This window comes from Pleurodeles waltl, chromosome 6, assembly GCF_031143425.1.
Source record: "Pleurodeles waltl isolate 20211129_DDA chromosome 6, aPleWal1.hap1.20221129, whole genome shotgun sequence".
Classification (NCBI taxonomy): domain Eukaryota; kingdom Metazoa; phylum Chordata; class Amphibia; order Caudata; family Salamandridae; genus Pleurodeles; species Pleurodeles waltl.
Window position 1 is genome coordinate 737,630,873 of NC_090445.1, and position 72,089 is coordinate 737,702,961.

Below are 72,089 nucleotides of genomic sequence, written 5' to 3' on the forward strand. Positions count from 1 at the left end.
AAAAGCGTTGTTGCGCTTTCGTTAACCACGACTTTCGGAAAAAAAAAGTCATAAAAAAGGATGTTTCCCAGAGTGGAGTGATTATACCAGCAAATGTTGCATTCTATTCTACTTGAGCAAACTGGTGACACCTTGGTAGTATCTTTTTCTAATATTTCAGTTACATCTTGGCAACGTCTAGGCCCTACTTGTGCCAAGCAATGCAGGCGTCAACATTTGTTGGAACATGATTTGAGAGTAGATATGACATATTGTAGCATACTTAAATATTTTCCTTTAGCTCTTTCATGTTTAAAGAGACAATATCAAGTGTGAACAGCAATGGAAGAATGTCTAAAAACGTGTAGATACCTTGAAATAATGCCTTAATTCTGGCCCTGAGTTCAGCACTGTTTGTTTTTATCATCTTGCAGTACCACCTGAGTAGACGAAGAATACAGAAAATACTGGAGCAAGGTAAAGTTTGGCACACAATAATGTCTGCTTCTGTCAATGCAACAAATGAAGGAGCTAAAAGGACCATCCTTTCACTACAAGAGGAGAATGTTCTCCGTTGTTAATCAGGTTAGCACCTTATAACAGAGTAAAGTTGTTTACCTCTTCATCCGTCTCCCACATCCTACTCTATACATACATGAGAAAAGCCCCCCTTTATTTTAAAAACCTTACCTTTATTTTATATATCTCAGAAGGCTTATATTTGTTACTCTACTATCTGGATAGGCCTGTCCTCACTTCTTATTGTTTAGCGCCCCTTGTAGCCACTACCCCCTCCATGGACACCATCTGCTCTTTCTGTCTCCATTTGGTAAGATTGACTATGTAGAATGTGGCCGATACTGGTTACCACTTCTTCCCTTTATATTTTTTGGGCCTAGGCACAGTCCTTTGAACTACCCCCCCCCCCCCCCTTCCTGAGGGCACCACCAGTTCTTTCTGTCTCCATTTGGAGCTATAGTGAACACGGGTAAGCATTTTTATATTCTTTGTCACTGTATATTGTTGTCATTGTTTTATTTGTATAATTCTCCTGCTGTACACTTCCAGAACTCTTTAGCTGTGGCAAGGTTCTGGAGTCTGTCCAGCTCACTTGCTTTACCTCAGGTGTGGTAAGTCAGTGCTTTAATCCCCCTACCAAGATATGTTCCTTCATTAGCAGATGTTTAAACCCCCCATGTTTCGTGTGGTCTATTGAGACACCTCATTGGTGGCTTTTGTCTTGCACTGCATTGCTTGGCCCCAACATGTTTACGTATCTCAGGATGCCAAACAACATACCTATGTGGAAGTCCCTGCTCTTGCACAAAAAGTTGTTTGAGAATGGCATGCCAAAAGTGTATTGAGAAGCAGCATAATGTTCTTCCCAAGACTTTTCGTTTTGGTAAAGGGGTGGAGAATGATGATGACCAGATTCTCTCTCTTCAAGACTTGCATGCACTGGATGAATGATAAAGCCAAGGACGCTCCTGTATTTCTTCCTCACAAGTTCTTAGACCTTAATTGGTAGGACTGGATAACATCTGCTCCTTCAGTGGGAGTCTGACATGAGAAGGATAGGGCTAGATGGGAAAAGCTCAGTTTTTGCTGAATCTGGACCATGAGATCTGCTCATGGGTGCTGGTCACCTGCTCTCCATTAGTACCTTGTAGATCCTGATGCAAGACAACTCTCACGGGGAATGTCTCAGCACGTTTTTCTGTTCTCAGTCACATACGTTCTTGCCCAGAGGTAGGCTGAATCGCTCTTGCCTTGATGTTCGTAAGACTCTTGTTTATTTGGATAAGGTCTGGGCTTTCTTTGTACTAATGTCCTTTCATTACTTGCAGTCTGGATTGCTGATGCTATAGCCCACCCCTGCTACTTAAAGTAAATGGGTTGGCTTGGCTTTGGAAAGCTTGTTCCAGCGATTATTCAGAGATGCACAACTTAGAGGAAGAATGATTGATGAATGATGAGGTCAGGCCAGTGTCAGTTTTAGAGCACACTCTGCCATCCAGACCTGTGCTCCCACATGGTCTTCCTCTAATCCGTTCAGTGAGAACCTCAGTGGAAGAGACAGGGTTTCTCTGAAGTTTACCATTCACAGCAAGGCAAAAGCATGGACAAAGAGTAGAATGGGTGCCACTCTAAGGAAAGACAGTATTTCTTGAAATTCCTTGTAGTCAGGGCATCTCTATCCCAAGATCAAGGGAATCTGTGTCTCCATGTGGTAAGATTGGGTCTGTAAATTAAAAACACACTCTGTCTCTGTGTCTCTCTCTCTCTTGCGTGGCAGAGAGAGAGCGAGAGAGAGAGGCATGTGATGAACTACACACATTAAGGTGGGCTCTCTGGTATCAAAGGTGTAGATGTGAGGATGTGGACAGGGTGTGATGGTGGTTGATTGGCCGGCAAAAGGGGCTTTGCTCAGTCGTGCGGTGCTTTGAATGTCATTTTGAAGGTCAAAATAATCTGAGGATCAGAAGCTGATGATCAACACATTCCTGGGCAGAGGTTCAAGAGTGATAAATGACCGAAATGTGGGTGAAGTATGCAGGTAAACATATGATTAGGAGATAAATGCGTGGTGATTAGCAGTGCTTAATTTGTGAAAAAATGAATGCAGGTTCCCTTTTTCGGAGGCCAATGCCCACCTCCTCAGTGGTGCCACCCACTTACCTGGAGCCCAGCTTCCCATGATGGCTCTTCCCAGTTCCAACACTAGCTCCATCTGTTGTCTGCATGTGAGTGTGTATAGATAAAGTGCTGAAAGCAACCAAAGAGACAGAGCTCATCTTTCCCAAGTTAGGGTTTTGGGGCCAGGTCAGGGGGCTGGCTTCTTCCTCTAAGAATTTGTTTTTCAAAAAGGGGTAGAATAGTGCATTTTGCTGACCTCATGGTAATACAGCAATGGTAACCAAATGACGAAAACTTGGGCATGATTTCAACCCACTGCAAGGAGGTTTGAGCATTCCCTAGAAAGGTGTCTAAGGCACAGAACACAAGACCAAGGCTGGATTCAGGCTCAAACTACTTGCCTGGCTCTGACTCAACTGAAGGTCCTCATGGAGCTTTGAGGTAAAAACAAGCCAAACCTTCATGTGGCTTCTTCTCCTCATGTGTCTTCCTCGTTCACCCACCTCCCCACCAATCCTATTCTGCGGCAGAAGAGGTGCTACCCAGTACCCTCTTGTGTTCTTTTTACAGATGCGCTAATAGTGAAGACCCTGGAGAGTGGTGTATACCTGCTCAGAGCGAAACGTATTCCTAATGAGTTTTAGATAGTTTGCTGAACGAGTGTCCTATTTGAAAAACCATTAGCAATATGTCCTGTTATGAACAATCCACCAGGAAAAATACTTCAGAGTCCATGGCTGAAGGTGGCTAACACAAATGTATCACTTTGTTCTACTTCTTATAACCATTTTTTGAATTGCTAACATCAGGATTTCTATTTCAATCCATACCTATAGCCTTTGAAAATGCTTGTTTAAAAAAATGAGACCTATTAGCTTTGCCAATAGATTTTGTGTCACAAATGAAGCACTGAGTAACATCCAGATGTAAAATAATGCTGTGAATAATGCAAAGGAGATGCTACCTTTTGCTTAATGAGGATTCACAGAACAACTGCAGCTGATTCCTCTTCCTGTTTAATGATTGTGAAAAAAGCAGAATGAGCCCCCTCACATCCTGCAGTTTGTGATGTTAGGCATGTACTTTGTTTCACTGTGCCACCTCTTCATGTGGACTCTCATTTTAACCAATTGAGATACAACAGCTCATCGTTGGAACCAGAAGAACGGTCACCCTCGCCCTCGTTAGCAGTAGACTGGACTACGGCAACGCACTCTACGCAGGAACAATGGCCAAGCTCCAGAGGAAACTTCAGCGCATTCAGAACGCCTCAGCACGCCGTATCCTTAATCTCCCTCGCCACAAGCACATCTCAGCCCACCTCAGAGACCTTCACTGGCTCCCCGTCAACAAGAGGATCATCTTCAATCTCCTGATCACGCCCACAAGGCTCTCCACGACACCGGCCCTGCCTACCTCAACAAGCGTCTCAACTTCCACATCCCCACTCGCCAGCTCCGCTCCGCCAACCTCGCCCTCGCCACCGTCCCCTGCATCCACTCCCTCCCCGTCAACCTACGTCTGACCCAGGACCTCCTGACATTCAGGAAACATCTCAAGACCTGGCTATTTGAGCAGTAGCACGCCCCCTCATCCCCCTCTCCCCAGCGCCTTGAGACCCTATCGGGTGAGTAACGTGCTTAACAAATGAGTGATTGATTGTGTGCTGTACACTGTTTGCTCCATCTATAACAACGACCTAGGCTGCACATAAGGTGCACATGATAACTCGCTTGCTCTTGGTTGACTCATGGCAACGTCATCAGCATGCTGGAGGGACATAAATATTTGAAAGCTCATGTTTAGAAACCATCACTTCTAAGACATTCCTCTCAGTACCATGATAAAATGCAATGTACTAAACTGAAAAGCTTCCGCGTGCACCAGAAACACACGGTTCGGTTTTGAAGTCTTTCCCACTAACACCCCTCGCCCACATTATTCGACAGTTTGGTAGTAAAATCGTTCATTATTCGCTTTGTGGCTGCGCGTCAGCAGGACGGTCCAGTCTTTGAAGCGGACCGTGAAGCGTGCAGAGCAATATACAAAGGAGTCGGGATGGCACATGTATGCAGAAGAGGGTCAAATGTGTACGAAATATAGCATCACCAACAGGACCTTCAAGTCTCACATGAGTGTCACCAATTCAGTGTGAAAACCCTTTGTGTTGCTTTCTGGGGGAGTAGCTTAAACTGTATTGAATTATGAATCTAGTTCATTTCTTAGAATAAAATGGAAATATTTTAAAGCCAGAGCACTGCCGATGAACACTTGGGTCCTCTGAGCACTGGCCCATGCAGGTTGGCTTTACTGAACTTTGTAGGAACCGTAACTTCCCTTATTTTTCTAACTTCGCTCCAAGGTGTAAGATAAAAACAATTGTAGCTTAAGAAGAAAGAGGAGCGGCTTTCTTATTGTTAAGTGTTTTACTTTTTTACAAAAATGACATAGCTTTACAATACATGAAGAACTAGAGACTAGAACCAAAGATACCGGTCACCATAAGGGAGATCTTGTCTCCTTTCTGTTTTTGTGGTTCAATAGTTTCCCTTGAAAAATGCGCAGTGGCACGGCTCACCATGTTTCACTATTTGCTCAATAGCATATATTTTTCTGCTCATACTTATAAACTATGGAATTCACCCATTATAGCTAGCAGGGACCTTATTATGGAAAGTGTTCCAGAGCTGCAATGGGCATGTGTACCATCTTTGTGACCCCCCGGGGCAATTTTTTTTACAGAAGGGGCCACAGATGCTTCTTTAGCCCCAATTGTAATGTTTATATCGTTCGTGCACATGTAGCGCTACAGCTATTGTGAGGACATTCCCTCATTTCCAAAGGGTCGATGCTCCATGCAAATGGGGGAATCATATTGGCTCTGTGCTGTATTACAAATGAGGGAGCAGAGAAAAAAAAGCCCTTAGAAGGAGCACAAAACGTTGGCGCACTGTCAGTGTGTCCCATAACGGCAGCCCTGTGGCAGGGTGAATGGAGGTCCCATGGACACCCCCAGACATCCTCACTGCACCTGCCTGCAAGAGGACCTCTCTCCTCTCTTTGAAGTGCAGACGGGTTGCCACATATGAAGCAGCTGCTACTTGTCACAGGTCCTACACTAGACCCCACATGTCCCATGGATGCTGACAGCATACTTAGGAACAACAAGCTAAAGCCCTACTTCTGTACATCTTACAAACTGTGTCTTTGTTGCAGACCTTCTTCGGGACTTCATTTCCTGACTCCTAGGCACAGGCGTGAAAATGTAAGAAAAAAGTGATGATATTGTGCTATTTTCTCTGCATTATCCTCCATCGAGGATCAAGTGTCAACACAAATGAGAACTGGTGACGCTTTTCATCTTTTCACTGCTTGAAATGCCAGTCTGGCAAGACAGAGATTTTGGAGCAAAGCCAGTAAATATTTCTTTGAAGTGTCTTCGTAGCCTGGAACAACAAGAAATATATGTTGTCTGAGGCGATCATTCATTGTGATCATAACAGCACCCTTGTGTTAAGTAATTGCTTCCTTACGGTAGAAAGATGCACAGCACGAAATTGTTTAGGTTGAATCCGCTGTTTTTGCATAGCACACGTGTGCATCCACATTTTTGTCAGCCAAGACCAGAAAGCCATATCTGCCTCGGGTTTTGATGCTTCTGGTCGCCAATGTGTACTTGATTACTTTATCTGGATTGTGGGGTGCAAAATAATTCGTTTAGAAGATCCTGAATTGCAGCCATCCATCTTTGATGTGTCAGCTGCACTACACACACAGCTCCTCCCCTTTCCTGCTCATGCTTGAATAGAATATGAAGTAGTTAATATGCACCCCAAAATATATATATAAATATATAATCCTTTAGAAAAACTGTTCTATTCATAATGGTTTGCATAATGGTTTGCAACAAGAAATACCAGTCTGACCGTAGGGATGGAGTTTGTTCCCTAACGTTAGAAACGTTGCAACAATTTAGTCAAATCAGTGCAGTGTAAGCAGTGCGGTGACAACAGAGCAGTGATGTGGATGGGCAGTAGTGGGACATAAATGTCATATGAAGCTGAGTGTAAGTGAGTATAGGCAGCAGATGCAGCGGTGAGCATAGCCCTTATAAGCAGTGGTGGCTGGTAATTTTAGGAGGGAGGGGGGCGGACGGGAAGCACACTCACACTCATTCATTCACACACGCACGCACATCCATTCACAACACTCATCAACATTCAAACATACACGCACGCACCAAACATTCATTTAAAAAACACACACTCAGGCACGGCCCGTCCTTTAGGGTGGAGGGGCCACACCCCCCCCCCCACACTTTTTGCCCCTCATGAAGAGTGCCGGTCAGGCTGAGCAAAGGTCAGCCTGACAGACACTTCATGTTCAGGTCAGACAGCCAGGAGCAGACATGCGTGATTTGCGCAGACTCCTGGCTGCCTGAGCTGAACTTTGCTGGGCTGAAGAGGTCACAGCTCCTGTGGGCGTGACCTCCGCAGATCAGCAAAGGTGCCTCGAGACCCTCCCCCGGGTGACGAGGGAATCATCACCCATTGACTTGGACCTGGGTGCCTCAGGTTTAAGCCCTGAGGTGCCCCAGGCAAGTGTCAATCAGTGACACCTCGTCACAGAGTGGGGTGGGGTCAGGAGTCTTACTGATCCCATCCCTCTCTATGACGAAGTTGGGACTGCTGCCTTGCCTCATTGGCCTGCCATTACCAGCTCGGCCTTTGATCACCTTTTACTGAGCTGCACACTTAGAGACTAGTAAGCATGGCTCAGGGGAAGGAGAATGAGTTCAGAAAGCAATAGAGAATATTCTAATAGTTTATGAGGTCTACATATCTTAGATGATACCAAACCAGAAATCGACAAGAGGAGAAAGAACAATAAGTTCTTTCAAATAATCAATCTAAGATGCAAACCTAAAAGGTGAAGAAACTCACAAGAGAGCATGAACAAATGTAGTAGTAGTAGTTTATTGACATATCGAAACATAAAATCTCATAGTCAAACAAATAAATTTACCAAGCTCACAGCTAAGAAAGAGAAGAATATAAAATTGCAGATGCTACAATGAAAGTTATCTCTTATACAATAGAATATACAGTACAATCAATAGGCTGTATTAACCCCTTCGCTGCCAGGCCTTTCACCCCTGTGGTGCAGAGCCTTTTTTTGGCTATTTGAGGCAGTTTGCGCATAGGCCCTCATAACATTTTGTCCACATAAGCTACCCACGCCAAATTCATGTGCTTTTTGTTTCCCAACATCCTAGGGATTCTAGATGTGCCCAGAGTTTGTGGGTTCCCCCGTAGGAGACCAAGAAATGAGCCAAAATACAGCTAAAAGTTTGTTTTAAAAAAAACAAAATGTGAAAAAAGAGCTGCAGAAGAAAGCTTGTGGTTTTTCCACTGAAAATGGCATCAACAAAGGGCTTGCGGTGCTAAAATCACCATCTTCCCAGCTTTCAGGAACGGGCAGACATAAATAAGAAAACCACATTTTCAACACAATTTTGGCACTTTAGTGGGACATACCCCATTTTTTCTATTTTTTTGTGCTTTCAGCCTCCTTCCAGTTAGTGGCAGAAATGGGTGTGAAACCAATGCTAGATCCTGGCACGCTAAATATTTCTGAAAAGTAGACAACATTTTGAACTCAGCAAGGGGTCATTTGTGTAGATCTTTCAAGGGTTTCCTACAGAAAGTAAAAGCTAAAATAAAAAATATTGAGATTGAGGTGAAAAAAGAGCCATTTCTGTCCAGGTTTTCTGCTATAACTTTTTCCAGCCATGGCAGAGTTTTGAAAGCAATATACGGTTACATCTGCTGTACTGTTCTGGTTGCTTGGCTATATAGGGCTTGCAGGTTCATCAAGAACCCTAGGTACCCAGAGCCAATAAAGAAGCTGCACCTTGCAATCAGTTTTAATTGTATACTGGATATAAAGCAATTCATTTAGTGAAATAAAAAGAGTGAAAAATAGGTATCAAGAAAACCTTTGTGTTTCCAAAATGGAACACGATAAGGTGTTGAGAAGCAGTGGTTATTTGCACATCTCTGAATCCCGGGGCCCCCATACTAGCATGTGGGTTACAGGGCATTTCTCAAATAGACGTCTTTTTTTACACACTGTCTTACATTTGGAAAGAAAAAAATGTAGAGAAGGACAAGGGGCAATAACATTTGTTATTCTGTTCTGTTTTCCCCAAAGTCTCCCAATAAAAATGGTCCCTCACTTGTGTGGGTAGACCTAATGCCCCCAACAGGAAACACAACATGGACACATCACATTTTTACACTGAAATCGGATGTGTTTTTTGGAAAGTGCGCAGTTGTGGATTTTTGCCTCTAGCTAAGCTGGCACCTAGGAAAACCTACCAACCTGTGCATTTCTGAAAACTAGACACCTAGAGGAATCCGGAATGGGGTGACTTGTGGGGATCTCACCAGTTTCTGTTACCCAGAAACTTTTGCAAACCTCAAAATTTGGCAAAAAAAACACTTTTTCCTCAAATTTCGGTGATAGAAAGTTTTGGAATCTGAGAGTAGCCACAAATTGCCTTCCACCCAGCGTTCCCCCAAGTCTCTCGACAAAAATGGTACCTCACTTGTGTGGGTAGGGCTAGTGCCCGTAACAGGAAATGCCCCAAAACACAACATGGACACATCACATTTTGCCAAAGAAAACTGGCCTGTTTTTTGCAAAGTGCATAGCTGTGGATTTTGGCATCTAGCTCAGCCAGCACCTAGGGAAATCTAGCAATTGTGAAAACTAGACAGCTAGAGAAATTCAGAATGGGGTGAGTTGTGGGGCTCTCACCAGGTTCTGTTATCCAGAATCCTTTGCAGACCTCAAAATGTGGCAAAACACTTTTTCCACACATTTCGGTGCTGCAAAGTTCTGGAATTTGGGAGGAGCCACAAATTTCCTTCCACCCAGCATTTCCTCAAGTCTCCCAATAAAAAATGTGCCTCACTTATATGGATAGGCCTAGTGCCCGCGACAGGGAACGCCCCAAAACGCAACATGGACACATCAAATTTTTACATTGGCAACTGACGTGTTTTGTGGAAAGTGCCTAGCTGTGGATTTTGGTCTGTAGCTCAGCCGGCACCTAGGAAAACCTGTGCATTTTTTAAAACTAGACACCAAGGAGAACCCAGGATGTGGTAACTTGTGGTACTCTCACCAGGTTCTGTTAACCAGAATCCTTTGCAAACCTCAAAATGTGGCAAAAAAAACACTTTTTCCTCACATTTCAGAGATAGATAATTCTGGAATCTGAGAGAAGCCACAGAATTCCTTCTACACAGCATTCACCCAAGTCTCCCGATAAAAATGGTACCTCACTTGTGTGAGCAGGCCTAGTGCCCGCAACAGGAGATGCCCCAAAACACAACATAGACACATCACATTTTCCCAAAGAAAACTGACCTGTTTTTTGTCAAGTGCCTAGCTGTGGATTTTGGCCTCTAGCTCATCCGGCACCTAGAAAAACCTAGAAAACCTGGACAGTTCTGAAAACTAGACACCTAAGGGAACCCAGGGTGGGGTAACCAGGTTCTGTTACCCAGAATCCTTAGCAAACTCAAAATTTGGCAAAAAAACTACTTTTTCCTCACATTTCGGTGCTGCAAAGTTCTGGAACCTGAGGGAAGCCACAACTTCCTTCTTACCAACATTCCCCCATGTCTCCCTATAAAAATGGTACCTCACTTGCATGTGTATGTCTAGTGCCCGCGACAGGAAATGCCCGAAAACACCACTTGGACTAATCAAAATTATCAAATACAAAACTACCTGTTTTTGCAGGGGGCACCTGCATTTTTGGTCCTGGGCTCAGCAGCCATCTAGGGAAACCTACCAAACCCAGAAATTTCTGAAAACTGGACACCTGAGGGAGTCCAGGGAGGTGACTTACGTGGATCTCCCAGTGCTTTCTTACCCAGAATACTAAGCAAACCTCAAATTTAGCAAAAAAAATCACATTTTCCCCACATTTCTGTATGGGATCAATACACTGGAACAAATTTCCAATGTTCCCCTCAGTCTCCAGATGAAAATGATACCTTAATTGTGTAGGTGGGCCAAGTGCCTGTGATAGGGAAGAGCCAAAAATATGTCGAAATTGAGGGGGAACTAAAACAGGTCCAAAAGTGCAGTTTGGAAAAAAAAAACTTCTTTAAGCTGATAAGTGGGGCAGAATTGTTATTGGTATAGATGTGACAATGCTGGGTGGCAAGAATTTTGTAGATTCCTGCAGATTCCGGAAGGTCCCATCACAAAAATGTGGGAAAAATGTGTGATTTCAAGCAAAGGTGGAGGTTTGCAGGGCGTTGTGGGTAAGAAAATGGTGCAGGGTGCATGTGAAACACACCACCCTGGACTCACCCAGCTGTTTAGTTTTCAGATGTGTCTGGGTCTCATAGATGTTTCTACATGGCAGCATCCAAAAGTCAAAAAAGTGCAGCCCTCACCATTCGAAGGGGGAAGATTGTGAGAGTTATACAAGCTCTCATGGCCCAAATGTAAAACCAAAAACCCAAAATAATCAAATGTCCTCTTGCTTGCCACTGGGATAAGATCTTTCAGTGGGCGGGGGAGAGCTGAAAGACTGTCACACTCTTCCTTGGGGTGGGGGCATAACCATGCCCATACTGGTTGGTAGCCACCAGCCCACTATTTTTTTTTAATTAAATTCCCTGGCATCTAGTAGGCTTTCTGCCCCCCTTGGGAAGTGGATCGGGTGTAATTGCCCCATCTGCCCACCAGTGGACAGAACAACTTTGTCCCCATTTATTTTGGGTGTGTGGTATGGCCATGCCCCCACCCTCTTTTAAAAAAAAAAGAAAATCTTCCCTGGTCTCTGCTGGGCTTTCTGCCCCACTTGGGGGCAGATGGGCCTTACTAAAATAGGCCATCCTGCCCCAAGGGGAGCAGAAATGGCCAACAGTAATGGGCCCTCATGGGGAGCGACCCTTGCCCAAGGGGGTGCCCCCTCAAACAAAACACACACACACCAATCCCTGGTGTCTAAGTGGCTAATGCCCTCCGGGGGCAGATCGGCCTCATACAAACAAGCCGCTCTGCCTCCAAGGGGGGCAGAAATGGCCTAAAAATAAATTTTTCCCTCAGGGGAGCCACCCTTTCCGATGGGGTCGCTCCCCCTCTATAATTCTTTTTTTTTTAAATCCTGGTGCCTAGTGGTTTCTGTCCCCCTTGGGGCAGATTGGCCTAATTAAAATAGGCCAGTCTGCCCCCAAAGGGAGCAGGAATGGCATAAAATAAATTGTCCCCCTCCTGGGGAGCGACCCTAGCCTAAGGGGTTGTGCCCCTTGCGTGAATTTTCAAAAAAATGTCCCCGGTGTCTAGTGGTGTCTGCCCCCATGGGTGGCAGACTGGCCTAAGAAAAGTTGGAAAATTGGCCAATCTGCCCCCAAGGTGGGCAGAAATGGCCTAAAATAAAATGTCCCCCCCCAGGAGAGTGAGTCTTGCCTATTGGGTCGCTCCCCATCTGTAAAAAAAAAAATCCCTGGTGCCTAGTGGTTTCTGTCTCCCTTGGGGGCAGATCCCCATAACTGAAATAGGCGATCTGCCTCCAAGGGGGGCAGACATGGTCTAAAATAAATTTGCCCCCCAGGGGAGCGACCCTTGCCTAAGGGGTCGCTCCCCACATCTACAAAAGGAAAATAAATGATCCCTGGTGTCTAGTGGCTTCTGCCAACCCCTCCCCCCCGGGATCACTGTGATCTTTTTAGATTTAGAGTTCCATAATTTATTTTTCTCGCTCCTTTCCTGCACTTGGCCCACTTACTAGGTCTTAACCTCCACGTTTCAGCCCTGTACTGCTCTTCCCTCAGATCGTTGTATAACCCTTTGTCTCAGGCCTGCAGACACAGGAGGCCAAATATAAAATGAATCAATATTTAGTAAGCCCCAAGTTACAAGGCCATCTTGTGCATTTTGTTTTGGTAGTGTCATCTGACACCCAGCACCGCTTCTCGTTGGTGGAGTGTCAACTCTCTATGCTTCCTCTGCCTCTCTCCACCCCTCCACTTTCATCACTCTGCAGTCTTTCTCTGCCTCCTTGATCCTTTCTGGCTTCCTGCAAACTGCCCCTTTCTCACCCCCCACCACTGTGTTGTATATGTGAAAGGTGCATATTTAGCTATTGATCTCAATTCTTTGTTAGTGCCAGATGCTTTTCAAATTGTGCCTGCATTGACAAAACCAATAGCTGTTCCGACCATCTTTGAATTAAAAAGAATAGAAAATAGGATTTTCTGTGCTTTTGTGATTGTTGCTACATTGCTTCTGTATACAGCGCGTCAGCCATGTTAACCCCCAGGGTGCCTGGGGCGAGCTGGTCTCGTCCTGGCACACGGTTCTCGTGTGCCAAGGACGAGACCAGCTCTTCCTGCACCTGGCCTAAGGGGGAGCACTAGCGCTCCCGCCTGGGCCTCCCTCCCATACCCCCCAGTGGGGGATGGAAGGGGAATCGCTTCCCATTCCACCCCCTATCCCCCTCGGCAATCTGATGACGTCAGCGTGCTCACAGCGCATCAACGTCATCAAATGCTGCTGAGGACGCGCTGGAAGCCATTTGCTTCCAGTGCGTCGAGAGAGAGAGCCTCCCAAAGGTGAGTCCTTCTCTTTTGGGGTTTTCTGGGGGGGAAAACAGACACAGGGGGAAAGGAAAGTGTTTTTCCTTTCCCTCTGTGCCTGTCTCCAATGGATTCCTGCTCCACGATCGCGGGCGAGGCCCGCGATCATCGAGCAGGAATCCAAGACTAGGCACCAGGGATCTTACGTTTTTTTTGGGGGGGAGCGACCCCTTGGGCAAGAGTTGCTCCCCTGGGGGCAATATAAAATCTGTGTTTCGGCACCCTCGGGGGGGGGAATCGAAACCCACTAGGAACCAGGGGTTATATTGTTTATGATGTTTTCGGGCAGCAACCCCTTTGGCAAGGGTCGCTGCCCTGGGGGCAATATTATTTTATATATTTCGCCTCCCCTGGAGCTAGATCGGCCATGTCTTTGGCCGATCTCGCCCCCCAAGGGAGTCGAAACCCACTAGGCCCCAGGGATTGTGTGTGTGTGTTTTGTGTCTTGGGGGCACCCCTTGGGCAAGGGTCACCCCCCCAAAGGGGGGAAATTCGTGTTGCCCATTTCTGCCTCCCTAGGGGGAAGATGGGCTTATTTTTTTTCCGGCCCATCTGCCCCCAAGGAGGGCAGAAGCCACCAATACGCCAGGGAGTTTTTTTGTTTTGTTTCCCTATGATGTTTTGTGCTGGGGGGCGCCCCCTTTGATAAGGGCCGCCCCCCCAAAAGGGGGCCCAAAGCTGTTGGCCATTTCTGCCCCCTTGGGGGCAGATGTGCCTATTTTATTTAGGCCCATCTGCCCCCAAGATGGGCAGAATCCACTTAGGCACTAGGGATCTTGTGTGTGTGTGTTTTGTGTGGTGGGGAGGCTCCTTTGGCAAGGGTAGCCCCCAAAAGTGGGCACATTACTGATGGCCATGTCTGTCCCCACCCCCCCTTGGAAGCAGATCAGCCTATTTTATTTTTAGGCCCATCTGTCCCCAAGGGGGCAGAAGCCATCAAGAAGTCAGGGATTTTTTTTGTTCCCCTTTGTTTTTTTTGTGCTGGGGGGCCTCCTTTCGCCCCCTTTGGCAAGGGTCACCACCCAAAGGGGGCACAGAGCTGTTGGCCATTTCTGCCCCCTTGGGGGCAGATCAGCCTATTTCTTTTAGGTCCATCTGCCCCAAAGGGGGCAAGATCCACTTAGGCACCAGGGATCTTATGTGTGTGTGTGTTTTGTGTGGGGGGCCCTTTGGCAACAGTCGCCCCCCCAAAGGGGACACATTACTGATGGCCATTTCTGCCCCCTTGGGGGCAGATCAGCCTATTTTTTTTAGGCCCAGCCACCAAGATGTCAGGAAAATTTATTTTTTGTTCCCATTAGTTTTTATTGTGCTGGGGGTGCCACCTTTGGCAAGGGTCGCCCCCCAATGGGGGCACAGAACTGATGGCCTTTCTGACCCCCTTGGGGGCAGATCTGCCTATTTTTTTAGGCCCATCTGCCCCCAAGGGGAGCAGAATCAACTTATGGACCATGGATCTTGTGTGTGCATGTGTATTTTATAAGAAGGGGCGGCCCCTTTGGCAAGGGTCACCCCCAAAGGGGGCACATTACTGATGGCCACTTGGCCTATTTTGTTTTTTAGGCCCATCTGCCCCCCTCCCCGGGGGGGGCAGAAGCCCCTAGGCACCAGGTAAAATTTGTAAGTTCTTGGTGGAGGGGTTTTAGTCAACTGGCAAAGTATTTGCATTGGTGATTACAACAGTTTATTTCTTCTTTTTGTTCTAGTTCAAAGCTTTTGCTTTCTTTGCAGTGGATCATTGCAGATTTGGCAGTAGCTGTCCTGGGGTTTCCATAGCTGCATGTTTTAGGTAAGTAAAAGCAATTTACTACAAAGGAGTATTATTGACATGCATGAATGACATGTTTGTAGGTGGTGTACTAAATGCAGGATTGTGTGTGAAATTGTCCTTAGATTTGTGCACAATGATTTTTGTGTTGTCTTATGTCTAATTTGCTTTTTTCTTTTTAGTGAGATATCTTTGGTGATTGCTGTGTGTGTGCAGAGTAGTTGCTCGTGAGTCTCGCTTTTTCAGGCGAGTGGTATAATGTTTTAGTACATAACTCTTTGTGATTAAGCTACACTTTGTTTATTACTTATTTTAGACAGTGCTGGTTGTTGTTGGCAATCCATTTGTTATTAGAAAGGATCATGGCTAGCCGCAAAGTGACCACTCAGCAGGTTGTTGGCATGCTTTCTGTGTCGTCTTCTGACCATGATTATGAGACTGACTCTGCATCTGAGGCAGAGGAGAAAGTGAGAGATTCTGGCAGTGAGTTTTCTGTCCAAGAAGATTCTTCTGATGAGGAAGCCACTCTCAGTGCAGATGAAGGACATTGATGTGCCAAGAGTGCAGCAGCCTGGGGCTGAAGGGTTTCCCATTGGAAGACCTGACACCTGGATTGCCCCAAACATAGAGCAGCCACAGTTACCTGCATTTACTGGTCTCCCAGGGTGTAGAGTCAATACGGAAAACGTTTTGCCTGTCAATTTTTGTCACTTGTGCATGGACGATGTATTTTTGGAAGAGATTGTTGAGCAGACTAATTTGAATGCTAGCAATATTTGAGAGACAATGCTGCCAGACTTAGGCCTCAGTCTAGAGCTACCCAGTGTGTTCCCACAAATCTGGAAGAGATGAAAAGGTTTTTAGATTTGACTTTTTTGATGGGGTTGATAAGGAAGCCGTCATTGGCTTCTTATTGGTCTACTAGTCCCTTGATGGCAACGGCTATATTTCCTGCAACCATGACTTGTAATCGCTATTTGCTTCTTCTTCGGATGCTGCATTTTGTTGACAATGCTTTACCCTTGCCAAAAGATCACCCTGATTGTGACCGTCTTTTTAAAATTAGGCCTGTCCTTGATCATTTCGTAGATCGGTTTTCAGAGGTGTATGTTCCAGGCAAAGAGATAAGTGTGGAAGAGTCTTTGGTCCTGTTCAAGGGGCATTTGGTTTTCAAGCAGTGCATTCCTAGCAAGAGGACACAGTATGAAATTAAATTGTATATGCTCTCAGAAAGTAGTACAGGATACATGTATAATTTCCGGGTCTACACTGGTAGGGATTCCACTATTGACCCTCCTGGTTGTCCGCCCACTTTTGGAGTTACCAAGAAAATTGTGTGGGAACTTGGTAGACGACTGTTTAACAAAGGTCACCATTTGTACGTAGATAATTTCTACACTGGAGTGCAGTTGTTCAAGGAGTTGTTTAGAGTGGACACTGTTGCCTGTGACGCAATCTGTTCTAACCGGAAAGGCTATCCAAGGGAGCTTGTCTGTAAAAAACGTGAGAGGGGGCAGTGAAGTGCCTTGCGGAATAATGAGCTGCTAGCTCTGAAATTTTTAGACAGGAGGGATGTGTACATTTTTAACTACCATCCATGATGAGGGTACTTCCCCTGTGACTGTTTGGGGTTAGAGTGCCGAAGTGAGCAAACCTGCGTGCATTTTGGACTACAATAAGCACATGAGTGGTGTTGATAGAGTAGATCGGAGGTTGGAACCTTACGCTGCTCTTCGTAAATCTTACATGTGGTATAAAAAGTTGGCCATACCTTTATTTCATTTAGCAACTTTTAATGCTTTTATTGTGTTCAAGGATTGTTCACCTGAATCAAGGATGAAATTTGTTAAATTTCAGGAGTCGGTGATAGAGAGCCTTATTGTGGTGGAACAGGCAAGAGTTGCCCACTAAGAAATGTAGAGTATGTGCCCGAAGAGGTATCCGGAGGGAGAGCCGGATGAACTGCCCCAATTGCCCTTCAAAGCCTGGGCTGTGTGTGGCCGGCTGTTTCAGGAGTTACCACACCCAAAAAATTTTTGGGAAATGCCGTGAGCATAAACTGCCTATTTGATATTTTCAGATGCTCAGTTTCACATTTCTGTCATGTGTCCAGTTAGAGCTTTTGTGTTTGTAGTTTTGTACTTATTTTATAATTAGTTAGTGGTTTCTTTGTTGTTTATAAACAAAACAAAGTGATGGTGGTGTGTGTGGAGTGACGCTTGGCTGGTGGTGTGTGTGGGGTGGCGCTTGGCTGGGTGTGTGCATGGGTGGCGTTTGGCTGGTGGTGTGCGTGGGGCGGCGCTTAACTGGTAGTGCCAGCCAAACATCAGTCCACACACTCCCATCAGCTGGTGTGATTGCTGAATCAGGCATGTGGGCTTATGAAAGTGTGTGGAGTGTCGCTGTCTGTCGATGCAAGTGTTGTAATGTGCTGGGCCCATGGGTGGCAGCGTGAATGGTCTTTTGCATGTCATGCATGAAAGGTGTACGAATGGACTGTAAAGCGGTTGGTCCCTTGACACGGCATTACAGCTCACGAGCTGTGAGTCATTGGTTCAGGTTTTTGGCCTTTCAGTTATTAACAGTGCATTTCATTTTTGTGAAATGTCTTGTTAATAAAACTTGATCTACTGAACCATCACTCACCCTCGTGCCAAATCCAACCAGTATGTGTGGTAAAAATGACAAAACCTGCTCCGCTGTAATCAAGCGTTGCAGCACACCCATGACACGCTAGGTGTCTCAGGTGGGACCCCGATGATGAAGCATGCCACCAACTTGGTTGGTGGGTGAGGGGTCTTTTTAACATAACCTAAGTGTGTTTCTTTTTAAATTGTAGTGTTTGGAACATCACAGAGGTACGTGGACACATCAAAATGATATGTATTACAAAACTACCTGTGTTTGTGGGGAGGGGACACCTATGTTTTTGGTCCTGGGTGCACCCTTCATTTAGGGAAACCTACCAAACCCAGACATTTTTTTAAACTAGACACCCCAAGGAGTCCAGGGAGGTGTGGCTTGCGTGGATCCCCCAACATTTTCTTATCCAGACTCCTCTGCAAACCTCAAAATGTGTTTAAAAAAGCATATTGTCCTCACTTTTCTTGTAGGATCACCGCTCTGGCACAAATTTCCTACTCCCCAGCGTTCCCCTCAGTCTCCCAAGTAAAATTATACCTCACTTGTGTAGGTCCCCAAAGCAGAGTCAGCCTAAAGATGTATAAAATAAGAATATGTACTTATCAACTCACTGTGCTATCCCCCCAATCTCTAGAGGTTTTTGGCCTTTTTCTGTTGCAGGCACCTAGGCCCCCACACAAGTGAGGTATAATTTTTATTGGGAGACTTGGGGAAGCACTGGATGGAATGAAATTTGTGACTTCTCTCAGGTTCCAGAACTTTCTGTCACCGAAATGTGAGGAAAAAGAGTTTTCTTAGCCAAATCTTTATGTTTGCAATGAATTCTGGGTAAGAAAACACTGGGGGATCAACATAAGTCACACCTCCCTGGACTCCCTCGGTGTCTAGTTTTCAGAAATGTTTGGGTTTGGTAGGTTTCCCTATATGGCTGCTGAGCCCAGGACCAAAAACACAGGTGCCCCCCCACCCACCCCAAAAAACAGTTTGTTTTGTATTTGATAATTTTTATGTGTCCACATAGGGTTTTGTGGCATTTCCTTTCGCAGGCAATAGGCCTACCCACACAAGTGCAGTACCATTTTTATCGGGACACTTGGGGGAACACTGGGTAGAAGGAAATTTGTGGCTCCTCTTTTTTTCCAGAACTTTCTGTCACCGAAATATAAAGAAAAAGTGTTTTTGGGCCAAAATTTGAGGTTTGAAAAGGATTCTGGGTAACAGAACCTGATGTCACCCCATCTTGGATTCCCCTAGGTTTCTAGTTGTCAAAAATGCACAGGTTTGGTAGGTTTCCCTAGGTGCCGGCTGAGCTAGAGGCCAAAATCCACAGCTAGGCACTTCGCAAAAAACAGCTCTGTTTTCTTTGGAAAAACTTGATGTGTCCACGTTGTGGTTTGGGGCATTTCCTGTCGCGGGGCACTAGGCCTACCCACACAAGTTAGGTACCATTTCTATCGGAAGACTTTGGGGAACGCTGGGTGGAAGGAAATTTGTGGCTCCTCTCAGAGCCCAGAACTTCTTGTCACTGAAATGTGAGGAAAAAGTGTTTTTTTAGCAAATTTTGAGGTTTGCAAAGGATTCTGGGTAACAGAACCTGGTGAGAGTCCCACAAGTCACCCCATCTTGGATTTCCCTAGGTGTCTAGTTTAGAAAAATGCACAGGTTTGGTAGGTTTCCTTAGGTGCCGGCTGAGCTAGAGGCCAAAATCCACAGCTAGGCACTTTGCAAAAAACAGCTCTGTTTTCCTTGGGAAAATGTGATGTGTCCACCTTGTGTTTTGGGACATTTCCTGTCGCAAGCACTAGGCCTACTCACAAAAGTTAGGTACCATTTTTATCGGGAGACTTCAGGGAACGCTGGGTGTAAGGAAATTTGTGGCTCCTCTCAGATACCAGACCTTTCTGTCACCGAAATGTGAGGAAAAAGTGTTTTTTCAGCCAAATGTTGAGGTTTGCAAAGGATTCTGGGTAACAGAACCTGGTGAGAGCCCCACGACGCACCCCATCTTGGATTCCCCTAGGTGTCTAGTTTTAAAAAATGTACAGGTTTGGTAGGTTTTCTTAGGTGCCGGCTTAGCTGGAGGCCAAAATCCACAGCTAGACTTTGAAAAAAACAGCTCTGTTTTCTTTGGGTAAATGTGATGTGTCCATGTCGTGTTTTGGGGCATTTCCTGTCGCGGAGACTAGGCCTAACCACACAAGTGAGGTACCATTTTTATCGGGAGACTTGGGGGAACGCTGGGTGGAAGGAAATTTGTGGCTCCTCTTAGATTCCAGAACGTGCTGTCACCGAAATGTGAGGGAAAAGTGTTTTGTTAGCCATATTTTGAGGTTTGCAAAGGATTCTGAGTAACAGAACCTGGTGAGAGCCCCACAAGTCACCCCATCCTGGATTCCCCTAGGTGTCTAGTTTTCATAAATGCACAGTTTTGGTAGGTTTCCTTAGGTGCCGGCTGAGATAGAAGCCAAAATCCACAGCTACACTTTGCAAAAAACAGCTCTGTTTTCTTTGGTAAAATGTGATGTGTCCAGGTTGTGTTGTGGGGCATTTCCTGTCACAGGCGCTAGGCCTACCCACACAAGTGAGGTACTATTTTTATTGGGAGACTTGGGGAAACGCTGGGTGGAAGGAAATTTGTGGCTCCTTTCAGATTCCAGAACTTTCTGTCTCCTAAATGTGAGGAAAAAGTGTTTTTTTGGGCCAAATTTTGAGGTTTGAAAAAGATTCTGGGTAACAGAACCTGGTGAGAGCCCCACAAGTCACCCCATCTTGGATTCTCCTAGGTGTCTAGTTTTAAAAAATGCACAGGTTTTGTAGGTTTTCCTAGGTGCTGTCTGAGCTAGGGTAGTTTGCAAAAAACACGTCAGATTTCAATGTAAAGATGTGATGTGTCCATGTTGCGTTTCCTGTCGCAAGCATTAGGACTACACACGCAAGTGAGGTACCATTTTTATTGGGAGACTTGGGGGAACACAGAATAGCAAAACAAGTGTTATTGCTCTTTCTCTACATTTTTTCCTTCCAAAAGTAACACAGTGTGTAAAAAAGACGTCTGTTTGAGAAATGCCCTGTAATTCAAATGCTAGTATGGGCACCCCGATATTCAGAGATGTGCAAATAACCACTGCTTCTCAACACCTTATCTTGTGCCCATTTTGGAAATATAAAGGTTTTCTTGATACCTATTTTTCACTCTTTATATTTCAGCAAATAAATTGCTGTATACCCGGTATTAAATGAAAACCCATTGCAAGGTGCAGCTCATTTATTGGCTCTGGGTACCTAAGGTTCTTGATAAACCTATAAGCCCTATATATCCCCGCAACAAGAAGAGTCTAGCAGACGTAACAGTATATTGCTTTCAAAAATCTGACATCACAGGAAAAAGTTACAGAGAAGAACGTGGAGAAAAATGGCAGGATGTTTTCACCTCAATTTCAATATTTTTTTATTTCAGCTGTTATTTTCAGTAGGAAACCCTTGTAGGATCTTCAAATTACCCCTTGCTGAATTCAGAATTTCGTCTACTTTTCAGAAATGTTTAGCTGTCCGGGATCCAGTATTGCTTTCACACCCATTTCTGTCACTAACTAGAAGGAGGCTGAAAGCACAAAAAATAGTAAAAATGGGGTATGTCCCAGTAAAATGCAAAAATTGTGTTGAAAAATTGGGTTTTCTGATTCAAGTCTGCCTGTTCCTGAAAGCTAGGAAGATGATGATTTAAGCACCGCAAACCCTATGTTGAAGTCATTTTCATGGAAAAAACCACAGGCCTTCTTCTGCAGCCCTTTTTTCCCTTTTGTTTTTTTTTTTAAATAACATTTTCGCTGTATTTGGCTAATGGGAACCCACAAACTCTGGGTACCTCTAGGATCCCTAGTATGTTGGGAAAAAAGGACGCAAATTTGGCATGGGTAGCTTAAGTAGACAAAAAGTTATGAGGGCCTAATCACGAACTGCCCCAAATAGCCAAAAAAAGGCCTGGCACCTGAGGGTGAAAAAGACCTGGCAGCGAAGGGGTTAAAATAATTGGTGACATCATGTTGGTAATTACGAATGCAACATGTTCTGTGTTTTCAAGATGGCCACAATGCTACATTTAGACACAATTTGGCAGCCACTTGTGCTTTGTGTGATGCTTGAAATTTTTACAATCCCTGTGGGTTTGGTAATGTAATGTTGATGGCAGGGCCCTCACTCTGAAATTTGTTCCATCTCCACTGGTAGGAAAATGAATGCTCTGAATTCTGCCCTGCCCACCTGGCTGAGACCGAAGCTGCAAGCTTCACGCCTTCACTGTCCATCACAGAGATTGGCTCACTACGAGTTTAGCAAGAGCATATCATGTGGGAAGCTCCCAAAGTTTCATTTGAAAGGGATGAAATACTCTGACACTGTCATTGCAAAGATCAGTAATTACTGACTTTATGAAAGGCATCTCTCACATCTTAATTATAGCAATATAAGGACTGCCTTTGTGCTTTGAGTTAACATGGTTGCAAAGCTATATTACAAAATAGCATGAAAAAGAGCCTAGAGATGAAAGATGTCAAAGGTTAGAGTTCTGCAATGGAAGTTCACATCTCATAATGGCCACTGGGAGTCGAAATAGGTTGGTTTAAAGTTGTCAGAATGCAATTTATAAGTATTTGTTTTATATTTACCAGCTACTCCATGCTCAGCAGCCTAGAGTAGATCAAGAACTAACAGATGACTACCAAAGCACTGCTTCCCTCCCTTAAGTTACACTAGGGCAGAGGGGGAGTTTAGAGGTCGCTATCACAGAACAGGGTGATATGGAGGCAATTCAGAAAATGGGCAGATGAATGGCTTCAAATGGTGATGGTGTCCAGTTAGGTGGTAGCCCTAGTACCTGATCGACTGAACCCTTGTTTGTGTGACGTATAGATTGAGGCTTTAGGGGTGGGTTGTTTGCCACAGATGATGAGGGAGGCCTTTACAATTGTTTGAATGCTGAAAGCTCGTAACATTTTCTGGACAGCAGGGCGCACAAGCTACTGTCATTGATTGGGGTGGACACAAAGATACTGAGTGGAGTACTAGGCTGTTGCCTCACACACATAAGAGAGGTAGAAAAATGTCAGATAGAGTTTATTTTGGGCTGAAACATCAGCCTCATCCTGTGTAGGCTATTTTTGGTGATAACTGAGGTCAGAAAACACCTAGAAACATCACAGTTTTGAGTTTGGAGGCTTTTTATTCCGTAGACTGAACCCTCTATGGCAGAAGCATTTAAGAAGTATGGACTGGAGCACGCTTTTGGTGATAAATATATGCTATATAAAGATCTCTGTCGGTTTTCAATCAGTGGTGTAACAAAGGCCACTGCAAGCCCGGCCCCTCCATGTACTTTGCAGGGGGGGCCTCAAGTTTGGATACGCCACTGTGTTCAATAGCTGTAGCCACTTGTGTGTAATGTGCTGTTCTTAGGCCAGCCATTCTGTTCCCTCACTGTGCTGCAATTGCATAAAGGTTACATCTCTCCTCTGGTGTTTGCCTTGGTAATGGAACATCTGGTTAGAATGGCTTTTAAACAGGTTGTTTCCCTATATGCAGATCATATATTGTCATATCTTAAGATGTGTATAGTAATATTGAGACTGTTTTAGAACAGATTAAAGATTTTGGTATTGTGTTAGGTGCTGAAATAATGTCATCTCTAATCCTGGGCATTTCTATTGCCAGGCTGTACAGCAATAACTTTTTTCCTCCACAGAGCACCATAGATTTCTGTTGAAGCAGAGATGTTAATTAAGAAATTAATAATGACTACATGTGTGTATATTAATGAGAAAAATGCTTAGAGAATGCGCGTGTTTGAAAATGTTCCCTCAGGGAGTGATCACCATATGTACTAAAGTGACTAAAATATGCAAAATAATGAAAAATATGAGAAAAATGTAGTAATATATCATAATGAAATGCAAAACCTTTGTTTTGTATTATTAAGTTAGCTGAACCAGAGGCCTAGTTTCACTGGGCCTTGCTCGCTCTGAACATGGAGAATTCGAACGCCTTGCAAAGGACTGGTAACCGGGGACAGAGACCTTGAACCGCTCAGTGTTCAAGTTGCTTAGCTAGAACATTCTGCAATGTACCGACGGACAGGAGATGATGAAGACAATTTGATGCAATTATGTGTAGTGTAGGCTAAATGTACTTTCCCAGGGCTTGAACAATAGAAGCACTGACTGGAGAGCCATATGCTACAATTTTGATACCTGAAGAGCCGGATGATGTCCTCATCGCAAGAAGAACCAATCAGCTTTCTATGAATTGAACAGTACGCAAATTAAAAGATTTGGTAAATTAAAACTATGGTTAGAGTCATATCTGCCGACCGAATGACCAATTAGCAATTAGTGGGATGGACTGGAAGACCCTAATAAAAGGTCATGACAAGGGGCTAAGACTTCAGAATTTAGGCGATTCTGGGGAGATAGTAATGACGTCAGGAGACCCTGTCCGAGGTGCTGATATTGGGCTCATACTCTGTGAGCCTGATCTGTAGCTGACTATTTGATGACCTGAAGACGAAGACTGACTTGTTGCTGATCCATCCTGGATAGGTAGCTATGAAAATGTGACTGACAATTTTGTGCCTTTTCTTCTAGGTACCAACTGAGCTGTTATAGAGATTCACACTTAGGTCGATTTTTCCAAATTAATGTTTTCTTTAAATGTGTTTTTTTGCATGAAGACCCCCATGCTAATGCTAATCTTGGTTAGGTGGGCTGTTAGGGGTGACGTTGACGGTGACAAATGACTGACAAACTTAATTGCTGAGTTACATTATTAATGCTCGTATTCATAGCTTATGGCATTGCATTGTCGCATTTGTTTTCTTTAAGAATAATGTCTTTCTATTAATGGATTAATAAAGATTGATTAATAAAGATTTAATTAACGGATGATTAGAATTGTAATCAATAGGGAATACAAATTGTTAACTCCTTCCTGAGTAGTGGTTATTCTTGAGAATTATGGTTTAAAGTTGTTTTTCATAGAATGTTCCTTAATTATTGATGTTAGCTACCATTTCATTGGTCACTGCATGACTAGGATACTCCATGCAATTCAAAAGGTTAATCGACCTATACCCGTCCCCTTGTAAGTTTACTTACTAAGGACTAGGGGCCAGATGTAGCAAAGGATTAGCGCCTCGCAAACGGCGAAAATCGCAGTTTGCGAGGTGCAAATGCTTCTTTGCTATGCAGAAATCCATATTGCGAGTCGGTCCCGACTCGCAATATGCATTTGAGAATCGCAAATAGGAAGGGGTGTTCCCTTCCTATTTGCGATTCTGAGTGGTATGCAATACCATTTGCGACCGCCTACGCGGTCGCAAATGGTGTCGCAGTTACCATCCACTTCAAGTGGATGGTAACCCACTCGCAAATTGGAAGGGGTCCCCAAGGGACCCCTTCCACTTTGTGAATGGACCCAAAACAATTTTTTCAGGGCAGGTAGTGGTCCAAAGGACCACTACCTGCCCTGAAAAAAAACCGAAACTAAAGGTTTCGTTTTTTTTTTAAGTGCAGCTCGTTTTCCTTTAAGAAAAACGGGCTACACTTAAAAAAAAAAAAAACTGCTTTATTGAAAGCAGTCACGAACATGGAGGTCTGCTGACGACAGCAGGCCTCCATGTTTGCGAGTGCCTATACTCGCTATGGGGCCGCAATTTGCGACCCACCTCATGAATATTGATGAGGTGGGTCATTGCGACCCCATAGCTAGTCGCAGTCGGTGTCTGAGACACCGTACTGCATACCAATTTGCGAGTTGCAAATTGCGAGTCGCATGGACTCGCACTTTGCAACTCGCAAATTTTTTATTTGCTACATCTGGCCCCAGGTGCGCTAGCATTTCCAAAGAGCAGAGATGAAACATTTGTGAGATGAATGTTGAGGTTCACCAGTCGGTAATTTACAGTCAGTATCGAAACACACACTAACTTCTCCTAAACTACTGCAAGCCTCATTTTTCCCTAAAGTTGTGGAGTAAGAGCATGGAGCAAGGGTTTCAGTTGCCTGAAAAGGGGAATTGCTTGCAAATGGAACAGGATGAGAGCATCCCAAATTTAGAGGTTGGTATCTAAAAAAAGTGCAAGTTCTGGGGGACAAATTCCAAGTCAAGCATATCATAAGGCTTTTGTGTCACTAAACATCAGTTGAGTACAAAGGTTTCTAGATCATTGATGAAGTCTGAGGCAGTAGTATCCTCCTGAATATCAACATGTAAAAGAGAAATCTAAGGGCAATAAACTGCAATAAAATGAATTACAAAATCATCAAGTCTGAACACATGCACTGTTCAATCAATCAATCAAGGAATTTGTAGAGTGAACTACTCGCCCGTGAGGGTCTCAAGGTGCTGGAGAGGTGTGGGGGTGCTGCTACTGCTCGACAACAAGTCTTGAGAAGTCTCCTGAGGTTAGGGAGGTCCTTGGTCTGATGTAGGTGGGTGGGAAGAGTGTTCCACATCTTGGCGGAGAGGTGCATGAATGATCTGCCACCGGTTGTAGTTCTGCGGATGAGTGGGATGGTTGCAAGGGCGAGGTCGGCGGAGCGGAGCTATTGGGTCGGGGTGTAGAAGGAGAGACGTCTGTTGAGGTATTCTGGTCCGGTGTTGTGCAGTGCATTGTGAGCGTAGGCTTGGAGGTGATTCTCTTGTTGATGGGGAGCCAGTGCAGGTCTCTCAGGTGGCCTGTGATGTAGCAGTGGCGGGGGATGTCCAGGATGAGGCGTGCACAGGCGTTTTGGATGCATTGCAGCCTTTTCTGGAGTTTGGCCATGGTTCCTGCGTAGAGGACATTGTCATAGACCAGTTTGCTGCTTACGAGGGCTTGGGTGACTGTTCTTCTGGTTTCTGTGGGGATCCATTTGTAGATCTTTCACAGCATGCAGAGGGTGTTGAAGCAGGAGGAGGAGATGGCGTTGACTTGCTGGATCATTTATAGTGGGGAGTCCAGGATGGATCCTAGATTGCGTGCGTGGTCGGTGGGAGTCGGAGCGGATCCCAGTGTGGCAGGCCTCCAGGAGTCATCCTGTGCGGGGGGGTAGAGCAGAAGATGAGGACCTCAGTCTTGTCGGAATTCAGGTTGAGGCAGCTGTTGAGACTAGATGATGTTGAGGTTGTGAGGTCGGCGATGTTAGCGAGCGGAGCATTGTAGATGTTGAAGAGGGTCGGGCTGAGGGACGAACCCTGGGTACATCGCAGATGATTTTAATGGCTTCAGAACGGAATGGAGGGAGGCGGACTCTCTGAGTTCTGCCAGTGAGAAAGGAGGTGATCCAGTCCAGGGCTCTGTCGCAGATTCCTGCATTGCTGAGGCATGTGCGTAGGGTGTGGTGGCAGATGGTGTTAAACGAGGCTGAGAAGTCCAGGAGGATGAGGGCCGCGGTTTCGCCATTGTCCAGTATGGTTCTGATGTCGTCGGTGGCAGCGATGAGGGCAGTTTCGGTGCTGTGGTTGCTGCGGAATCCGGATTGGGAAGAGTCCAGAGCACTGTTCTACTCAAGGAAGCAAGTCAGTTATCTGTTGACACCCTTCTCAATTACTTTTGCTGGGAAGGGGAGCAAGGAGATGGGCCGTAAGTTCTTGAAGTTCTTTGGGTCCACCTGGGTTTCTTGAGGAGGGCGTTGATCTCGGAGTGTTTCCAGCTCTCCAGGAAGGTGGCGGACTCGAAGGAACTGTTGATGATCTTCTGGAGTTGGGGTGCAATGAGGGAGCTTGCTTTGTTGAGGATGTGGTGAGGGCAGGGGTCGGATGGTGAGCCAGAGTGGATTGTGTTCATGATTTTGATGGTGTTGTTGTCGTTGACGAGGGTCCAAGAGGCTGGTGGGTGGTGAGTATGTGGTGTCGGTGGTTTCCAGGGGGTCTGAGTGCTGAAGCAGTCTGTGATCTTGCGGTGGAAGTAGGAGGCTAGGGAGTCACAGAGGTCTTGTGATGGTGCTGGTGTTGGAGCTGGGGTTGGAGACCCTCCTTGTGGCTGTGTGTGTTGTTGTTGATGCTTTCTTTGAAGGCGGTTCTCTTGGCGGTTCGGATGAGTGGTGGTGTCTGTGGATGGTGTTTTTGAAGGCTGTGTGGTTGTCCAGTGTCTGATTATGGTACCACTTCTTTTAGAGTCTTCGGCATGTCTGGTTAGATTCTTGGAGGTCAGCGATGAACCAGAAGGCCTTTCTGTTGGTGCGTCTGTTTGAGGGATTTTTGATCAGGGCGAGAGTGTTGGCACAGGTGTTGATCCGTTGCCTAAAGTTGCGGGCAGCTGTATCAGAGTCGGTGGTGTCGATGGGTGGGTTCTGGGAGAGGGTAGTGATTAGTTGGTCTTCGGTGACTTTGTTCCATCTGCGGTGTGGAACCTGTTGCGGGTGATGGTGTGTTTCTCGAAGGAGAAGTGGATGCATAGGTGGTCTGTCCAGTGGAGTTCGATTGTGTGGCTCAAGGAGAGGTGTTTGCTGGCGGAGAAAATAGGGTCGAGTGTGTGTCCTGCGGAGTTGGTGGGTGTCATGATGAGCTGTTTGAGGCCGAGGTTGGAGAGGTTGTCGAGCAGGGTGGTGGTGTTGTAGTCATTGGTGTTCTCGAGGTGGAAGTTTAAGTCCCCAAGGCGTATGTAGTCATTGGATGCGAGAACGTGTGTGCTGATGATGTCGGTGATGGAGTCGCCGAACTGCTGTCAGGGGCGGGTGCCCTATAGACGAGGGTCCCTCAGAGGGTGGTGTTTTGGTCGATGTGGATCTGGAAGTGCAGGTGTTCGGCGGTGCTAAGGCTGTCTTCAGTGCTGGTCGTGATCCTGAGTGTATTCTTGTGGAAGATGGCGATGCCTCCTCCTGGTTTGTTGAAGCAGTCCCTACGGGTGATCTTGTAGCCATCTGGGATGGGGTTCATCCAGGTCTCAGTCAGGAAGACGACATCTAGGGAAGCTGAGTAGATTCCATAGTTCTGCGGCATGTTTGTGGATGGAGCGGCTGTTGAGGAGGATGCATCTGAGATGGTTGCGACCTGCCTTGGTGGGTGGGTCGTTGGCGTGGAGGTTGGTGAAGGTGCAGTTCTGGCAGGAGAAGGGTCCGTGGGTGATCTGTGGGGAGGCTTGAAGGCAGGCGGGTGAGTGGCCGGTGTTGAGGGCGCGGAGGGTGGCGTTGTCGTAATGAAGACGTGCGTGGCGGAGGTGGGGGGACGAGAGCCATGGCTTCCGGTGCTGGGCACAATCCAGTAGTGGACGGGCGCAGACAGGCTTGTATTATGTACTTATTCTGAGAGGTTTTGTTAGCTCCACAGGTCACTGGCCACTTTTGTTTGGATTCTTCAGCTGTTGGCTTAAGACATTTGAAATCACACTGTGGAAAGGCTCAAAGGAGGGTTTTAGTCTCACTTTTTTCTATTGGCAATGTTAGTGTGTCCTTTTGCCTTCATTTAAATGCACCAGGGACTATTCTACTTCTGAAATCAGTCATCGAGCAGCCGAGAGCACTGGGGAAACAATTTACAGAAAATAAACTCTATTTTTCTATGGCACCCATTTTCTATGTAATTTTGTCTGTGCTTGCTCCCCATTGTTATCAAGAACAGAAGCACCATCAAAGCCATTGTGTCTAATGTCCAGTGTTTATAGGGCATGTGCATGCCCGATCAGCAGACCATACAGAGCGCAAATCCACTGACTTTGCATGTTTCAATTCTTGACCCAGACTTTCCCTTACTGAAACCGAGGAATGTCGGCCTATGCATTCATTTGAGAAAGACAGAAAGAGATAAGTAGGAAGCCTAGTGAACAGAGAGTACAATAGATTGGCCATATTTTGCACAGCTTCCTGTAGAGCCTACATAGCACGGCCTGGGATCCTGTGACTGGAAAGTTAACAGTATGGTACCTTCAGTCAGACCATGGACTTTCCCCCATTTGTCTCTGCCTGCCCAGGCTGCTTTTGCTCTTTTAGCGTGGGCATGCAGAGAGAACTGTGTTTGTGTGTATGAAACCTGTCCTCTTGTTCTTGCTGCTGGTTTTCGCTGCCTGCAATAAATTATTGAATTGCTGCTGTTACCCATGTATATGTTCAGTGAGTGAAAGGTTCCCTTGCCGTACTACGTCATACCTATCCTTTTTCAGGCCTGGGTTGGCAGTGCAGCTGTTCCCAGACCTTATGTGACCAACAGGAAAAGAGCTTAAAGAAGCACTACAGAGAATGTGCTAAGGCTTTGCCTACATGATTATTTCCTTACCTACATCATTTAAATCATTTAATTGGGCAGAAATTATGTGGTTTCACTGAAGGGGAGTGCTGATACTGCACAACATTTTTTTTTTAACAACATTTTATTGGTTTTCAACCTTAGCATGATTCAGCAAACATTGTATAGCTCAAGTAGCGCTGCATATATAAAAGAAATGTAAACAAGCTGTCTAAAATCAAAACCTTTAGGTGTGTCTGAGCATTCTAATATTATTTAACATTGATGAAGAACAACAAAGCCCTACCCCTCCTTTCTCCCACCCCAACCCGCTTCCGTTATTAAGTACATGAGTTAAGCCATATGGGTCGCAAGTATCATTGAGCCTCTCGGGAGTACATCTCCTAGAAGGGAGGGCCGACGTATGCAGTCTTCTTAAGAACAATACCACTCTTTGTGAGTCATATGCAGGGAAGGTGAGGATAAAAACTCCTTGGGTCAAAATTTGTTTAAGCCTCAGGCTTTCTACTCTCTCTCTGCGTACAGCATCTTTAAGGGACACTGCTCGCCTCAGTGCAGTTAGACCTGTGTCTCATTTTGTGCCCTAAACACTTCCCCTAGTGCATCCCACTCTAGGGATATTGGTTTTCTCATCCCTCTGTATTCTTCTCTCCTGAGACCCAAACTTTCAGCCTGTCTCCAGCATAATACATCTTCCCTCCTTGAGAGAATAGATAGGGTAGGGGGAGACTTCCAGTGCCTCGTCAGCTGTCGTTTTGCCAAGAGCATAGCCAGGTCCATGAAGGGTGAAGTTACCTTAGAGCCTTGTGTTTTAGGGTGTATCCCCAGGAGGAAATAAGTGGGCGTCAGTTCCACTGTCACCCCGTGATCTCAATCAAAGTGACTCCTATTGTAGCCCTGTACTGTGAGACGGACGGTCACGTCCAGATCATATGGAGAAGTTCAGCATCAATGGCATGACACCGAGGACATTGCGCTGTTGTCGTGTGATGTATCCTATTGAGCCTATGCGGAGTGAGGTACACTCAATGAAAAAGGTAAAATTGTATCAGTGTAAATATAGTGTTGCAGGATACGTTTTTAGCATATTGTAATAGGAAAGTCCACTCTTTAGCAGTAATGCACCTATATCAATTGCCCACTTAGTTTTCAGTTTATCCACAGATGTGTGGAGATGTGCTCGGATCCCTCGGTATAGCCATCTAATAAGATGTCTGCTCTGTCCCATTGTGTGAAGAGCCTGAAGGGATTTGTGTGTAACAGGTTCAGTGCCCTATGGTGCCCAATGATGGCGTACATAGGACAGTATTTTACCATGGTTTAAAAAGAGAGTTTCAGACAAACCATGTACTTGCACAAAATCAGAGTGCAGCATTAACATGCCATCTTCAAACAAGTCCCCTAGTGTAAGTGGTCCCTGCTGTTCCCAAACTCTGATCATAGCTGTCATGATAGTTCCTGAGGTGGTAGGAGGCCCGCACAGTGGTATGTTGGACCTGTAGGGGTTTGATGAGGCTGTGTAACGTGTAGCTAGTTTCCAGTAAGCCAACGCTGTTCGCAATTGCAGGGTAGCCCTGGGTGGTAATTTTGGGGACCCAGGACAGAGCCATTGATGAATGAAGCCTTTCTTCCACAATGCAGCTGTACAATTTATCTCTTCCAGATTATGGCCGGACAGCCATTGGAGTTGGCCCGCTAAAGGTTTTGAAGTCTGGGGCTCCGAAGCCACCCATATCTGGGGGTAACTAGTTTCATCAGGTGACCCTTCCCCCGTATTAAATAAATCAGTAAGGAGTTACTTTAAATATGCAAGATAGTACCACAGGGCAGCAGTATCATTGTCGCCAGTGCCACCTCCCCTGCCACTGAAAGGGATAAAGTGATCCATAAATCAACTTGGGACCGGAGCGATGTAATCGCCCGGCTTAAATGACCTTCTAGCAAATATGCTTGGTTCCGGTATATGCGAATACCAAGATAACGGAAGAATACAGGTGCTATTGCAATGGTCATGGGTACGAACTGGACCAAAAGTTCCGAACAGGTGCCCCGGAAGGAGTATGCATAGGAGTAATTGGGATTAATTTGAAGCCCTGAAAGGAGTGCAAATTGAGAAAAAATCTGCGCTGCCCTCTCTGTGCCTTGCCTCAAATCCCTATAATAGAGTATCATATCATCTGTGTATAAGGAGCAAGCGTGGGTAGTTGGGTTGAGCACAATTCCCCAATCACTCACACTGTGGAGAAGGTGTTGTGCCAGGGGCTCCAATGTCGATACAAACAAAAGGGGGGCAGAGGACAACCCTGCCTAGTTCCACAGTATATGGGGTAAAAGGTGGATGTATGCGCTCCCATCTTGGCCCTAGCAGTCGGAGCTGTGTATAAGAGCTTCACTCACCATATAAAATCTGGAGGTATGCCATAGGCTTCCAGAAAGGCCAACATTGCTGGTATTGCACACTATACCTTGTTAGAAAGCGTATGCCCTGTACAGTGTGTCTGAATTGATTATGGTGACAAGCCAGATCACATAGGTAGATCTGTTTATTATGACATAGCATGGCAAATGCAGTAGGTTTACCCTATTAACTGAGAAAAATATCTGTTAAGTTCAATAGGTCTTTAAGGGTGGAAAATTATTATAGGTATTTTGTTACCTAGAATCTCACTGATTATCGTAGTAGGCATTGATTTTGGTGTTGGTTACCCCCTGGCAAACTGTTGAGGCAGAATATTTGGACTGTGATATTCCTTGTTAGGTCTCCTCTGGAGGAGTTGTACATTGTTTTGCCAAATGTAATTTTGTGCATCTTTGTAATTTTATAACTGTTTGCTTGATGGTTGCCTTGTGAGAAAGCTCACGCTCAGTAAGTAGGCTAGATATGGTTAGGATGACAAGCTAATTATAAAGACTGTAGCCTGATTAATTTATTAGCAATAATTATGTCTGAACCATGACGTTATAATAAAAGATGTGTGGCTTAATTATTAAATGCGAAAAGCATATGATAACCCAATAGGCCATTAACGACAATGTCAGAAGCAGAGGCACCCGTACAACCTGCCAAGATAGTAATCTAAAATAAGATTGTGAATCTCTACTGTACTTTGTGTTTGCGTATGAAGCTGACACTAAGCAACACCACACTTGGGGAAGCGGATACCGAGTGAGACCAACAAGGTGGGGGCAGGGAAGAGATGATAAGCATTCTGTGGGTCAGTGCTTAAGACAGATATTGGGGGAATGTGGTGAAGCTGATTTAAGCCTTTAGAAGTTGGCTAAAGGTCTAAGGCTGAAGAGAACGTTGTGAATGTAGAAGATTCAATCAAAGTGGCTATTGTGGACACTGGCTTGGGCAGCATGCCGTGTTCCGACCTCAACTGGTGCGCAGATGGCCATAACGGAGGCTTCCCTTAGGTGTGCCTTTAGTGCTCCAACTATGCACTTGCTTCAGGTATCTGCTACGCAGATAAGCACAAGCCTAAATTAAATAATACATCATGGACCAAAAGGACATGGTGGGGTCAAACTGGTTGTCTAGCAACCAGCAGCAACCAAAATGAAAAAGCGACTGGGGAAAACAGACTCAAACCAAAGAAGTTGAGGATTTATTCTTTGGAGGGTATGGAGTGCCATTGGGTAAGCAGTGACACTGTGAAGGATGTGATTCTTAGGTGCCCCTCAATATATTTCGTTAGATGACTGAATTGTTTTACTTTAAACCTTCATTGCTCATGGCCTGATAAGCTCGCGGTATTAAGGATGTGAGACAGTAAGAAGCTGCACCACAAGGAGCTAATTCTGTTATATGTAGAGCTGTGAACACACCGTCCTTCAACCCCAGTCTAGTGCCTATTAATGAAAGGCTCTTGCTGAAACACCCTTTCCATATTGCAAGACATTGCTTAAATAGTTAATAATTTAAGTGATTGAAAATGTACATGATTGGTCCGAATTGACTGATGTATGGACGAGAAGGGGAAATCCTGGGGAACCAACAAAGTCGTAATGAGGATACTGAATGACGGGGAGGTAGATCCGCTTTAAAGGTTTGAACACCATATAACACGTATATAACTTGTAATGATTGCTATAGATCATTTAATGTACATTTCCACCTTTTCGTCTGTTTATTCTTTATGATAAACTCATAAATAAAGTCTGAATTAAATTAACAATTTGAAAGTGATGCAGCCTGCTGTCAAGGTGCCAGACAAACTCCCTCACAGTCACAAGACGTTGGCAGCTCAAAGCTCTCTACTTGATCCTTGCCAGGTGCGAGTAGCTCATAGTGTCTCTGTTTTGTATTTTCTTTCTGGTGCTGGCTAATAACAAGATTACAAATACCAGAATGCAAGAACGTACAAGCAGGACTGTGTGAACGACCATGCTTGGAATGAGATAACCTCTGCAGAACATTTGCACGGCCTCAGTGGGAACTCTAAATTTTTCAGCAATAACCGAATGGAGACTCTGCCAGAAAGTAATTTTCATAAGATCACAGAATTTAATTAAATGGGTCAGTTAGGAATTTGTCCTTGGTCTTCCCTAGCAACTCAGAGGCTAGATGTTTTGACTTCCCAAGCAACCAAGGACTTCCTAATGCCAACAAAGCCTTCCATGCTCATTGTATGAGAAGTGAACACTTGGTAAGTTCACTCCGTGGTGACTGAAATGGGAGAATCCTGTTTTATATATGTGCTTCCCCATTGCTATTCAAGTTCTAAAAAATACGCAGCAAATGGTGAATTGTCTAAATTTCTTAAACCTGTCCTCTGTTGTTAAGTGGGCATAATGCATAACGCGAAACACGGAAATGTGAACCAATTCTGCATTTGATGTTTTGTTTCTATGCTTAGCTTAGTGAACATGACCTGAAATCTTCTACATTTTTTCCAGCACTTTCAGCAGGCCATTGAAAAGCAAATAATCTGCCTTTGTTCAAGGAAGTGGAATTGTGAAAAGAAAGGGAAAAAAATAAATATTATAAATCATAGTTTGAGTCAAAAATGAATGTTAAGTCTTCTGGTGTTTCTCAGTTATTGGAAAACAACAGTGCTAACGATTGGTCACTATATGCTGCTAACTTCAGGCTCTGCTCATCTGGCACTGGCATAACACGCTTTTGCATAGTTTGTGAATGGAGATGGTATAACTGGTAAAAACCCAACCTTCTTAAGTGGGACGGTATTCTGGGAGAGCAGAGCATGAATTCCAGCCCATGGAGGAACTGGCTTTTCTTTATCCTTCAGTCCACACCGAAAAAGTGATATGAGAAATTCAGTCAAATCAGCTTTGAGGACTGCAGCATAGGGTAGAAGAAGATCTATGTCCTCACCCACTTTAAAACTTTCTGATAGACTGGGACGTGTTGGTGGCTTGTAGTGATTTTGCACACGTTGGCAAGGAAGTTGCAGCTCCGTTTGTTTATGCCTACAGCTGACTTAGCTTGTTTTTCAGCAGCTATTTAATTGGTAGAGTTTTGAAAAAGCAGCATGGTAGTGTCATGTGTGCTGGATGTTCCAGACAAAGAAGAGCTGTCTTCAAAATCAAAATTATCAAGAGCAGCAATTGTAAATCCTTTCCTGATAAAGTGAATCAGAAGTGGTGTGATATTGGATTCACAAGATTTTACAGCATGAGCTGCTAACAAGTTCCTGCTCCGTATCATGCCAATATAACTTGTTGATACACCAATCCTATTCATTGAAGTGATTAGCTTTCTACTTTTGCACTTGTCATGGGTTGCGTTGGCAGCCATCAGGTGTAGTGGAGTTTTCCTTTTGCCATGATGTAATTAATAAAACATGATTTGGAAAAGATAGGACATTTGCAGAGCATAAGCTTGTCCGTTCGTGGGATTGTCTTCCACTTCTTCCAGTGGCGGCCAATAAATTTAGGAGGAAGGGGGAAGGACAGCACACTCACACTCATGCATTCACACACACACGCACATCCATTCACAACACTCATCAACATTGAAACATACACGCACACACCAAACATTCATATAAAAAAACACACACACTTAAACCTTCACACACATATTCACACTTACCTTCAACCTCGGAGGTCCCAGGAGGGTTGGGACTGCTGTCTTCCCTCATTGGCTGACCTGTGGTCAGCCAATGAGGGAAGACAGAAGTCCCATCTTCGTCACAGAGTGGGATGGGGCTTAAAACTGAAGCGCACAGTTCGAAGTCAATGGGTGATGCTTCCCCTCGTCACCGAGGGGAAGGGCCTCAAGGCACCTTTGCTGAGCTGAGGAGGTTACGCCCATAGGAGCTGTGAACTCTTCAGCGCAGCAAAGTTCAGCCCAGACAGCCAGGAGTCTGCGCAAATCGCGTATGTCTCACTCCTGGCTGCCTGATCAGAACATAAGGAGTGTCTGTCAGGCTGACCTTGCACTCTTCATGAAGGGCAAAAAGCGGGGGGGCCATGTCCCCTTCGCCCTTGAGGACGGGCCGCGACTGTCTTCTTCACTTACATCTTCAAAGCCATCATCAATGTTGGCTTTTGTTCCGAACTCAAGAACATTATTTTGTAATAGTTTTGCTTTGCTGAAGATGTTAAGACAACATTAGACATTCTTGTTTACTCCCATAATTTGCGAAGCTCTACGGCATCATAAAATGATTAATTAAGTCTAAAATGTATATCTTTCAGGACATTTCTTAAAGTGGTTCCTGCTGATTTTACTGCATCCTGTGATCTTATTTTGGCAGCAAGAACTTCGGGAGTCAAATCAGCTGAGAATAACGTAAGTGGCTCATTCTTTTTGTTAGACTGACAAAAATGAATTCTGTGATTGTACATTCTTACCAGAAAAATCTTAATTTCATTATCATGGATCAGTTCAGTTTCATCAATGCTGACCATTATTTTGCTGATCTCACTGAGTTTGAACCTGTAATCAGCACTCAAGAGTGGCCTTAAACCTTAGGTACATATTTATACTTTTTTGTGTGCCGCTTTTGCGTCACTTTTTGACGCAAAAGCGGTGCAAACTTACAAAATACAATTGTATTTTGTAAGTTTGCACCACTTTTATGTCAAAAAATGACACAAATGCGGCGCTAAAAAAGTATAAATCAGGCCCTTAGATTTTGCTTTTTTGAAGAGTGCAAACTTAACTGAAGGCTGGCGGTTACGTTGCTGCTGGGAGCTCATTGGATATTCGTATTTTCGAACGTATGCAAGCATGCAGTTTAGGTGGGCATACAAATCCACTGCAAATACATTCACCTCACTGTTTAGATCAGCTACGCGGCTGAAAACCTAATCTTGACAGAAACTATCTGCAGATAAAAACATGTTTGCACTTTGAGACTCACATACTCTGTACTTTGTACTTTCGTCAATTCCTTTGGCCCTTGCTCTGGCTAAACCACAAATAACACATTGAAGATTCTCTGCTTTCTGATCAGATGTTGGAGGTGGAGGAGGGGTAGACATCGATATTCTAAGTGGATGGGCATTGAGTTTGGTTGTTGTCGCTTTCTCAGAAGACTCACATTCTTGTTGTGATTCCCTGGTTTCTGCTATCTTTTGACAATTTTTTCTAGGCTTTTTTCCATTGTATACAACTTGTAAGCACTTGTTACAATGATAAAATATTTGATCCTCCTAACCCGTCAGTTTTAATCTTTCGTGAACTTCGTCTTGCTGTATTTCTGCAGTATCTCCAATGCTCTTCTGCCAGCCACAGTTGATGTTAGCTTTTCTTTTGGATTTGTTTGGTATATGACAGATTTTTCTTTGTTGGAGGAGTCCTCAGATTTTGTAGTTAGCAACACTGTCAGGAAGCAAAGATCCCCTGCTACCACTAGCTTCACTCATATTTCCAAATTTGAATCAACGGAAAACCTGGAACAAAAATAATATTAAAATAAATTACCAGTATAATGTCTAAAACACATCATTTTAAAGCAGCCATTTTGGAAAATGGCAGAAGGGTTGCTTTGAGGAGTTATTTTCTGTCCCTATAAGACTACTTGACCCCCAAAACCTATGATGGACACCAAAATGAAGCATATAGGTCTCATGGTTCCTGAAATATTATATCATCAATTCAACACATCCACCATTTTTAAAAATGTCGTCCACAAAAAAGCGGCACAGATTAGCAATGTCTACCCAAGCTAAATTACTTCTCAAATGATACAAAAGCACAAATCAAAAATGAAAATCTCTGGACAACAATTGTTTTTTACAGAGGTATACCAAGGAGCCAGGACTATGGGAAGTGAACAACATTTTTAGAAGTGACACTAAGGAATGTATAGTGTTTGCTGTTTCTAGGTTTCTGTTATGGGTGTGGAGAATTCGAACAAGCAAGCTGACAGGAAGGGACAAATGTATGTATTAAACACCTCATGGACTCATGATGATAGTTTTTAACTACTAGACGCTTTCTAATCTATCTTATCTTGTTCTATCTGCTTTAAACTCCCAGTTGAAAGCATTTTAACAAACACTCAAACTTGGCCAATTGCAGAATTGTTTTAAGTGTATTTTACACTTTATTTTGTTCACCTGAATGTTTTAATTAATTATGTATGTATTGCTTTTATGGTTTACATAAACCAAAATAAAGTATTATCATTACTAAACTGGGACCACTAAATGATGGAGTTGTAGAACAGGGGAAGAGTTAAAGGGTTTTATTACAGAAATCTCAAAGTCAGGCTGCACAGAATAAATGATTGAATTTCCTTTAGGTCTCAAATGCAAAGTTATACGGAGAAGTTAAAATCCAAAATAATTCTAAGTCTGAAATGAGCAATAAAATCAAGAAAAGGTCGGACAACAATCCTTGATAGGCAAAAGGAAAATCTCTAACAATCTGGCTCACCCCCACAAACAAGGGGTTCTTGCAAAGAAAATTAGCTAGAACACAGATTTAGCATGGTATGATCCCATGTATTCTTTCTTTAGCAAATCAGAGAGATCCACATCAACAACATTACATGTTAGTACTATCCAATTTTCCAAGAAAACATCCAGTTTTCCACCACACTGTCAGCTAGATATGTTTCGAACAAAATATGCAACATTAAAACAAAAGCTATTCACGATGAATAGCACTGAATAGCACTGAACTGAGCTCCTGAAAACACAGCGGAAGGGCCTTGGGATTTTGTTACAGTTAGGAACACAAGCAAGTTTATTCAGAGCACAAGAGGAAAACATTGCATCAACTTCCCTTGATTCTGCAGAGCAGCGGGGAAAAAAGACGCACAGGGCGACACAATGGGATGGGGTGAATGCAGGAATTAATACAGAGACGAAAACAGCATCCATTTTGTCCTTTATGGATTTTTTCACTGAAATATGGCATAACTAAATCACATTAGTAAACACACCTCTAAACCTCAGATTAAACATATTTTAACTGCAATCACATGACATTGGCATTTACAACTTGGATCCAACATAAAACCATGAATACTCAATTTTATGACACAAAAATATAATCTTTAAAAACATTAACAGGTGCAAGGCTTTCTAAAATGTATATTATTTTATATTCTCTATTTTTTGATACAGAGACGCAAGACTGAGTCATTTAGACTCATTGCTGACTCCAAACTGCAAAGGAATAAATGCTCATGCGCCGGATGTTTCTTTGACTCCATGTGAAATAGAATTACTTTCTGCTGATATTAGCATGTGTACTACAAGGTAGTCCGATTTGCTCTAAGTCAAAGTTAAAGGGTAGTCTTAGAGGCTTTCATACTATACAAAAGGGATGAGGTCTGATACTCTGACTTTTGAATCTAAACCATAAAGTAAAATCAGATTTCAGCATAATTACTGTTTGATTTCAGGGCGACATGCCGATCAGAGTTAAGAATGGTTTAATAGCTAAAGCAATAATACTGACTGTGGTGGCATCCTTGTAGAATGTCTAAGCACTTGGAGGTCAAATGCAGGGGACTCAATGCCATTCCAAATGTTGAAGCATTTTCAGGCTGAAGAGTGGGCCAAATCCAAATATCTCTAAGTTATGAAAGAGGTAGTTTCAAGACACACCGCCAAATCCTTTCTGGGTGTATCACTAACAATACAGCACATGTGTGATTTCACAAGCAAGCAGAGGCACTGAATTCTACTCTGAATACCATCTGGGATAACCTGGAAAGGTAGTGGGCAACCATGGAGTGGCTGCATTTCTTCTACTAGATCTGTCATCTTTTACATCGCCAACACCAGATTGTACTACTGAAAATGAAAGACCTTAGCATTCAAGAAAGCTTCCCAGACTGGTTCACTTTGCATCTTCACAGCAGGTCCATCAACAAACCTATCATACATCAAGGGTCAGTCATTTCACTCTACCTCACACCCCTACCAGATCTCACCAATCTCTTTAACTTAACCTGTTACAACTACATTCATGACACACAGATCATCTTAAAATGGAAGAACATGAAGGGGCTAGAATCAGTGAATTTTACCCACTGTCTTCATGCTGTTGACACGCGGGTGCTGAGTAAATGCCTTAATTTTAATTCTTCCAAAAAAGAGAGATTCTAACCTGTAATGAATGGAGGAACTACCAATTGACAACTGTCTGTCCAAATGAGCTCAACACACCTCTGTAAACATCAATCGAATATGAAATCTAAGACTGATCCTTGAGTCTGTTCACTGATCCCTCATGTAACCAAGCCACAAAAAGTTCCTTTAATGCATCTTTCCTCAAATAAACTGCAGGACACTATCCTCCTGGTCACGTCTCAACTAGACTATGCAAATCGTCTTTACACAGGGGCCACACTCTTCCTACTCTGAAACCTGCCATGGATCCACATCAATCAGGTGCTGCCTGCTTTTCACTGACTCCCTTTAGTCAACACATCACGTTCACAGCAATATGTATTACACGTAAAGGCTTCCAAAAAAATTACCCATTGGTCATCCAACAAAGTTCCAAATATATTCACAGAAAGGGATCTCCTTCTCATACAAGATGCCAAATTATGACAGAGACAAGAAACATCCAAGATCAACTGAAATTCAGGAAGGAACTTCAAGTCTATTCCACTTCTCATCATGAATGATACCAAAACCTTTCCATGTGGGTTGCACTCTTCATCATCCCACCAAAGCAATAAAAAAAATATTCTAAAGTTCCTGTGTTCTGTTCCTCACTCATTCTCATTCTACTCAGGATAAAAGCACAATTTTTCAGTCATGCATGATACCAAAATGCTTCCCAAGTAGGCCACACTGAAACACAAGGTCCTTCCAACCCCACACTTCCTACTGTGCAGCAAAGTACCCGTTTCCTGATGCACATCAGCATCTTGTCAGAGGTTTGACTTACTAAATGAACCCAATTACAAAACACTACAACACTAGTCTTATTTGCCACTGACACTTCCTTTAAGGAACTTTGCTTGATCAGTGTAATGTGAAGTGTGTTTCTCCCTCTCTCTATAAACTTTCTTCTAGAATGCTGACACTTCTTCTAAAGTACAAATCTGAAATGGAGGTAAAATCTTTCCTGGATTTGGGATGAAATCACTGGACAGTCGAACCCTCTCGGGTTCTAGAAAAATAACTTTAAATCTCTTTAAAGGGCCAAGAATGATGCGCTTACTCAGAAACTGAGTGCTGTCAGATCTTCGAGCAGACTGGATCTTACAAGCAGGTACCACTAAATAGCACTCAAAGAGCGAGGAAACAAGAGTTTTGTGTGCACCCTAGATGGACACTATCATTTAACTGAAATGCCCATTGTAATACAGAGTGCCCAGGTTTATATGAGCATAGAGATGCTAGTTGGGATCGAGTACTGTGTTTTTTCACAACTTTACGTTAATGTTGTATTCACTACCGGTACCCTACTGCACATGTAGCATTTGGTAGACATCTTTCAAATTATGCACGGAGCTGATACAGTCTTATGCCAGACGTATGCACAATACTAAGCATATTACAGCACTTTTCATTAGACTTTTCTGGGTTCCCTGGTAGGCAGGAGTGATCTGAGGTTCAGTACACAAGAACTAATTACCAAAGAAATCAGATGGGAATGGTCATTACATAGGCCCGAAACACACGTCATCAGTATGCAACTGACTGGCTGTGCTCAGCTGGCTTCCCCTTATCTTCCTACTTAACAGAGTTTTAAAGCAGTAGTTTTCAAATTTCAACTGCAGTTGACTCGATGTCCTTCATGCATATATTTTAACATTTGCTTGTTGCTCTTGGGTTGCAAATTATGTATCAAACTTCACTTTAAAGTGCCCCGAATTCTAAAGCAAGTATATACAACCAGCCTAGAGCCCAGTAGGGTCCATAAAGGCAAAAGCAGTGTGAATTAACAAGAAAACGCAGTGGGATGAGGTCAGTCCCCTATGCTAACACAAAGGTCAGCTATGCTTGCGTTTGGTGAGGCCTAGCGAAATACCCTTTCAGTGCTCTAACTACGGAGTATTATTACAATGTGCATGTTCGTTCACTAACTTAGCACGATGTTTTATGGAGTGCTCATGTCTCCTTTCGCTTACCTCAGAGTGCTTGAGGAGCAGTGAGGTAGTGGGGGATTAGAATACAGACAGATGGCATTCACCCAAACCTTGTCAGTTGTGCTCCTGACCCTTAAGCCATGAGAGAGGTTTTGGGGGCTGCCCGGTTCAGCCTTCCATATTATTACAGGAGTTCATTGTGAAGAAAGACACGCCCAACATGGGACCTGACTCAAAGGAAGAGCATGAGACAGATATCGCATTTTACAAAGACTATGGATTAAACAAAACTCAAGATCTGGCCAGTCAAAGAGATCACTTATGTGGCACCTGCTTATTCTGAGAGCACTCTTTGTAGCTATGGTCTATGCTGTGGTAATGATGATGGAGGTGTGAATGTCCGTGTGACGGTGATCAAAGAATGCAGTGTCCACCAGCAGTGGTGACATGTTGAGCTATTTGATGCTGAAGAAGCTTGCAGATCTTACATACCTGCTCTGCGTGGTGTCACTAGTTTTACTGACTAAAGTGGTAAACGTTTGAGCAAACTTGGCAGATTGAACAACAATTTATGCTGATATGAACCCAGGTCTTTGAAAACAGATGACAAAGGCCTGCTTGTCTTGGAGGTGCCTTTGAACGTTCTGCACAGTTACCATTGACGTCCTGGAGCTGCTTATGAGCTAGACCATAATTCAGAGAACTGACTGAACGTAATACTACCATATATAGAGACCACTTAAGGTCTTCATTTCACTCGCAACTGCTGGCTTACAAGATCGTAAGTGCCACGCAAAAATGTTCCAAACGAAACATCATGAAGAACCTAAAGGTACTCTTTCTCGTAGCAATGTTAAATTGTGCTTTATTTAGTGGGAAGTTGGCAATTCTTGTCCTTTGTTTTCCCAGGAGTGCCCTTGGGAGCAATTGGCTTGTAAACCACAGAGAAGGAAAACCTTCTAGTTGGTCAAATCAATTCACTAACAGACTTCTAACTACTTTATGGGGAGCCGCAACAATGGCTGTTTTTTCCAACCCTCATAAAATAGGGTACTTCTACCCTAGGAGAGGTTAGAACTAAAGACCTATTTAGTGATGTGTTGGGTCTATGTATGTGTTGAAGTGGAACCCCATACTCTAATAATTAGAAATGTACCCCAATAATAATATCTCATAATTTACCTCAGGATGTTCCACTTTTGGTTGATCTTACGTAAAACATCAGTTTGTCAAAATATAATAAATAATTAAGATCACTCAAAAACTGAGTTTTAGATCAGGGGAAAAGTTAAAGTAAATTATGCCATGAAAAGTCAAATGCCGAGTTATACAGAGTAGTCAAAGTCAGCAATAATTCTGTTCAGTGAGCAGCAGAATCAAGAAAACGTCAGCTAGCGTCCCCAATGGACAAAAGAAAATCTCTAAAAATGTGGTTCACCTTCAGAAATAAGGGATTCTTATACATAATTCTTACATGGAAAATGATCTAAAACCACAATTTCACCATGGTATGATCCCATGTATCAATTCCTTCGCGAATCAGAATAACCCACGTCAAAAGCATTATGTTAGCTCCATCACATTTCTAAGAAATCATCCTGTTTTTCCAAGGCACTATAATCCAGAACTGTTTCGAACAAAATATGTAACAGTAAACAAAAAATAATTCTCAATTGAATAAGACTGAACTGAACTATGGAAGAACTGCGGAAACATCTTGGCATAATGTAACATTTAGGAACACCAGAAAGTTAATCTAGAGCACACATGGAAAATTACATCAATGTGTCTTCAATCTGCAAAGCTGTGGGGAGAGAAGATGTGTAGGGACACCTGATGTGAAGGTGTGAACGCAAGAGTAAAAACAGACACAACAGCGGCGTCCATTTTATCCATTATGTAGTTTTTCACCAAAATGTGACATAACTAAGTCATGTTAATAAACACACTTCTAAACCTTTTATTTAACTTATTTCAACTGCAATCATATTGATTCAGCATTTGCGATCTGAACCCAACATGAAAATCATTATTTCTAAATATTATTTGTCACACTAAAATATGAACTTAAAAAAACTCTTACAAATGCAGTGGCTGACTGGGCATGCTGTATAATGTAGAGTGTTATGAACAGAGTAATCTAAAACAGAGTAATAATTTAAGCCATGCTTTCAAGAGCAGAGTCCTGATAATAAGTCTACCGACAAAGTTCAAGAGACTTCAAGAAGAGAAAGGAATTCTCCTTTACACTGAGCTTTGAGCACAATTCTGGGATGACCCACTGAGCAGTTGGTAGGAACATATTGAACAGTTAAGATGGCATAAAAAGAAGTGTTGGTGATTGCTCAGTTGGACTTCTCAATGAATTCTACTGTGTTCCAAACTAGGTTTTGTCTTTGGAGTGCCTGTGTGTACATTTTATGTTAACAAGTATTACTGGTGCTGGCCTCATACTCACGAGCCCAGTAACTGCCCTATGGTGATGCACCAGCTCTGTCCACATCACAAGAATGTTTTGTTGCACCAAACACAAAAAAAACTGGGGGGTGCAGGAGGTCTGAGCTGCATGTTAGGACGACAGAGCGCTGACCTGAAAGTTCTGAGGTGAAGGCGCACAATGCAGACAGACCAAAATAGAAGCCAGTGTTCGACTTCTCTTGCACTGATTTGTATACATTCAGCGCATGTGGTTGCTGAGCTTGTTGATTCTATGATGCCCAGAAAGAGTATACAGAAAGTAATGCATATTTAAAGGTGCCTTGAGTCCATGGATGACAACAGTGCAGCTCCTGTGAGCACTGATGAACAGCATTTTGGTGATGGGTTAGTGAAAGAGCCTGCATGGGGATGCAGCAGGACCCTGTCAGCAATAGAGAGACATTTCAGGCGGAAGAAGTATGTCTGGAGATGGCAAGAGAACTGGGCCAAAAGCAAAGGAAGTGCTCACTTTCTGACTAGTGGTGCTGGAACATTTTTCAGAGCAGAGGTGCTGCCACCACTGTTACATTACTGAACTCATAAGGATTGTAAAAAAGGCAAGCATCCCATAAAAAAACAAGCACGGTAAATGAGCAATGCACATTCAGCAAGATAGTGGTAAGGAGTAAGGAGTTATACTATATGGAATTGTAGAGTGCAGCTAATTACCCATGAGGGTATCCAGAAGCTGAGTAGGACAGGCCAGGGAGAGAAGGAGGAGATCATGTCTGTTTCATCTGGAAGAGCCTTGTTTTGAGGTTCCTTCGGATGTCCATGAAGGAGGGGGAGGTTCTGAGGTGTTGTGGTGTGCTCTTGCCTGAGATGTAGATAGAAGGTGTCTGGTGGGTTGGTAGAAGTTGAGGCAGTGGTTGAGGTATGCTGGAGTAGTGTTGTAGAAAGGTTTGTGGGTGTGGGTGAGTAGCTTGAACTTACATCTTTCCAGGACTGGAAGCCAGTGGAGATTGTTGAAGTGTGGAGAGATGTGTTTATTTCGCGCTATGTTCAGGATGAGTCTGGCGGTGGCATTCTGGGTGGTTTGGAGTCAGTGTAGAACATGGGCTGGGATTCCGAAGTACAGGGGGTTTCCGTCGTCATGTCTACTTGTGAGAAGAGCCTTGGCGACTGTTCATTTGGTGTTAAGTGGGATCCATTTGAAAATCTTGCATAGCATTCACAGGATGTAGAAGCATGATGAGGTGACAGCATTGATCTGTCTGCTCATGGAGAGGTTGGTGTCTAGGATGATCCCAAGGTTTTTGGCATGGTCTGCAGGGGCTGTTGGGGGGGCCCAAGTTGGAAGGGCCACCAGAAGACATCTGAGGGGGAGTAGGTGTTGCTGAAATTAAGGCCTTCAGTTTTGTTTGTGCTGAGCTGGAGGTTGTTTTTCATCCAAAGAGCAATGTTGCTCATGGAGTTGTCAAAGTTTGCTTTGGCGATGCTGGTTAAGCCAGTAAGGGAGAGGATGAGCTGTGTGTACTTGGCGTTGGATACTATGTTGATGTTGTGGGCTATGACGATGTCTGCGAGGGGCAGCTGAGTTTCTTGTGTTCTGAGGTGTAGGGGGGATGTCTAAGTCATTGAGTTCTGTGCACAAAGAAGCAGGATATCCACTTGAGGGCAGGTCAGCAGATACCCAAGTGCTGAAGTTTTCTGATGAGTGAGTTGTGGGAGACTGTAATGAAAACTGTAGAGCGGTCAAGGAGGATGAGTCGACTGTTTCACCTCAAGGATTGCTTCTGATGTCATCAGTGGCTGCAATGAGGGGTGCTCTTGTGCTGTGGTTTGTGCAAAAGCTAGATTGAGATCTGTCTAGGAGTTGATGGAGTTCTGGGTGATCGTCTTTGAGCTGGGTATTGATGGCTTTCTCCATGACTTTAGCTGGAAAAGGCAGAAGCGACATTGGTATATAGCTACTGAGGTTGTTGGATTGGGGCCTGCTGTTGGTTTCTTCAATAGGGTGTTGACTTCTGCATTTTTCCAGCAAGACCGGAAGGTGGTGGTGATTATGGAGGGGTTAATGATAGTTGTGAGCACGGGGAGGAAGATGGTTCTTCCAAGGTTGTGTATGAAGTGGGTCTGTGGGAGGACCTGAGTGGATGGTATTCATCAGGGCAGTGGTGTCTTAATTTGAGAGGGCCTTCCAGCTGCTTAGCTGCTGTTTGGCGATGAGGGAGGTGTCCTGGTGGGCATTCATATTGGTATGCTGTGGGTCAAATGTGTTGTAGATCTTGGCAATCCTCTGTTTGAAGAAATTTGAGAGGTCATTGTAGAGTGATTGGGATGTGATGATGTCATTGTTGCAGCTGCGGAGTTGGAGAACTCCTTGATGATGATGAAGGTGGCCTTTTCTTTATGTCTCATAGTTGTTGGTGGTAGAGGTTGAGGCTAGCTTTGTATGTGGATCTTGCTGTTGTATTTTTTGTTGAGTCTCCATTTCCTCTCAAGTTGTTTGCAATGGAGCTTGGAATCCCTGAGGTCATTCATGTACCAGCTAGATCATTTGTTGTTTTGGGAGGTCTTGTTTCTAGTGGGCGCAGTGTGGTTGGCGCAGTTGGTGAGACATTCATTGAGGAGCTTGGTGTCGACATGGAGGTTCCCGGTGTGGTTAGGTGGGTGTTCCTGTAGGGTCTTGGTCCAGTTTTCTTCAGATATTTTGCTCTGGTGTCTTGATGGTGCTTTGGGTTTTTTCTGGCGGGGTGGCTTGATGGGTGGATATCATGAAATGTATGTAGCTTTTGGTGCATTTGGAGCATACTAAAGGAAATATATTACTAAAGCACAGTGTGGTTGAGTATTGTCATTTACAGACGGCACATTTTCCATAGAAATGGCACTAAATTTGCAAAGCAATAGAGTTGCACTGATAAAACTATATAGCCGTAATTTGGGGAAATTAGGTTTCAGCAAATATTTGTCATTTGAGCATCACCAAGTAAAGTGTCTTGATTAGTTCTGATCCTATTAACATCTTTATTTCCATCACACTTCAGAATCACAAAACATGGCTTTATTTGTGCTTTCTTCTCTATATATTTTAAAATATTTGTAAAGTTCATTTATAGGTTTTTAAATGTTGTGTGTTAGAAAAAATATACCCTACAGCCTTTCATTTCACACCAGCAGCACTGTCAAATAGTTCACTTTACAGAATTCTCTCACTTTGTAGTCAGAGAACAAAAGAAAATCAGCAATTTCCATGTTACAAACATCAGCAGCAATTTGTCAGGAGACAGTCTGACATTTCGCCTCTGTCTTTAAACACACAGCAAGTATGGAAGATAAAACATGATTTACAGACATTTTTACTGCCCATTCGTCTTTACAGCTTCAGCACCCCCAACACCCTTACATCCAGTGCCCATATTCCTGACAGTTAAAGATCAAGGAAGAGAGGAGACAGGACATGCTTTACCCATGTATTGGTATCAAGTAAGGTTTGGCGGTGCAGGAATTACATTTATTTTTTGTGAGTCAATGTGCCCTTAGGTGAGCCAACATGGGTTCAGTCAACATTTCATGAGTGTAAGCTGTTTAAAAAAAAAAAACTGGCTATATAAGCAAGTGGCTCAGAGTTGTCACAGTGATGTACTCATAAAACACTATCTGGGTAGGAGGGTACATCGTTAGTGGAGGATGTGGTGTGTGGCTTTTAAGTTTGTGTATCATAGTGAAATAGGAAAACAAAAAAAGCTATGGATGGAATGCTTGAATGAATCTCACCCGCTGGTACTTATCCAGGCCACACTGGCAATTACTCAGGCTGATTTGTTGGCCCAGCATGCCATCTCAGACAAGGATCTGTCAAATGCAAATCAGCCATGGTCCTGCTCCAATATGATCAGTCCAGCGTGAACTGCCTGGTCAGCTCCCCTCTCAACCAGAACACAAGCAACCTGAGTTCAGTTTCAGCCTATGTTGGTCTCATCAGTAGGATGCATATTGGCTCCAGTGGCACAGTCAGCACGGGACCCACATCTGTACATAACCGTCACACTGAGTAAAACAAAAAACTGATAGATGGAATGACTGAGTTAATCTCAGCCACTGGTATTTACTTGGGACTGCGTTCCAGTCCATTGTCTCGTTGCCCCTCATGCCACCTCAGACAGGAGCCTTCCATATGCTTATCAGCCTTGGGATTCATGGTCTAAGGTTGTCGTGCCGCTGCACGCGGCACAAGCCGAACATTCGGCTCGGGCCGCAACACGTGTTTCCAAGACGTGGGGCGCCCCCAGTCTGCTGTGTGCTTTCCGAGGCCCCAAATTGGGCATGGGGCCTCGCTCTTTTTCTGTGCACCGCGTTTTAAGACATTTCTGACCCCCACTCACCTGTTCTTACTTACCTCCCACCTGAAGGTCTACAGACTATTGTGTGAAAAACCTCCCATCCATCAACAACATTTTCGCCACTGTGGCATCCCCTTTCCTTACACAGAGGAGAAATCATACATGTCACGCCACTACAGCCTACCACCACAACCCCAGCCCATTACATACAACGTGTACCCACTCACCAATACAGGCTTAAATGCTGCCCAGAGCAGCTGCCAGTAATTTAGATGATTCGCAAGAATTCCTCCAATCATCTTTTGTGTGTTGAATGTAATGCTTTAAGTGGCCACAGGCTTGGGTGACTGCACCAGCAGGGAGGAAAGCCCTGCAGACTGTACCAATTCTGGGGGGTGGAAGCAAGGGACTTCTGGAAGCAAATACCAAGCAAAGAGCTACAGAATGTACCAATTCTGGGGGGTGGAAGCAAGGAACTTCTGGAAGCAAATACCAAGCAAAGAGCTACAAGCTGCTGCCTAGCTATACCTTTATAGTGCCAATCGCTCAGGCTGTCATTCACACCTGACACCAATTAGAATTTGTGGAAAGGGCGAAATTAAGGCCTTTCCATCCATCCACAAAAGGGTGGCGCCTTAGCAAGTTCATTAGTATGAGAGATGAGCTGCAAAGATAGTTCCTGTTTGTCTAGACCTGCTCCTATTTTCTTGCCTTGACGGTGTGGGTATTTAGACTCTAAACTGATCAAGCTCCATTTCCTGTTTTTCTCTCCTTCCTTAGAGTTCTCTTGATTCTTATCCCCTCCTGCCTTGTACCCTTTTCCTGCCCTTCCTGTTATGACACATTCACGCTGAGTGTCGTCAATCATTTGACCTCATTGCTGCTTCCTATCGATCTCATGAGGGATTTAGCACAAATTCTCTGAAGTTGCTGTTAGGGATTGAGATTATTAGTAACCCTGTATTCTGGATCAGGTAGTTCACTTGGGGAATCCGGCAGTGCAGCGGAGGCGGAGGTTTAATTATTCAGAACAGAGAGTCACATCTTACCATGAGAACCTCTTACTGATTTTTGGGCTGTGCTGCTCAGCTCCCTTAGTGCTCTGGGCTTATTGTATGATCTCCTTAAGTAAAGATTGTTGGGTTAATTTCTGTAACCATCTCTTGGTTTATGTCCAAACTCCATTGCGCTGCCTGGTAGAGCCCGGTGCAGTGGCCAAAGAGACACTGGTGGTCATTCTGACCCTGGCGGTCTTTGACCGCCAGGGCGGAGGACCGCGGGAGCACCGCCGACAGGCCGGCGGTGCTCCAATGGGGATTCCGACCGCGGCGGTAAAGCCGCGGTCGGACCGGCACCACTGGCGGGGTCCCGCCAGTGTACCGCCGCCCCATTGAATCCTCCGCGGCGGCGCAGCTTGCTGCACCGCCGCGGGGATTCCGACCCCCCCTACCGCCATCCAGATCCCAGCGGTCGGACCGCCGGGATCCGGATGGCGGTAGGGGGGGTCGCGGGGCCCCTGGGGGCCCCTGCAGTGCCCATGCCACTGGCATGGGCATTGCAGGGGCCCCCGTAAGAGGGCCCCTACATGTATTTCACTGTCTGCTGCGCAGACAGTGAAATACGCGACGGGTGCAACTGCACCCGTCGCACAGCTTCCACTCCGCCGGCTCGATTCCGAGCCGGCTTCATCGTGGAAGCCTCTTTCCCGCTGGGCTGGCGGGCGGTCTGAAGGCGACCGCCCGCCAGCCCAGCGGGAAAGTCAGAATTACCGCCGCGGTCTTTCGACCGCGGAACGGTAACCTGACGGTGGGACTTTGGCGGGCGGCCTCCGCCGCCCGCCAAGGTCAGAATGAGGGCCACTGTGTGCTGTTCTCCTGTATTCACTTCTTAAACTGCAATTGAACATTCCTCATCATCTGGACCTTCCTCTGCTATTCAACACATCACAAATTGGTGATAATTTGTAAAAAAAAAAATCTGGAGAATGGCACCAATTCAACACCAGTACTAGGAACCAAGATAAACTCATCTGTATGCATACTCATTTGTCAAGTGAGTAGTACTGCTAATTTCTTTTGCTGCATTGTATGCTGCAAAATTAATTTTAAACAAATAGTTTATTGTCATCGGCACTGAGTGCAAGCAAAGGATCATATCGGTATACTTGGGAACGGAGAGTCACTAGCACATGCTACCAATGGCAGTTCTCAAGCTCACAGTGCAAACACTTGAGCATGGCTGTATATATCCTTGTCATGCATCCGCTAGAAGCTCTGCCTGTGCGCCCCTCTAGCAATCAGAGAATCACATTGGATTACCCTTGTGTAAGCGCACCGGGAGTAAGATACCATTATGTGACCATCTTGGTGGCGTTCTCCTTACTGGCTGTATTTTGAGCGGTATGTTGTGCCCTGTAGTACACCTCCTCCCACTCCTTTTATTTCAGCAGTGTCCCTATTTCCATTTCGTATCTCGTCATAATCGCTACAGGTTTGGTCAAAAGGGAGCAGGCCATCCTCATCGAACAGCTGCCCCACAGAGTGACATCTCACTCGCTGCCATGCTGAGAATGCCGTCAGATCCATGTCCAGTGTACAATCTGTATTACCTATCATCGGCATCAAAGGGGAGGGAATGAGGACAAGCCTTTAAACAATCCCACCTGATCCCATACTTCTATGGTGGTTTTAGTGACTGGAGAGGAATAAAGACTCCTTGGACAGTGTGTTTTTTAAAGAAGGGGACCTTCAATAAGTGTTGTCCAGCTACGGCCTGGTTCATGAAGAGCCAGTGCTTCTCAGATTCTACCTGGCCCCATTATACCAAATACCAAATTTTAGTAATGGCAGTATTGCAGAAGATTGTGGATACCCATCCCTTCTTTGCTTGGAGGTCTATCTCTATATTCCCATCGCATCCGAGAGCGACCCTCCACCCAGATAAAGTGGTTCATATCTCTTTGCAAGGACTGGATCATGCCTGCCAGAGGTGTCACTGGTATGGTCTGGAATACGAACATGATCATGGGCAAACTGGTCATATTGAAGGCAGCCACCGAGCAAGCCAGGGAAGCTTATTTGTTCCCACCAGGAAAGAGACGGTTTAATTTGGCCAAGCAACGGCCCATAGTTGAGGGACGAGGTTGCTGGGACTGAAGAGGCCAAGTGAATCCCCAGGTATGGGATAGAGTTAGTCACTCATTGGATCAGGTACTGCCTTGCAAGGTGTGCTACTGTCGCTTGGGAGGCCAAGAGGTTAAGGGCCTTGGATTTATGGACACTGACGCAGAAACCCGCAACCCTTCCAAAGGTCTACAATTCAGCCAAAAAGGCCGGAACAGCTGTAGTTGGGTTGTCTAATGCCACAAACACATTGTCTGTGTAGAGACTAATGGTCTGTTCTGACACCCCAAAAGTGCCTCCAGTGATAGCAGGATTGTCCCAGACGCGTTGGGTCGTAGGTTCCATGTAAAGGGATAGCAACATGGGCGATAGGGGACACCCCTGCCATGAGCTCCTACCTATAGTAAAGGGTGCCGAAGTGTGCCCATTCACCTGAACCATTGCCCTGGGTGGCCATAGTTAGTAAGGGCCCTTGTTAGAAAACGCTCATCAGTGCCAAAGTGAGTGAGGGTAGCTTTGAGATAGGGCCAGTAAACTGTCACGACTTACGCGTTGCTTGAGCCTGGAGTCCACTGAACGAGTGACGAGGTTCTTGTTCTTGAACGTTCGGCCTTGGCCCACGTAGGGGCAACTCTTTCTGGTAGCCACGGTGCTGCAGGCGATAGGAACGCCAAGGGCAGTCCGTGTCCTTCAGAAGTAGTGCCGGAGGGAAAAAACCCCTAAGAAGGGGAAAAAAACTCAAAAAGGAAATTCCTGGTACAAGAGCAAAATCAATACGTAAAAATATAAGATCAAAAATGAACAGGACAACACTGGAACAAAACTGTAACCAGTATCTGACACAAGGGAGGAGCGAAGACACCATCCAAACAGAAAGTGTTGCAGCGTAAGGAGGAAAAGAATCACAGCCCTTACATACCCATAAAACAGGAAGCGACCAACAGAAAGTGCAAGGACACCATATTGGATAGGGAAAAAACACATAGAAAGTAATGGACAAGGAACCATAGTGAGTAGGGAACCAATGCATGCTGGGAAGAGAGGAGAATAATGGGAAAAAGGAAAAACATAAAGGGAAGAACAAATGAGGGCGACAGTAAGGAAGAACAACAATATCAGGTGAGTGGGGGAAAGGCTAGGTGTGCAAGGAGGCGCGCTGCGCTGAAAAGAAACGAGGCCCTGTGCCTAATTTGGGGCCTTGAATTGTGCAAGAGAGATTGGGGGCGCCGCTGCGCAACAGTAGGTCCCCCCCGCCGGAGCCCCAGGTTTGTGTGGAAACAAGCGGTGAAAGTGACGAATCAGAAGAGGGGCGTGAACAGAAGACGCATCTTCCCAAGAGCATTTGCTAAAAGGGTAACCCTTCCAATGAATCAGACACTGAAGACGGTTACGAAAGACCTGATAAGAAAGAGGTTTAGGCCATCTGAGTTCAGCTCCTGTCCCATGTATAACTCCTTATGAAAATCCCGGAAGGCGCTGATATGTGGGCATCTCCCAAGATTTCTGAGCCAACAGAGGCTCGGAGAGATTACACCCCAGCAGCCTACCACTGTGCCTTGAGCCTAGTAGCCGACAGGCGCCTACATCTGCCCCTCCCCCCGACATAAAAAGAGTGTTGGAGCCGCAGCGCAACATATTCGGACCTATCTAAATCAAGACCTGCCAGCTGCACTCTGGCTGATTCAAGTTGTCACCAGACCCTCAGAGCACATGTACGTTTGTGGATGAGCTTGAGCTCCAGTACCTGTTGTTGTAAGATTTTTCTTGTTTTTCTGCGAAGTTTGTTATCTGTCACAGAGACAGCAATGAGTCCCCTATGCATGACAACCTTCAGGGTTTCCCATAGTGTACCAATAGAAGTTTCAACCTTATCATAGATTTCCAGAAAATCTACCATAGACTTTTGGAGCCTATCCAGCACCTCTTGTCCTTGTAAATGTGTTTTCTGCATCCTCCACAACTGCGAAGGGCATGATACTAGGGGGAGATCAAGAGTAAGGAATACTGCAGCATGATCTGACAGGGAGCGTGGCTGGATCTCAGATGCTACTGTTAAAGCATGAAGCTCCCTGGTCCCTAGGAAATGATCAAGGTGGCCATATTTTTTGTGGGCATGGGAATAAAAATTGTAATCTTGTACATGCGGGTGTTGTTCACGTTAAATGTCTCTTAAACCCACTCCTCCTGTAGCCATTGTGTGCCTTCCCTTACAGGGCCCCGGTGTTGCCGTAGAGCTGTGCTGACCTATCTAGGTCATTATTAAATACTAATTTGAGGCCCCCCTGCACCAGGAGTACCAACCTCCCCTGGGTAGTCATTGTCTCGGGCACCCCCCTGCGCAGAAAAAACTCCTGCCCTTCATTTAGGTCATATAGGAGCCCTAAAGTGAAAATGTAATCCCCCACGCTTATGGTGTATGCTAGGAGTTGGCCATTAATTTCAGCAACCTTTGCCCCAACTTTGCCTTGGAAGGAGTGGGATACCAGCAGGGCTACTCCTGCATACTTGGTAGGACCAGACGACAAAAGGCAAGAGATCTTAGGGCCTGACTACAACTTTGGCAGAGGGGGTTAATCCGTCCTAAATGTGACAGAAATTCCGGCCACCGTATTACGAGTTCCATAGGATATAATGAACTAGTAATATGGTGGGCGGGATATCCGTCACATTTGGGACGGATTAACCCCCTCTGCCAAGGTTGTAATCAGGCCCTTAGTCTGTGCCAATTGGTAGCTATTAAGTGGGTCTCCTGAAGCAGACAAAAATCTGCTCTGGACTGGTTGAGTTCAGACAGGACAACTGGGTTACTTAGTCCCTTTACACTAAGGGTGATGATCTTAATGGTAGTATGCATATTGCGGATTATAGAACAAAGCCATGATCTCCCTGAGGGGGTCCCCCAATTTTATTCTCTGTTTCCCATCTCAGCTGTGCCGAGTCTGTGTGTAGCTGTGTCAATTATTTGATGCTGTCACGCAAACTGTGAGTACCCTCCCCTTAAGAACCATATTGACAGCAAACAATAATAAATCAACCTCATCAACAGGATGAAAACCTCAGAGTAGTGGAATGTTCCACTGGAAAAAGGTTTTATGGATCCGGACTGTGGCTCAAGGCTTCCCGGCCTCCCACTCACCCTACCCTCTGTAAGTAGTACTGCTAGCTCTAGAATCCCATCAGCTTCACGTTGTAACCAGTCTGTCTAAGACCCTGGTCAGCATCCCCAACACTGCTCTCCTCTCCATCGCCATAGTCTCTGGGTCTGGTCACAGCTCTCTAGGGGAAGTCTTGCATCTTTGCCAATGGGAGCACTTAAGGGTGGGGTCGCTTATTGTCCACTCTCTGTGGATTAATTAATGCCAAGCACCCACAAGGCCTCTGTAAGCGAGCGGATTTGGTGATGTTTGCTGTTCATGCGAAAGATGATCCAGAATGGGTGGCCCCAAGAGTAGGTGACAGAGGTATTCTTCAGATGAGTGGTTGCAAAGTGATGGCTGCTAAGTCCTGGTACAGCGTAGGCCGATGGCCGATGACCTCTGAAGAGCAATGGCTGCAGGTCACAAGCTTTGTGAAGTATGGATTTCTTCAACTGGAAATCATGGATGCAGACTACTATGCCTGCTAGAGGGGCAGACTCTGGTTTTGGCAGGCCTACTCTGTGGACCCAGTCAAGCTTTCTCCCTGGTCTGCAGGTGCTTCATGGATGTGGAGAAAAAAGGGCTCTACTGTATGGAGCTAAGTTGGTACCCTTTGCATGTGTCGGCACCCCTCTAATGCGGATGTTGTTCCACTGTGATCGATTTTCCAGATCCTCTGCTTATGCTTGTAGGATGGCCTGTTGTTCCTGAAGTCTGATCATCTTGCTGCAACTGTTCAATGTCCTCATCCCAGCTAGCTTCATAATCTTCGAGGGTGGAAACTGCCTCACCCACCTCCTGCTGATCCAGGCGGAGCTCCCTAAGGTCACTGGATAAGTCTTTATAGCTTCAAGGAAAGACCAGGTCACTGACCCCATGGTGTCCTAAGCTGCCAGAAGAGGCTGTGATCCGGTCGGCAGTGGGTGATCACCAGGTGGACCCCTGGTCGGTTTAGTTAGCATGTCTTTCAGGCCACATTCTTTCTTTGCCCTGGCTGATGCCATGACCTTTCGTTCTGCTGGGGCCCAGTCAGGAACAGGCACTCAGCCACCGGTTTGCCATATGTCTCTCCCAGTCACTGGAGCTCCCTTTCATCCTTGGGTTCCCCTGTATGCTATAGGGCACGTCAAACACATCAGGGGGGATGACATGATAGCTGAGTTGCTGGAGTTAGTCTATCCAAGCATCCACCCTCTGCATCACCGGGACCCTGGCAGTGCGCGGGGCCTATAAGTATAGTCCAAACTTCTGTGACCGTGGCGCAATCTGTGGGCTGACTGCCTTGTATGTCTTCCTTAAATCGTGGTGCAGATCGCCGGCTTCTGCAAGATAAGTGAGCTCTATTCCTTCAATTCCCAACATTGCTGCACCATATGCAGGGACTTATGCATGCCCCTAACGCTGCTTTAGCTACAGGTGACAGAGTTTTCATATATTGGGCTGTGGGCTAAGGGCGCCAGTGGCATTGTGGGCAAGCCATCGGAGGTATTCCTCCCTCCACTCACCTGCTCGTGTATAGCCGTGATTCCTCTCCTATGTAGCCAGACATTGTTGCTTTCAGGGCCCCAGGGTGCACAATAATAAAGGCCAGTCTCCTCGGGGGCCTGAAGGCCAGTGCCACTCTCTCAGAAAATCAGGGTGCAGCGTCTCTAGGCCCCCACAGCCTAACGGATGCCCCCCTATTCACCAGCAATAGCACTGAAGGGCGTCAGGCAGCCATAAGCCTCGGTGTCCAGCCCTTGCTCAGAGGAGACTGCCTCACTGTCCCCCCTCTCCGGCAACTGCAAAACCTTAGATGGCTATTGGAAGATAATATTTTAATTTTTCAGCTTTCTGATCAGAGTACAGGTTCTATTAAGTAAACAACTGGGGTTACTGAAGCAAGATGCAGATATAGACATCTTCCCCTCATTATATGTCAGAGAGTTAGACGAATTAGCATGGCAGGAGAATGGTTCTGCTCAGGTTTGCTTTCCCTTCAATAATGGTTGAAAATATATTTAGTAAGTTATTATACCGAACAGACTTTATACTGATGAAAAGTAAGCTATGCAAAAAGAAGAGTCAGTTTAATATGGGAACTTTTGGAAAGATGGATTAATGATCAATGTTTCATCATCAGAGATAATAAATGATTTTTTGGGAAACTGATTTTTAAAATCTCTGATGTTTGTCCTCCTCCCTCTATCTTAACGTTTAGCTTTTTTTCTCCCCTATGGATTGTGCTTTATGGTGAAAAAATATGCCCTTAAAGATGTCATAAATGTACAGTATAAGAAATACTATGAATTATCTTGCTTTGTATATAAATTATTGAATGTTTATCTGCCCCTAATAAAAAAAAAACAATATCATATTAAATTCCAATGCAATCCCTGCCCTTCACAAAGGTATGAAACTTTCCACTGAGTAGTAGGAGTCCACAGAAAAAGCACTTGGACAAGCTGTGTAGAGAAAATGTTATAGAACCACTTAACTCTTCTAAGTGGATCTCGCCAGTTGTAATGGCCAAGTAAAAATATGTGATTTAAGGTTGTGCCTAGATTTCAGGTCTTTGAGCACACATATTCTGGTAGATTTTCCCCCCTGCCTAAGATTTAGAGACTGTTAGCACAGCTAGGGGAGGATAGGGAGGTTTCTATTTGGTCCTAAGAGCTGCTTATCACCTGGTTGAGCTTACTTACGATTTACGATCTTTCACAGCATTTGGTATTAATTTAGGGCTTACAGATGTCTTTGGTTGCCATTTGGCTTATCTTCTGTACAGTCCGTATTTCAAACCGGGTGTTCCTAATTTTACAGAATGTAGAAACTTTGCTTGCCTATCAAGTGCTTCCTTATTTTCAAATATGCAGAACAGGACCATATTCAGTTACAACACAAAGGCCCTCATTACAACCCTGGCGGTCGGTGTTAAAGCAGCGGTAATACCGCCAACAGGCCGGCGGTAAAACAAATGGGATCACGACCATGGCGGAACCCGCCAACACAGCCAGCCACTTTAACACTCCGACCGCCACGGCAGTAGCAACAAACACCGCAGCGGTAACCGCCAACAGACAGGCGGAAGACAATGTACCACCCACACTATTACAAATCAAATCAAATCATTAACATTTATAAAGCGCGCTACTCACCCGTGCGGGTCTCAAGGCGCTAGGGGGGAAAGGGGGGGTTATCGCTGCTCGAACAGCCAAGTCTTTAGGAGTCTCCGGAAAGCGGAGTGGTCCTGGGTGATCCTGAGGCTGGTGGGGAGGGAGTTCCAGGTCTTGGCCGCCAGGAAGGAGAAAGATCTCCCACCTGCCGTGGAGCGGCGGGTGCGAGGGACGGCAGCAAGTGCGAGGCCAGCGGAGCTGAGGGGGCGGGTGGGGACGTAGAAGCTGAGGCGTCTGTTGAGGTATTCCGGTCCCTTGTTGTGGAGGGCTTTGTGTGCGTGGGTGAGAAGACGGAAGGTGATCCTTTTGCTGACTGGGAGCCAATGCAGGTGTCTCAGGTGTGCGGAGATGTGGCTGTTGCGGGGTACGTCGAGGATGAGGCGGGCCGAGGCGTTTTGGATGCGTTGCAGGCGGTTTTGGAGTTTGGCTGTGGTCCCGGCGTAGAGGGTGTTGCCGTAGTCCAGGCGGCTCGTGACGAGGGCGTGGGTCACGGTTTTTCTGGTGTCGGCGGGGATCCAGCGGAAGATCTTACGGAGCATGCGGAGAGTGAGGAAGCAGGCGGAGGACACGGCGTTGACTTGCTTGGTCATGGTGAGAAGAGGGTCCAAGATGAAGCCGAGGTTGCGGGCGTGGTCTGCGGGGGTCGGTGCGGTGCCGAGGGCCGTGGGCCACCAGGAGTCGTCCCAGGCGGACGGGGTGTTGCCGAGGATGAGGACTTCCGTTTTTTCAGAGTTCAGCTTTAGGCGGCTGAGCCTCATCCAATCTGCGACGTCCTTCATACCCTCTTCTAGGTTGGTCTTGGCGCTGGCGGGGTCCTTGGTGAGGGAGAGTACAAGTTGGGTGTCGTCGGCGTAGGAGGTGATGATGATGTCGTGCTTGCGTACGATGTCGGCGAGGGGGCTCATGTAGACATTGAAGAGTGTCGGGCTGAGCGATGAGCCTTGAGGTACGCCGCAGATGATCTTGGTGGGTTCTGAGCGAAACGGAGGGAGGTAAACTCTTTGGGAGCGGTTAGCGAGGAAGGAGGCGATCCAGTCCAGGGCCTGGCCTTGGATCCCGGTGGAGCGTAGGTGGGTGATTAGGGTGCGGTGACAGACGGTGTCAAAGGCAGCCGAGAGGTCGAGGAGAATGAGGGCGACTGTTTCACCGTTGTCCATCAGGGTTCTGATGTCGTCTGTGACTGAGATGAGGGCGGTTTCCGTGCTGTGGTTGGTTCGGAATCCGGTTTGTGAAGGGTCGAGCAGGTTGTTGTCTTCCAGGAAGGTGGTCAGCTGTTTGTTGACGGTCTTTTCTATTACCTTGGCTGGGAAAGGTAGAAGAGAGATGGGGCGGAAGTTTTTCAGGTCGCTTGGGTCAGCCGTAGGTTTCTTTAGTAGGGCGTTGACTTCAGCGTGCTTCCAGCATTCGGGGAAGGTAGCAGAAGAAAAAGAAGAGTTGATGACGGTCTGGAGGTGCGGGGCGATGATGTCGTCGGCTTTGTTAAAGATGAAGTGCGGGCAGGGGTCCGAAGGGGCGCCGGAGTGGATAGAGTTCATGATGGATTTGGTTTCTTCCGTGTTGATGTGGGTCCAGTTGTTGAGGGTGATGTCCGGGGAAGCGGGTTCAGTGGTGTATGGTTGGGTCTGGTGTCCGAAGCTGTCGTGGAGGTCGCTGATCTTGCGATGGAAGAAAGTGGCGAGGGATTCGCACAAATCCTGTGAGGGCGTGACGGCGTTGGCGCTGGCGCTGGGGTTGGAGAACTCTTTGACGATGCTGAAGAGTTCTCTGCTGTTGTGGCTGTTTTTGTCTAGTCTGTCGGTGAAAAAGTTCCTTTTGGCAGTGCGGATCAGGTGGTGGTGTTCGCGTGTAGCGTTCTTGAGGGCGGTCATGTTGTCAGCGGTGTGGTCCTTGCGCCAGGCCTTCTCAAGGGCACGACAAGTTTTCTTTGATTCTTTGAGGGTGTCAGAGAACCAGAGAGGTTTTTTGGTGTTGGTCTGTCGATGCGTGCGTTTGAGGGGAGCAAGGTTGTCAGCGCAGTTGGAGATCCAGTTTGTGAGGCACCAATCCGCCAGCCTTTCCGGGGTGGTACCAACACCATCAAAAGCACGACGGAAACAGTACACAGAAGGGAAACCACTCACCTTTCGACACCCAAGGAAGAACTAGGACGCCATGGAGCCCGAATTGCAGATCCTACCCATGTTGCTGTATCTATTAATACACCACGAAGTGGAAAGAAGGCGGCGGCAGTGACAACGACTTTGAGAACTGCATCTAGCACACAGGGGAGGGGAGGAGGGAAAAGAGAGTGGCACACACACGCAACACACAACACCCCCACCCCCGCCCACAACAACATACACAACCACATATCCAATAACATCACAGATACACCCCGTCACCCACTGGAAGAACGAAAGGACAAAACGAAATGAGTTTAACTAGTGTAATATTGGAACAATCAGATAGATCAAGAGAAGAGCAAATAATCAGTATACACAAATATTTACAGCAAGTACACAAGTCCGTACACTGTCCCATGAAATGTCTGTGGACCAGTGGTCCCAAAAAGCATGGGCGAAGCCCACACATGACACCTGCCTCAAAACGGAGAGAACACTGCAGGGGCATCAGGTCGAAAAAATAACAGGCACCTCAGGGGGAAGGGGGGGGCACCTCAGCCGGATGATGGTACGACGCCACTGCTCCTCGAGGGGGCTCCATGCCCACTGCTTGGTCCTGGGGAGTGCAAAGCCACAGTCTCTCAAGTGGGTTCACTGCCCACTGCTTGCTCCTAGGAGTGCAAAGCCACAGTCTCTCAAGTCTCTCAAGTGGGTTCACTGCCCACTGCTTGGTCCTGGGGAGTGCAAAGCCACAGTCTCTCAATTCTTTCAAGTGGGTTCACTGCCCACTGCTTGGTCCTGGGGAGTGCAAAGCCACAGTCTCTCAAGTGGGTGGTTTGCCCACATGCTCTGGAGGGGGCTTTGTGCCCAGAGTGCTTCATCCTGCCAAGGAAAGTGAGAGTGGATGTATTTCTCCACTGGTTCTGGAGGGGGCTTTGTGCCCAGAGTGCTTCATCCTGCCAAGGACTGGGTGAGTGGATACATTTCTCCACTGGTTCTGGAGGGGGCTTTGTGCCCAGAGTGCTTCATCCTGCCAAGTAAAGTGAGAGTGGATGCATTTCTCCACTGGTTCTGGACGGGGCTTTGTGCCCAGAGTGCTTCATCCTGCCAAGGACTGGGTGAGTGGATTCATTTCTCCACTGGTTCTGGAGGGGGCTTTGCACCCAGAGTGCTTCATCCTGCAAAGGAAAGTGAGAGTGGATGCATTTTTCCACTGGTTCTGGAGGGGGCTTTGTGCCCAGAGTGCTTCATCCTGCCAAGGACTGGGTGAGTGGATGCATTTCTCCACTGGTTCTGGAGGGGGCTTTGTGCCCAGTGATGCTGCACCGGGGGTGTGGCAGTTGACATCCTCTCACCTGGGTGTCTTAGCCACGCGATGTACCTGGAACAGGTAGCATGATACTCCATGGAGGCAGAGCCACACGCCATCCTGCGGCGACTTAGGCTGCCAATTGCTGGTTCATGTCAGTGCTGGGGGTGGTGTCTCAAGTGGCGTGCCCAGGGTCCAGGACGTCACCTGCGGACTCTAATGGCTGCACACTGGGGATGGGGGTGACGTCCGACAGGGTGGCATCGGCTGTGCACGTGACGGTGCTGATGGTGGTGCAGGTGGCGGTGTCTGCGGCGGAGATGCTGCCAGTGCGGGCCGTGGTGCAAGTGACTGTTGCGGTGGATGGAGACACCATCCCATCTCCGGCAGCCTCAAATGGCTGATCCTTGGGGAGGATGCTGCAGACTGACGTTGAGGCAGTGGCAGTGCAGGTGGCGGTCGGAGCGGCGGTGGTGACTGTGGTGCATGTGGCTGCCATCCCTGATGATATGGTGGTCACCAGCCCCTCACAAGGAGACATCGTGCCCTGAGGTGATGTGCCCTTTGGCTTGTGGCCCTTCCCCATATTCACAGTCGCTGCAGGGACCTTGGCACTGTCCACTCGGTGTTTGGGCGAGGCCTTGCTGGATGGGTGGTGTGACTGTCCCCTGCTGGAAGCCGGCCCCTTTGCAGGTGGTGGAATAGGGTGGTCCTTCTTTCCAGTTGGTGGCACACTGGCAGCTGTGACGGGTGCACCCTTAGATCGTACTGAACTAGCAGGGACCACAGCAGATGCAGATTTGGTGGCTGAGGTGCTGGGCTGGGATCAAGACATCCTGGCCCTAGGGGAAGGATGGGGGAGGTGTAGGGAAGAGGTTAATGTTAGCTAGGAAACGTTTTTTAGACCCACTGGGACGGGAAGATGGAGGGGGTGTGGGAGTGGAGGAAGAGGTAGTGGTTGTAGGAGGTGTGCATCTGCTGAGTTTGGGTGAAGATGCATGGGTTGGAGGCTGCTGTGAGGTGGATGGCTGTTGAGTGGGTGTGTGCCTGCGTTTGTGTACTTTGGGAGGAAGGCTCACAGACACACTGGGAGAGGACACAGGGGACGTGTGAATAGTAGCAGGGTGGTGATTGTACGTGAGCGGTGAGTATTGATGGGCGTGCTGGTGATGGAGGCAGTGGCTGATGATGTAGTGTATGCAGGTGTGAGTGGAGACAAGACTGGGAGAGAGGTGGAGGACGTGAAGGAGGGGGACACAGTGGAGGAAGTTGATGTTGGTATGTGTGCATGGGTATGGTGCTTGTGTGAGTGCCTGTGGGATGTGTGGTGATTATGTTTTCCTGAGCCACTTTTGGGTGTTAATGTGTGTGCATGCTGGTCTGATGGTGTGCTTGGGATAGGCTGAGCTAGAGGGGATTGGGTTTGGGTAGTGGAAGTTGGAGGGGGGAGGCTGGACACAGGGACAATGGCTGCCATCAGTGCTGAGGCCGGAGCCTGACATGCTCTCTGTTGGGCCACCATGCCAGAATGAATGCCCTCCAGGAATGCATTTGTTTGCTGCAAATGCCTCTCGACACCCTGGATGGCATTCAGAATGGTTGACTGCCCAACAGTGAGGGATCTCAGGAGGTCAATAGCCTCCTCACTGAGGGCAGCAGGGCTGACTGGGGCAGGGCTTGAGGTGCCTGGGGCGATGGAGATGCCCAGCCTCCTGGGTGAGCGGGCACGGGAAACACCCTGAGGGGCTGCTGGGAGGGCGGTGCCGGTAGGGGGTGGGTGGCGGCTGTACCTGTTGTTGGGGTGGGCACAGAGGTGTCCGCCGCCGCCAGGGAGCTTCCATCAGAGGAGGAGTCGCTGTTGCTGGTATCCCCTCCTGTCCCCGTCGTGGAGCTCCCCTCGCCCTCCGTCCCACTGGTGCCTTCACCCTCCGTGGATTCACCCTCCAGGGCCATGTGGGATGCAGCTCCTTCCGTCGCTGGTGCCTCTGCTCCTCCGCCAGATGATGCTAATGCACACAAGGACAGGGTGACAAAACAAGAAGGGGGGGATACAGAGAACACACATGGTCAATGCCAGCAACACCACTACCGTTGGCGGACACAACACACAGGGAGCAGCCCTATGCTCTAGGCCATGCACTAGCAGTTAGTAGGAAATTCACCAGGCCATGGGGTACAATGCCTAACACCATTTGCTGCACACCTGGAACCCACAGGAACCTTCCCAGTTGTAGATGCGCTCTAAAAATATTGGGGTTGGAGTGCCTCAGAGCCTGCCCAACAAGCAACCTATCCTGCCATGTTTGCCCTGGCCTGGGGGAACCCACAGCCCACATCCCCCACCCAGACACTTCGTAAAGCGCGCAGAGTCAGCTTTATGACACTGTACTCACCCCCTTGTGGCTGCTGTGATGGCCTCAAGCGCTCATCCAACTCCGGATAGGCCACCGCCAGGATGCGGAACATCAGGGGGGTCATGGTGCGACGGGCACCCCTTCCACGTTGGGAGGCCAGCCCCAGCTGGGCCTCCGCCGTCTTCTTGCTCCAGCAGCACAGGTCCTCCCAGCTCTTGCCGCAGTGGGTGCTCCGTCTGTGATAGACCCCCAGGGTCCGCACTTCCTTGGCGATGGCTAGCAAAATACCCTTCTTCTTGTGGGTGCTGACCTAGAGGAATGGTACAGGAGGAAAGGACATTACTCACCCGTCCGGACCGTCAGACTCATTGCCCACCAGTTCCCCCCCAAGCCCTGACGCACACACACTCACCATCCTCACATGCAGCCCTCAGCCCCCCCCCACATGTATCTTCTATCCACACTACTCCAAACAGGCATTGCCCACGCATCATGCTCACAGTGTACTCACCTCTTTGTCTGGAGGACCGTAGAGTAGCGTTTCCTGGGGGAGGACCCCATCCACCAGTTTGTCCAACTCCTCCGCGGTGAAGGCAGGGGCCCTTTCCCCAGACACTCGAGCCGTTGTCACTTCCAGACTGAGGTCACAGCAGCACTTGCAGTGTAGGTCCTCTCCTGTTGAAGGTCAGGTATCAAGTGAGTGAACAGATAGAAAATGGCGGTCACGTTCGCAGCAGTGTGTACCGTCACCACCCGCGTACATCGCCATTGGCTCCTGGAACCCATACGGCCTCATGATAACCAATGCTGAATTATGCGGTGGTCTTTGACCGCCTACCGCAACGCTGCACAATGCCAGCGCAGTTACCTCATATCCCCTTGTCCCTCCTTGGACCTTTCGACAATGGAAGATAGACATATCATTATCACCTACAGACTTGTTTGTGCCACAATCCAAGATCTGTGTGCCCAATTGGAGCCAGACCTGATGTCAGCTATCCGCCATCCCACAGGAATCCCCCCTCTAGTGCAGGTCCTGTCAGTGCTCTATTTCCTGGCAAGTGGCTCCTTTCAAACTACAGTGGCCATGGCATCAAGAATGTCTCAGCCAATGTCTTCTAACGTGTTGACCAGAGTTTGGTCTGCCCTGCTGAAACACATGCGCAGCTAGATCGTGTTCCCCAAGGTGGAGGATTTGCCCACAGTGAAGGCTGATTTTTATGCCCTGGGGCATATCCCCAACATCATTGGTGCCATTGATGGTACACATGTGGCATCTGTACCCCCCGCAGAAATGAACAAGTGTACAGAAATAGAAAAAGCTACCATTCGATGAATGTGCAGATGATGTGTTTGGCAGACCAGTACATCTCCCATGTGAATGACAAGTATCCTGTGCATGACGCCTACATTTTGAGGAATAGCAGTATCCCTTATGTGATGGGCCAACTCCAGAGGCACCGGGTGTGGCTAATAGGTGAGCCCAAGGTCCCCACACACAGTATGAGTAGGTGCCTGAGTATGGGGTAGTCCCTAAGGGTTAGTGTGTGTCTAACAGTTATCCCTCGACATTTGCAGGTGACTCTGGTTACCCCAACCTCTCATGGCTACTGACCCCAGTGAGGAATGCCAGGACACGGGCAGAGGACCGCTACAATGAGGCACATGGGTGAACTAGGCGTATTATTGAGAGGACGTTCGGCCTCCTGAAGGCCAGATTCCGGTGCCTCCATCTAACAGGTGGCCCCCTATACTACTCACTGAAGAAGGTGTGCCAGATAATCGTGGCATGCTGCATGAGGCACATCCTGGCATTGCAACGCCAGGTGCCTTTTCTTCAGGAGGATGAGCCTGGTGATGGTCTTGTGGCAGCGTTGGAGCCTGTGGACAGTGACGAAGAGGAGGCAGAGGAAGAAGATATTGACAACCGAACAAACGTCATCATGCAGTACTTCCAGTGACACACAGGTAAGAGACTGTAACTGCTCCTAACATTTCTGAATACCGGAGGACATTGTATAAGCCTGCCTCTTAACCTCTGTCTAGGGACACTGACAGTTCACTTTGGATTTCAATTTTGCAGATCTGGGTACCTCATTCTGCCTTCTGATATATGTACTGCTGCCCAACAACTGTCATACATTGGTATGAGCAAATGAACATTTACATTGCTGTTTGTTGCTGATGTTGTAATAATACATTTGTGAAAGATCAGACTGACTCCAGATTGGTTTGTGATTAAAGGGTGTTTATTTAGGGACTAATGAGTATAGGGGTATGTGGAAGGGGCTGGGGTGATGGTGGAGGACGGTCCATAGTAGAGTCCAGTCTCTTGGTATCACAGGTGCATTGTCCAATGGGGCATAGGAAGGGGAGTAATGGCAGTTAAAGGTGGACAGGGTAACTGAGTGGGAAGGAAGGGTGACAATCAGGAGGGTCCTATTTCCTGGAGGGGGTCTTGGCAGTGTTCTCTGTCTTCTGCCTGGATCGCAGGGACCGTTTGCGGGGTGGTTCTCCTTCTGCAGCGGGTGGGGTGCTGGTGGCTTGTAGTTCCTGTGGCTGGGCCTCCTGTCCACTAGCGCCGGCGAGGGTGGAGGGCTGTTCCTCGATTTGGCTAGTGTCAGGGGCCCTTTGTTGTGCCACTGCCTCCCTCATGGTCTTGCCCATGTCAGCCAGCACCCCTGCTATGGTGACCAGGATGGTGTAGATGTTGGTGAGGTCCTCCCTGATCCCCATATATTGTCCCTTCTGCAGCCACTGGGTCTCCTGAAACTTGGCCAGTACAGTGCCCATGATCTCCTGGGAATGGTGGTATGCTCCCATGATGTTTGATAGTGCCTCGTGGAAGGTCGGTTCCCTGGGCCTGTGCTCCCCCTGTCGCACAGCAGTCCTTCCAGCTTCCCTGTTGTCCTGTGCCTCTGTCCCCTGAACCGTGTGCCCACTGCCACTGACCCCAGGTCCCTGATCATCCTGGGTTAGTGGGTTTTGCCTGGGGTCCCTGTAGTGGTGGACACACTGCTGATTGACGTGTCCTGGGAACAGTGGCATGAGCCCGCTGGGTGGGTGCTGTGGTGGTGTTTCCTGAGGGGGGAGGTTCTGTGGTGGTTTGGAACTGTGGCAGGGGAACCGACTGTCCAGAGGTCCCTGATGGGCCAGGCTGGTCATCTTGATCCAGGCGTGCAGGGATGCTGTCATCACTGTGGGCCTCTTCTGTGGGGGGATTGGATATGGCTGGCACCTCCTTTCCTGTGACGTTGGGTAGGGGTCCTGTTGGGGTGTAAATGCATAGTTATTTTATCTGTGTGTGCCATCTTGTGCAATGGATGTGTTTCCCTCTATTACTGTGCTTGCACTATCGCCTTGGCCCTTGTGTGACTGGTGTGTCCTTGGTGAGTCTCTCTATTGGACATGCTTTGGTGATGGGTGTCCATGCATGTCTGTGATGGGTGTCCATGCATTGTTGTTGCATGCAGGGCTTGGTTGTGGGAGTGGTGGGTCGTGATGGTGGGGCGTGTGGGAGATGGTGGAGTCATGGGAGTGAGTGTGAGGGTGAGGGTGGGAGTATGTGAAGGCATGCAGGTAGGGTGGTGGGGATATAATAGTAAAGATATGACTTACCAGAGTCCAGTCCTCCTGCTACTCCTGCGAGGCCCTGAGGATGCATGATCGGCAAGACTTGCTCCTCCTATGTTGTTAGTTGTGGGGGAGGGGTTGGGGATCCACCGCCAGTCCTCTGTACGGCTACCTGGTGTCTTGATACCACGGAACGTACCTTCCCCCGTAGGTCGTTCCACCTCTCCTGATGTCATCCCTTGTTCTTGGATGCTGTCCCACTGTGTTGACCATTTAGACAATTCTCTGCCATAGCTCCATCTTCATTACAATGGCGGTCTGCTGCACCTGTGATCCGAATAGCTGTGGCTCTACCCGGATTATTTCCTCCACCATGACCCTGAGCTCCTCCTCAGAAAACCTGGGGTGTCTTTGAGGTGCCATGATGTGGTGTGAGTGATGTGTGAGGTGATGGTTGATGTGATGTGTGGGGTGATGTGATGGGGTGTTTGGGGTGAGGTGCGTGGATGGTGTATGAGTGATGGCGTTGTGTGCCTCTGGATGCTGGTGTGGTCTTTACTTTTCTCTCTCTCTGCTTCTTCCAAATTTTTCAGCGCAAGGGGTTGTGGGTAATGTGGCTGTGTGTTTTATAGTGTTGTGAGTGTGTGGGTGTGGTGGGTGTATTTGTGTCAGGTGTGTGTATTTTGAATTGTCCAATGTGGTGTAGTTTTGTAAGTGTGTGTGTATTTTGAGCGTGGCGGTGTGTACTGCCAATGGTTTACCGCGGTTGTAAGATGGCGGCGTTGATTCGTAGGTCATGATACTGTGGGCATATTCCTGTTGGCGTAACGGTGTGGGTTTTGCTATCGCCACTTTATCACTGACCTTTGGTGTGGCGGACTTGTGTGGGTGTCTGTATAGTGGCGGAATTCTCAGTGTGGGTCATAATACCCATTGCGGATTTCTGCCGCGGACACGGTATGTTGGGGGCAGTCGGCACGGCGATTTACCGCCAGGGTTGTAATGAGGGCCAAAGTGTTGGGCATTTTGAATAACCTAGGTATCACAGTCAAAAGAGAAAAATTACAATTCCTTAAGAGAAGTGCAGTATTTGGGGCACCATATTTCAGCATAAGGTATAAGACCTAAGGCAAATTTAATAGAAGCCATAAAACGTAGACCCACCCTAAAAGATAAAGATCAGTTATGATCTGTTTGTAGGTTTATGAAAATATTTATGTGCGAATTTTAAATTGCCGGCCAAAAATTCAAGAATAATTTTTAAGAGGTGGTATGAACAACTCATGAGAGAAGGAAGCAAATGAATTGTTTGTGACATTGAAGGCACTGATTGCAAATGCACCCACCCAACATGCATTCACAGATCGTGGTAAGTCAGTAGTTACAGTGGACGCCAGTGCAATAGGTTTGGGGGCAATCTTGAACCAAATTGTGGTAGGTAAATAAACACTATTGCATTTGTCTTGAGGTGTCTGTCTACTGCAGATCAGAATTACAGTACCATAGAGGGAAGCGTTAGCCTACTTCTAGACAACCAATAATTTTTCAACATACCTATAGGGAAGACGATTTTCCTTAGTTACGGATCACAGGTTTTTCTGTTGCACCTGTTGAAGGAAAGGAGCCTCAATAGAGCAAGTCCAAAGTTGGTGGGATTGTTGTCCAAAATGTACTAGTTCAACTTCAGAGTTAAGCACATCCCTGTTGGGTAAAATTCCAGGATGGACTACCTATCAAGCTGTCCCTTAGATGTGGTCTCTGGTGAACACGGTGTGGAAAAATGCAGTATGTGGTAGGACTGATTGAAGGTGTGGTGGTTTCAGAAGATATAGTCAGTCAACAAGAAGGGGAGAAATTCATCACTCTAGGTTGGCCCAGGGAAAAATTTTAAAAGATATTCTAAGTTTAAGGAAGAGTTAACAGTAGAAGTCAGATTAATTCTCAGAGGGAATTTGTTAATTCTTCTGACAGAATTGAAGATACATCCCATAAAATGTGCTCATCAAGGACTAACTGGGACAAAGAAGAGGCACTGATCTTATTAATGGTGGTCTGGGATGGGTGATGAGGTGGAGGTGTTCAAGGCTAGTTGTGTTGAATGCATAGTGGCTGATGAAACCCTTTGCATATGCTATATGCCTTTGTCACCAGTGGAGTTTCCAGAATGACCATCGGAGAAACTGGGAATGTACTGTATTTGTCCTGCGTACTGTTTGAACAAAAGGTTGAGGTACACACTGGTTGTAGTCAACTATTATTCCAATTGGGTTTCATAAATTTCTGAAGGAAGCCAACACTAGTGTGGTGACTGCATTTTTATGGCATTTATATCACTGGGAAGGCATTCCTACATTTTTGGTGATGGATAATAGAGTACAGTTTAGGTAACAGCTTGTGGAGACTTTTATGTTGCCCTTAGGCATCGAGCATCTGTTTGGGCTCTATACTGTGGTCAAGGAAATGGGATAGTGGCGACAGTAAATTGCATGATAAAGAAAACAATTCAATTAGCAGTTTAATCTGGCTGAAACATTCAAGAGATGTATCCAAACAAACTCTGGAGTTATCATAATACTTCTCCTTTGAATACTGGAGTTGCACCATTTATGCTATTGGGGGGCAGACACTCTTTAAATATGCTAGCACCTGGTTGGGTACTTGAGAAGACCTGCATGGATGATAGAATTCCTAGCATGGAGCATGTGTGTCAAAGAGTGAATGAGGCTTAAGCCAAAAGCAAGCTAAGGTATGATGATCTGAGAAAGGTGAAAAATGTAGAATTTCAGGTTGGAGAGGTAGTGCAGATCAAAAGACAACCTTGATCGAGAAAAGGTTCCTTGAAGTATTTCCTCAGTACATAATAATGTAGATTTTCCTAGTAATTTATGAAGGAAATTCTTAATTTTATTAAAGATACGGAGGCGAGTATTATGCTTTCTCTTTTCCTATTTATTTAAATAGCAGCGCGGTCAAAAACTACAAATCCCAAAAGGCTAAGAACGGTAGCCAATGGGAAACGAAACGTAGTTCTAAGTAGCCCACCAATCAGTAACCAATGCTCCCTCGAAGTAGTTATCTTGTCATCGAACAGCCCTCTTTTCTTGTGCATGAGGTAAAAAAGTAAAAAACATAGGAACAAAAGATAAGATGATACAACAAGCCATTAAAACTAAAAAAAAGTCCTTGGAGAAAGTTCACAACTTTCTGAAGACTTTTCAAGAGATCAACAGACTCCGGGACAGTTTTGAGGGGGTAGTCCGAAGAAGACTTATCGCTCTGACTCTGGAAATGAAGAGTAGTATTATTCTTGAGATGCAGGTTGTGTCGTTGTAGATGATGCTGTTAGGGAGGGAGAAAACAGAAGTAAAATACAATGCGGTGGGATAATACTCGCCTCCGTGTCTTTAATAAAATTAAGAATTTCCTTCATAAATTACTGGGAAAAATCTACATTTTATGGCAAGAATGGAGGCTCATATTATGCTTGTTTAAAGTGAATGAATCACAGTTAAAGAACCATGTTGAACAGGTTTGCAATAAAATGCCTTAAAAACATTATCATTAGACCAGTCAGCCGATTTGAGAATGTCCTCCACACGAGAACCAGCCCAAAATGCCTTAGAAGGCCTAGCTCCTCTGGATGAATGAGCTCCAAAAGAGGAGGTATCAATGCCTGCCAAGGACATAACCCACTTAACCCAACGAGCAAGGGTAGGAGAAGAAACAGGCTTAAATGGTTTCTTGAAGGAAATAAGGAGCTGGAATGCTGAGGACGATCTCAAATCGACTGTTTTTTTGTTTAAAAATCTTTGAACACTGGCCTACACATAGCTTAGGATGGTCCAGGAAATATGGATGAAACACTGAAGACAAATTAGTTTTAGTGCGTCTATGGACTGAAAATAGAACACCTGAAGGAGTAAATTGGCGATCAGTAACATCAAGTGCTTTGACATCTGAAATACTTTTTATAGAAATTAGGCATAACAACATATTAAGTTTTGCAGACAACACTTTTAGTGAAAGTACTGTATTATCAGGCCATGACAAAAAAAGGTTTAACACTAGATTAACATCCCACACAGAATTATACTTCGGTAAAGGAGGATTACAAAATTTTACTCCCCTCAAAAGCCAGCAGATCAAAGGGTGTTCTCCCCCTACTTTTCCATTGAAGTAAGGATGACAAG